The following is a 72,089-nucleotide window of genomic DNA, read 5'->3' as shown; positions in this document are numbered from 1 at the left end:
CGATAGCCAGTCACCTGTATTGATTGAGACTCATTCTGGCTGGAATAATAGCTGTCAGCCCTGGCGGGAGGAGGAATCCTGCCCAGCTCTGGTCTTTATTATTTCTGTCCAACCCCTGTTGCGCCTATCGTTTCACACTCAAGGTTGTCATAACATGTAAAATATTATATTTTATAATATTAATAATGTTTTTATAATTTGTGTATTATAAATATATTATATTATTGATATTATGATAATTAATGTTACTATAGTTTTGCATTCAAAATTCAAAATTAATTAATAAATTGTATTTATTTATTTATTTTTGCTGCTCTGCCATTAAAGGGTTAGTTCACCCAAAAATGAAAATTCTGTCAGTAATTACTCACCCTCATGTTGTTCCAACCCCGTAAGACCTTCGTTCATCTTCGGAACACAAATTAAGATATTTTTGATTAAATCTGAGAGCTGGATCACTCCTCCATAGGCTTCTAAAGACGTTATAACTTGCTGGCCCAGAAAATGCATTAAAGACATCGTTAATATAGTCCAAGTGACTCCAGTGGCTCAATCTTAAGTTTATAAAGCGACGAGAATAATTTTTGTGCGCAAAAAAACCCTAAAATAACGACTTTATTCCACTATTCATTTCCTTCTCTCTGGGCCTCGAGTTTTTTCACGTAGTGTAATAGTTTCTGTGTTGTACGTCACACGCATCACACACATGACCAGCGTCGGCCAATAGTGAGCCTACATGGTGACTACAACACAGACGCGCTGCGCTAAAACACTACGTGAAAAAACTCGAGGTCCAGAGAGAAGGAAATGAAAAGTGGAATAAAGTCGTTATTTTTGTTGTTTTTTTGCGCACAAAAAGTATTCTCGTCGCTTTATAAACTTAAGATTGAGCCACTGGAGTCACTTGGACTATATTAACGATGTCTTTAATGCATTTTCTGGGCCAGCAAGCACGTCTTTAGAAGCCTATGGAGGAGTGATCCAGCTCTCAGATTTCATCAAAAATATCTTAATTTGTGTTCCGAAGATGAACGAAGGTCTTACGGGGTTGGAACAACATGAGGGTGAGTAATTACTGACATAATTTTCATTTTTGGGTGAACTAACCCTTTAAGAAATGTGAAATGAGCAACTCAAATGAAATAATCAGACACCTGATGATTTCCCAACAAGGAGGAACATTTGACAATATGTTTTCACCTGCATTGGATTTGAAAATATCATGGATTATTTGATCCCTCATGATATAAGCCTTTTTTATTTTTATTATCTAAGCTCTTCTTGCTTTTTCATGTAATATTTCAGGACTCCAGCAGCTTTATTGAGTCCATCTGTGAAATTCTCTCTCTTTGGTCACTCATTAATTCTCTCTCTCTCTGTATCCATCCATCTCTGTCTCACTCTTTCCATTCTGTCCACCATCATCCATCTTTCTCCTTCCATGTGCTACAGCTTTATCCTGCCAGTAGGCTACGTCCTAATTCTTTTCTTTTCGCATGTCTTTTTTTAAACCCTGATCTCATTTGCAATAGGGATTTGTACATAAAGTGTTTTTTTTTTTTTACTTTTAGATATTACTTACATAGGCTATTTATAGTTTTCATAACGTTACACCCTTATAGGAATGCCACCTGCAGGGCAAAACAAGGCTTTCATCTATTTCATCTATTGACAGTGATTTTAAAAGACCAAATTCAGTATACAACTTATTGATGATGCATATCAGGCAAGATGAACCCAGAATATAAATGCAACGCACAGTTTCTCATTAAGCATTTCCCCATGTAAAATCATTATAAACTAACCATTAAGCGTATTGTGTTCATATTCTGGGCTCATCTGCTCGCCTGTATCTGCTCGCATCACAAATAAGCTCTATACTGAATTTAATCTTTTAATAACACAGTTTTTGTACATTTTTAGCACTTTAAGTGTTTTAAGTTATTTAAATGTGGCAAGTGCTGTATATTGATCACAAGTGCCCAAAATTAGCATTTTATTCACATAATTTAGCTTTTCTTCTTTTGGGAGGTGACCTAAATATTTTGAATCAGATATTGGCAGGCCTGTGTTGCAGTGCTATGCATGTTTTTCCCTCCAGGTCTCTGCATCAGTCACGTGACTAAAAACTATGAATTGGGAGAATTAATGCATGTTTTACTTATTATTTACTTTTTTTATTTTTAGAAATCACACAGAACAGCATGAAACTGTTTTAATGTCAAATGAGGTAAATGCATTAACTTGTGTTAAAAATGACGGGGTTAAACATATTTAATCTCATTTATTGTGTTAAAACCAACTTATAAATTGAGATTTGTTCATGTGTACAAAACAGGAGACTGGTGGGAGTGGTTACACGAGGCAGAGCGGGGCTGGGATACTTTCTAGTGGTTTTCTAGTATACTTCTAATTACTTTCTAGAGTGTTTTTGTCAGAGCTGGGGGCAGCCTGAAATAGTTTGGAGCAAAATAATGAGACAGGCGTCACCTCAGCTTTGCGGAAAACTTTACTGAACAAGATTTAGATACAAATAATGTTGAAATGCATAGCTAACAAGCATCTCCACCTCCTTCCTCGTCACTCGCGCCGCTGCTCATGGGTAATGTAGTTCATTTGAATATATTGTAAAGGTTTACAACAAAACTGTGAAACATCATACTTTTGGATTTACTACTACTCAATATAAATCAATATCACTTAAAACTAATACATTGTAACAGCTTAAATCTACTAAAAGGAAATCTGCAGGCATGCTGGCCTCTGCAAGGGACTGGCAGGTGTATCCCAGTGGAGGTTGGAAGTTGGGGATTTGCAACACGTTCCTTAGCCAGAGCCTACAGAGAGCTGGGTGTTCAGGGAGAGAGCAAGAGAGCAGCTTTCTGAGAGGGCTTCAAGGTGGCTATGGCTCAAAAGAGGAGAGCCATGGAGTGCTAAGTAGCTATAGCCAGCTGGACAAACTGGGGTCTAATGATGGTGTATGATGTTGAAAGACCCGAAACACACGATGATTCCAGGAACATCACTGATGATATATCCAGCGGCATAAGAAGATGTATGTGTACAACTATGTGTGATAGAATAGACATAGACAATCTGTCACTCACATGAGATCGACCAATAGCAAACCACAACCATTCAACGATCCAATCAGTTCCAGTGGACAAAATCAAGTCCTGCCCTACATTTTTTGTTGTTTTGTTGTTCGAGAAGCCGTTTCACTTGGATATACGTTACAGTAAAGAAGAAAAAACTATCACAACTTCAGTTTTATGATGACTTTAAAAAATAGATGCTATTTAGTTTACACTATGTTAAATACTATTTGCACAAAGTATGAATAGCAACAAATAGCATCTTGTTTTTCACTAAATGCAAACAGTGATAGACGCTATTCATACAAATTGAAGTAAAAATAGAAGTAATAGGCTATTTGTACAAAAGGTCAAATAAAATATCATTTTTTAAAAGTTAAAATCAACTTATAAATTTGAAAGTGTTTGTTTTAGATGTTGCCAGTATGCTAAAATCGTATGTTTTAAAGGGGTGGTTGATTATGATTTCACTTTTCTAACTTTAGTTAGTGTGTAATGTTGCTGTTTGAGCATAAACAACATCTGCAAAGTTACAATACTCAAAGTTCAAAGCAAAGGAAGATATTTGCTTTTAAAGAAAAGGACTACAACAAACGGCTGGTTGGGACTACACGACATTCCTCCCGGGTTAGTGACATCACTAACCCTAGAATTTACATAAACCCCGCCCCTGGGAACATGCAGTCCATGTTGAGAAGAGGAAAAGTTGTTGTATAAGAGTACATTTGTGAGTCAGCTCAAACTTTAGCATCCATCTTTTCACATGCAATAGAAAGTCACTCTGTGTGCATCTCACAACAGTTCCTATATGAGCGATTTATAGATTTATCATGACAGAATATCTTAATTGAAGACAGTTAACTCCACATCAGCTACATAAATTCATCAACTAACCATTCAGAGACGTCCTGTTGCATTCTACATGTTGTCACTTCTTGAGTCTCTCCATCTTTGTCTGACTCCGTTTTAACATTAAAGGCAGAACAGTTTCTGTCATTTTAGTGTGTCTGCGTGAGGTAATAGCAGCTGCTAACACACAGGAGCTTTTGAAACCCCGCCCTCTGCAGCAGCTCATTTGCATTTAAAGGGCCAGACACAAAACGGTGCGTTTTTGCAAACCCTCAAAAAGTGACAACTTTAACTTGCTATATAAAAATATCTGTGGGGTATTTTGCGCTAAAACTTCACACACACACTCTGGGGACATCATAGATATATTTTACATCTTGTGAAAAGGGCATTATACCACCCCTTTAAGTATCATCCACGAGCACAAAATGTATATGAGTTAGAAGCACACTTGAATATCTGTGAAATGAGATGGCATTGGTTTTTTCTTTCTCGTTCTTTCTCTCTCTATTCTCTTCTGCCATTTCAAAATGATGACAAACACCAGCGTTCTCTCGGCTCCTCTTGCCGTTCAATCCTCCATCAAACCTTCCCCTCATTTGCGCTCATACCTGTCTCTCTCCCGCCCCCTTCATGCGCAAGGCCAATTAAAATCGATCCAGGCTTCTTCTCTGGCTCTCAAGGGTCACTCAGTAAACACAGGTCATTTCTTTATTTCTCTTTCTTTTCCCCCTCTCCCTCCCCCTCCCCCATCTCTTTTAACATCTCTTTCTCTGTCTGTTTCGGTTCTCCTTCTCCCTTTCTGCTTCACTCTCTCCATCAATGTCACATTTGTGGAATGCATTACAATAAACAAGACATGCTAATCAGTTGTTTTGTAGGATGTTTTTGTATCATGTCAACCTGTCTCCTTCCTTTCCAGTGCTCCCAGTTAAAAGACAGACAAGACGTTGCCATGGAAACACACAACAGACACAGCTTTTCTGTATAGCGAGGGTGTAATCTGAAAATCAAGATGGTGGGATTCAAGTAGCCATAAATAACAATTAAAAAGCATGATAATAGACTGTTTAAATAGTGATTTATACAATTAATGGTAGTGTCATGACAGTGAATATTTTTCATCCCCAAAAAACTCACTTTATTGTTTTTCAGTGAACTGAATTGAATTAATCGCATATCGCAATATATTTATAGTTGTGTTGATTCACTTCTTCTGCGTGAAATGATCAGCTTGTGATAGAATAGAATGACAATATTACATTTTTACTGTATTTTGATCAAACAAATGCAGCCTTGGTGATGATAAGAGACTTCTTTCAAAAACATTAAAAAAGTATTACTGACCCAGACTTTTGAGATAAACGGACAAACAAAATATATTTTTCTAAGGGTTATGTTTGATGCATTTTATTCTCCTATTCTGTAACTCGGGGTTTAACTGTAAAGTTTATTATTTATTTTTTTTAAATATAATTAAAGGATTAAAAGGGATTTAAGTGAATAAAGTTAAAGAAATAAATAAAAATGGTGAAAGGAGTGAAGTTATCAATTTAAACGATTTGCAAATAATATTTTAAAACATGCACATTCTTATCCATCTCATATGTTGAAAACGCAAAACGTTTCTTGTGTCTTCGCATTTTGTTGTGAATAACATGAATCACGTAACTGATAGCATATTTTAAATTCAAAGTTATGAAATTTCATTAAAAAGTTCTAAAATTTAAATTTAGTTCAAAAACTACAAGTGCCATGTTGGTATTTTTACTCGTCTTCTGTGAACAGTAAAGCCTTTCTTTGATTTAAATGGCCGTCTTAATCATTTTGACATGGCAAGCGCTGTTAGAGCAGCCTAAAAATGTAACTTTTTACACTGACCAACAAAGAAAACCTCTTTTTTTTTGTGTATAGAACATTTTAAGATTCCTTTTTCTACTAAAGAACCCTTTTGTGGAATGGAAAAGTTCCATGGATGTCAAAAGTTCTTTGTGGGACCATAGATGCCAATAGAGAACCTTTATTTTTACGAGAGTATAGGACCTGGAACATCATTCCTACTGTGAGAGCAGAGGAGAAGAAAAGGGAAACTGAAAGATGAGGGTGAAGAGAGAGAGAGTGATGCGCAACACAGGAAGTGGATGGGGGCAAGATTAGTTTTGCTCCGGTAGTGACAGATCTGAAGAACAGGAGAGGCGAGAAGAGAGATGAAACCGGGAGAAGAGCAGGATTAGTGCCACTAGAGGGATGGTATGTGTGTGCGCACGTAGGCTTTACCGGATGCAGGGGGGACCCTGGAATATGAGGAATTCTGTGAGTTCAGTGGGGATTAGTCTTGCTTGAGGAGTGAGAGCTTGAGAGGAGGATGTGAGAACATTTCTTGATCTCGGCTTGCATCATACATGGAAGAGCCGTGAATTCTAACACTTCCAGGGCGGCACAATGCTGAAGGTGCAACTGAAAAAAATCTTTTAAACAAAACCAAAAAAGGTCAACTTTAAGTCACTTACAAAGTGTCTTCTATCGATTACTGTTTATTTGATGTACCAGAAAAGTGGTACATCCATCAGCATCCATTGGTTCTGCTCAGGCAGTTGCCTTATACTTGTGAGATCTCACTTCTTTGAGGGTATACAGCATGTTTTTCTTCATCTAACTAGCAAGGTGATATTGTTCCCTTATATACCAGGTAACACCAGAGATTTCCTCTTTTGTGAAATCCAGATATATAGATGTTAAAAAAATGTTTGGAGAACCAAATAACATTTCAGTCTTTTTTTTAAAGAGTGTATTGGTCAAACAACACCCTTTTTATTGGTTTAAAAGCTGCAAAAGTTTTCACAGTAACGGAGTGTATTTTTACATATTAAAGCATTAGCTTTCATACTCATAGATGGTTATTAATCCTTCCACATGTGACATTGTTGACCTAAACAGCTTAAGTACCTGTCATGCATTTGTCATCTTTGGCTAAACATCAAATAAACTCACCTCCATGTTTGTGACTTTTCTAAGCACCTCTCATCCTCAGAGTCTGTTTCTGTCCAGCTGGTGATGAATTTGTGCCAGTCTATTGATGGCCAAACCACATGAAAAGCCCCTGCGATTCACACTTTTCAATTTGCCAGACTAAAATTGGTGACTGTTTACAATGAATGGACTTTTGGTGCATGCTTAAAACTGATTTACGTTTGGATGTTTTTGGTGGTTGTGTATAAAAGCTGCATAAGGCTGTTTAAAGGCACACTGTGAAACTTTTCAACCTTCATAATATATTTCCAAGACCCTTGTGATGGTACATCGACTTACAATAGGTTGAATGACACGTCTGCCATAGCCTGACTGGGTCTGTATCGCTTTTACTGGCACTTTGTAACTTCGGGGTTCGGGTAGTAACCCAAGCACAAAAAGAACTACAAAATTCGACTGCTTTACGGCATACGTCACTTCCCCCACCACTTCGTCAAATTTGGACGTGAGAGGCCAACCAGCGTTTGTTTTCGGCTTTCGTGCGTATGTTTTTGTCATGGGGCTGTTTACACCTGGCCACTTCATGCGTTTTCTCAGATGGGATAGCTATCTGATCGTGAAAAGACCAGGTGTAAATGCCCTCCGAAACGCATTCAAGACGGATTTGAATCCGATCGCTCAAACCACTTCAGGAGGAGGTCTGTGCCGCATTCCAGACGAAACTGGACAAGTGTAAATGCATCTGGTTGTTGAAACCACATGTAAATTGTACTCCTCTCAAAAATGCTAAAAATAAAAACGTGTGAGAGCATGTTATAGGCTATATGTTATAGCCAGATATGACGACGCTACTGGAACACACATCACCGCAGATGAGCAACTGAGCATAGTCATCAAGAGAACGTGCAAACTATCACAAATCAAAGTGAAAGTAAGTCGCAGACGCTTAACACACAATCATCATCATTAAAAGTAAAGAAATGAAATGATCTTACCAGGGCTTTGTCTTACCAAAATTTGTTTTTGAAATTTTAGCTGATGATCTATAAAATTCTGTTCATATCTGTTGCTTTCGGTGACGTGCACTCCATTAAATCTGCATTTACGACAGTGCAAGTATTCCATAGCGACTCTAGGGGTCGCTGTTTGACCAAAACACAATTCCTTCACAGTGTGCCTTTAAACAGTATTTATTTTTATTTTTTTTATTTTTTGAATATTACATTTTATATTTCAATACATTTTAAAATGTAATTTATTCCTGTGATGCAAAACTGAATTTTCAGCATCATTACTCCAATCTTCAGTGTCACATGATCCTTCAGAAATCATTGTAATACTCTATGCTGATTTGGTGCTCAAGAAACATTTATATTATTATCAATGTTGAAAACAGTTATAGTTTTGTTTTACTTTTTTCAGGTTTGATGAATAGAAAGTTCAAAAGATCAGCAAATATTTGAAATAGACATTTTATGTAATAGTGTAAAAGTCTTTATCTGTCACTTTTGATTAATTAATTGCATCCTTGCTAAATAAAAGTGATATTTTCTTTCAAACAAATACTTATAATTCTTTTATAATTTGGCATAAGGATTTTTCTATAACATTTTATCAATAATGCATTTAATAGCTTTATTGAGTTAATATAAATAACCAACCAAACAATGCCCTCAAAATGACTAAATGCAGTAACAACCAATGGGATCGGCTTTAGTGTTCAGCAGGAAAGTGACTTCAGTCAGAGTAAATGTACTTTTAGACTTCACTTTTTTCTTTTAGTTAGTAAGTAAAGCTTTATTTTTAGCACCTTAAAACAGCACTTACAAAGTGCTTTACAGAAGAGAAATTCGCAGAAAAAAAAAATACATACACATAAATAATATTTGTGTGTTAACAAATATGTTTAATGTGGCATTTCAAATTTATTTTAAATGCCACCTTAAACATATTTGTAAATATACATTTTATTTTTATTTTCCTTAATCATTGTGTGTTTTCCATGTGATACCTCTGACCATAACTCTCTGCCTTTTATGGTCTCGGCTAATAGCATGTCTGTCCCCTCACTAATCACATGTGTTTTTATATGTCTGTGAAACCACATTTCTCCCTTTTTTCAGCCTTCTTTTCTCTCTAATGTTCTCTGAAGCCTTTCTTCTCTCTCCTACTCATCTTCTTTTGTGTCTCTGGCTCTCTGACAGGCCGCGGAGAGCAATGCTGGACCACGAGAGCCGCTTGTCAGCATCCTTCTCTTGCGAAAGTGGATATCGAAGCTGGCCACATAATTACGGTCTTATCTTAGCCATTCACGGGCACTCATACGCTGACAGCAAATGAAAAGGCCCCAATTAAGCAATTATCTTTAAAGGTGCTAGCTAATGCAGTCATCTGAGCAGAGAGAGAGAACTGGAAGACTCGCTCGCCATCGCCATGCCTGATAACTAAAGGTAGTGGAGCTAAGATGGGACTTTTTAATGAACACAAAAAGAGGGAAGACAGCAAGCCCCATAAACCTGACAAATCTGTCAGGAGAGATACTAAACAGAGGCTACTAATGGTGAGAAGGCACACACATGCTCTGGTACAAAATCTAGTGAGCTGGCTTACAGTCTACATAGGCAGCTGCCTTTAAAGAGGCCGTTCATACAGCACACATACAGTACATGTGTTTAAAAAGCTGGTGGGAGTAGAATGGAACAAAATGCAGGTTTTTCAAAAGCTTTTTTAAAATTGGTTTTAACACAGCATCTCAACAACATAGCACTCATGTTGTGAGATGCTGAAACTCTAATAAGCCTAAACACAAGATACAAAAACATGGGTTAAAATCTTTACTGTTAAAGAATGTCTTAGTTGTAAAACAAATATATATATATAACCACACAGTAAGACAATATAAAAATAATTAACCCGGATTTTTTATATATATATATATATATATATATATATATATATATATATATATATATATATATACAGTGCAATGCATAAGTTAATACACCCATGCTAAAGTTGACTAAAAAGAGGAATAAAAAATCATATTTTGGAAATTGAACTTAATGCCTTAATTTAAAAAATTAGGAAAAATCCAACCTTTTAGGACACCAATTTTCTTTGTGAATGAATAATGTATCGTAAATAAATAAATGTTCTTCCTTAAAATACATGGTGCATAAGTGTGTACACCCCTATGTTAAATTCCCATAGAGGCAGGCATATTTTTATTTTTAAGTTTTTTTTTTTGATTAATTTTTAGGATACTATGCATCCTGATAAAGTTCCCTTGGCCTTTGGAATTAAAATAGCCCCACATCATCACATAGCATTCACCATACCTAGAGATTGGCATGGGGTACTTTCCATAAGATCATCTCTCAATGCAAATCAAACTAGCTTTTAGGCTAACTGAAATAAAACCATGCCAATCTCTAGGTATGGTGAATGCTATGTGATGATGTGGGGCTATTTTAATTCCAAAGGCCAAGGGAACTTTATCAGGATGCATAGTATCCTAAAAATTAATCAAAAAAAAAAAATACTTAAAAATAAAAATCTGCCTGCCTCTATGGGAATTTAACATAGGGGTGTACACACTTATGCACCATGTATTTTAAGGAAGAACATTTATTTATTTACGATACATTATTCATTCACAAAGAAAATTGGTGTCCTAAAAGGTTGGATTTTTCCTAATTTTTTAAATTAAGGCATTAAGTTCAATTTCCAAAATATGATTTTTTATTCCTCTTTTTAGTCAACTTTAGCATGGGTGTATTCACTTATGCATTGCACTGTATATATATATACAGTGAGGAAAATAAGTATTTGAACACCCTGCTATTTTGCAAGTTCTCCCACTTAGAAATCATGGAGGGGTCTGAAATTGTCATCGTAGGTGCATGTCCACTGTGAGAGACATAATCTAAAAAAAAAAAATCCAGAAATCACAATGTATGATTTTTTAACTATTTATTTGTATGATACAGCTGCAAATAAGTATTTGAACACCTGAGAAAATCAATGTTAATATTTGGTACAGTAGCCTTTGTTTGCAATTACAGAGGTCAAACGTTTCCTGTAGTTTTTCACCAGGTTTGCACACACTGCAGGAGGGATTTTGGCCCACTCCTCCACACAGATCTTCTCTAGATCAGTCAGGTTTCTGGGCTGTCGCTGAGAAACATGGAGTTTGAGCTCCCTCCAAAGATTCTCTATTGGGTTTAGGTCTGGAGACTGGCTAGGCCACGCCAGAACCTTGATATGCTTCTTACAGAGCCACTCGTTGGTTATCCTGGCTGTGTGCTTCGGGTCATTGTCATGTTGGAAGACCCAGCCTCGACCCATCTTCAATGCTCTAACTGAGGGAAGGAGGTTGTTCCCCAAAATCTCGCAATACATGGCCCCGGTCATCCTCTCCTTAATACAGTGCAGTCGCCCTGTCCCATGTGCAGAAAAACACCCCCAAAGCATGATGCTACCACCCCCATGCTTCACAGTAGGGATGGTGTTCTTGGGATGGTACTCATCATTCTTCTTCCTCCAAACACGTTTAGTGGAATTATGACCAAAAAGTTCTATTTTGGTCTCATCTGACCACATGACTTGCTCCCATGACTCCTCTGGATCATCCAAATGGTCATTGGCAAACTTAAGACGGGCCTTGACATGTGCTGGGTTAAGCAGGGGAACCTTCCGTGCCATGCATGATTTCAAACCATGACGTCTTAGTGTATTACCAACAGTAACCTTGGAAACGGTGGTCCCAGCTCTTTTCAGGTCATTGACCAGCTCCTCCCGTGTAGTTCTGGGCTGATTTCTCACCTTTCTTAGGATCATTGAGACCCCACGAGGTGAGATCTTGCATGGAGCCCCAGTCCGAGGGAGATTGACAGTCATGTTTAGCTTCTTCCATTTTCTAATGATTGCTCCAACAGTGGACCTTTTCTCACCAAGCTGCTTGGCAATTTCCCCGTAGCCCTTTCCAGCCTTGTGGAGGTGTACAATTTTGTCTCTAGTGTCTTTGGACAGCTCTTTGGTCTTGGCCATGTTAGTAGTTGGATTCTTACTGATTGTATGGGGTGGACAGGTGTCTTTATGCAGCTAACGACCTCAAACAGGTACATCTAATTTAGGATAATAAATGGAGTGGAAGTGGACATTTTAAAGGCAGACTAACAGGTCTTTGAGGGTCAGAATTCTAGCTGATAGACAGGTGTTCAAATACTTATTTGCAGCTGTATCATACAAATAAATAGTTAAATCATCATACATTGTGATTTCTGGATTTTTTTTTTTAGATTATGTCTCTCACAGTGGACATGCACCTACGATGACAATTTCAGACCCCTCCATGATTTCCAAGTGGGAGAACTTGCAAAATAGCAGGGTGTTCAAATACTTATTTTCCTCACTGTATATAATTCAAAGTTGTCAAAAATTCTATATTTAACCAATGTTTTTGTGATATTATATATATTGGGTACAATTATACATGGTATTTAATCATTTATATTTATCATTTGGTTAAATAATGAATTAATTACTCATTTTATCAATTATCAATGAAAAAAGTAATAATTGTGTTTTTGAAAGATTCTATTTTAATCACAAATATTGGGTAATTTTTATTTATTTATATTTAAGTGTTAATTTTGTAAACAATAAAAATAGTATTACAATTTTTTAACCACACACTAACCAGACAATATCAAAATATATATTTTTTAAATAATTATTTAAATCACAAACATATTGGGTAAAATTGTGTGTTTTAATTATTTGATAATCAAATAGTAAATTAAACAATGGATTTTTTAAATAATCTATTTTAATCACATATACTGGGTACACTTACCTTTTTTATGTTATTATTACTCTTTTTTATTTTATTTTAATTACATTTAAAAAAATTGTTTAACCACACAAATGAATCATGTTTTTTTACAGAAGTCATTTAATTGTGTATTGAATTAAATTAATGCACAACTATTTATTATAAACATTTCTATTACTTTTTCTTCACTGTTTATTACATTTTGGGATTGCTTTTCTCTATAAATTCTGGCTTTGAGTTTGGCCGGAACATATTTTAAAAGGCAGCATAATTTAGTTTTGGAATATAGAGTAGGCAGCTCACTATATTTTGTACAGACCTACAATTAGAGGCAAAAACTGTACCGTTGTGATATTTGACAGACACGTGTGATCAAAAGTCTCGCTGCAGACAGTGAACTGAAAGGAAGCCATTAAGTGCACATTCAGACAAACAAAGACCCCCGTTCCTCTTGGCTCATGTCCCCCGCATCTGACAACAATAAGACACTAAATAGTTCTGTTGTTTTTGTTGTTTTCTCTTTGCTCTTCCTTTCCCTCATCTCTTCATGCCTTTCACTGCCTCCCTCCTGCTCATTATAGACATTTTCTCTCTAATTGATCTTCTCTTCTTTTTTGTCTCTCTGTCTGCTGTATGTAACATAATGGTCAGCTGTGCTCCCAGTATCAATACAGTGGCTACAACAATACAGTCTCTCTCTCTTTTTTTCAAACATAAATGTATCCACCTTTTTGTCACCCTCCTACTCACTGTCTATTTTCTCTTTGCCACATAAATCCTCCCGTCACCCCCTCTGTGCTCTTTCATCATTGGGCTGATGGCTGGTTTGCTGAGAGATGCATCTTTGATGTTAAGGGATCTATGTTCTTCGTTTGTGTCTTTCACATTAGCAGACATGTTCCTGGACTAATACAGAACACAGGATTTGAACAAGAAACAAACCTAGGGAAAAAAGTGCAAAATTAAAAGAGAGAAATGTGGGATAATGAGGTCTACACATCAAAATAATAATAATAAGAATAGTCATCACAATATTAATCGTCATGGTTTATGCTTCTTCTGTTATATAACTTCATATTGTGATGTATGTAACACTTTTGTTGCATTTTGACATTATTTTCAGGACAACATTGGCACATTTAACCTTCAGTTCTTATAGTGATACTACTGTAATACAAGCATTTTATTGTACCGTATTACAGTACAATACTGTTTTGCAATTATTTTAACCCTTGTGCTATAACAGCTTTGGTGTTCCTGGTACCCTTGTAAATCGCTTATGTATGGAAGCTTTTTTCCACCACGGAATACAACAATTTAAAAGATAATTGTGACTTTTTATCTCACAATTCTGAATTTTCTTCTCATAACTGAGTTTAGTGATAGTGACTTTTTTCTCAGAATTGCAAGATTTAAACTCACAATTGCGACTTATAAAGTTTGAATTGCAAGATATAAAGTCCGAATTGCGAGATATAAAGTCAGAATTGCGAGTTATAAAGTCAGAATTGTGTGATTTTAAAATCGCAGTTGCAAGTTATAAATTCAGAATGTTGTGATATAAAGTCGCAATTCGGACTTTTTTTTCTCGCAATTGCGAGTTTATATCTTGCAAATCTGACTTTATAACTTGCTATATTATCACCAAATATTGGATTTTATATTTTTGTCAGCTTGTTTTCTTTTAATTGGGACAGGTTTTGCATTTATTTTTGGAACTGATTGATCGTAGGCTCTGATCTTGAGGATAAAGTTCATCTCTGTGAAAAAGAAAGCCTGTAATACTCAAAATAGTTTGTATACATGAATGTGTCGTGCCCATACAAGTCAGTACACACATTAGGAGTAGTGAGTAGTGAACACACACACACACACAAACGGCAAAAACACACACCTTGAGCAGTGGGTAGCCATTTTTGCCGCGGCGCCCGGGGAGCGATTGGGGGTTTGGTGTCTTGCTCAAGGGCACTTCAGTCATCCCCAAAAAAGTACAAAATCTAAAAAATTTGGGAAAGTAGTTATCCCCAGTGTGAGCAAAGTCAGCAAGTTTTAGCCCAATGTGATAACATTAACTAAGATTTTCGGGAAAAAGAAAATCCTCTCCGGGCCAGAATGACCTGAACACAACATAAACTCAATTACGTCTTAATTAAAAGCAGTACAATAAATGCTTCCATTTAAAATGTAAATATGAATCTACAAAAATCCATATTTTCCCCAGGAGGATTCATTTTCAGACGCCCAGCAAGGTTTCTGTGTTTTTAGATAAACCTGCTTCCTTGATGTATTTTTCAATTTGTTAAACCTGAAGAGCTCAGTTTAGAAACAAGTACATGGCACAGTCATGCTGTTTGTAGTCTCATCTCTGGCAGTTCATTAACACACTTTGGTTAATTACGCTCAGTGTGGCACCTGTCGGGTGACAGTCTCAAGAAGACGATTCAATATAACCACCACATCGACTCAAGGCTGATCAATAGTGTGGTCTCCAAGTCCTTCCTGGTGTCATATCGAGGCCATTGAAAGCTGTGCCGTCTCTTAGATCAATACAGACTCAACTCCATTTAAACACCTTTTTTTAACCCACCGTCTCAGTGTGATGCAGCCATTTGTGGAAATGAAATGACTTCTAGCAAGAGGGGCACCTTGTTCAACATAAAGAATGGTCAGCCGCTTCGATCCATCGGAGTGAAATATTGTGTCGTAAGGAGAGCTTAATGACGAGCCCTTAAAAGGAAATCTGAAGCTAAATGTGAAGTGCTATAGTCAATAGATGTATTCACTGTCTAGAGAGAGACGTTTACTTTGTAGTATCCATTGCACTGACACTGTGATTCTTATTGGCAAATGCATTTTAAAACTAAAAGAAAAAGATCAGAATAGTTATCCATTTGCTCCATATTTAGCTTTACCTTTACTACACTAAATTAAGCAACACACATTAGGGGGCAACTTTCAGAGTGTGTATTTACTACTACGTCTATGCTATACAATCTTGTGTAATATAATCTATTCTAAATTAGATACCATGTTTGTAGAGTGATTGATATGGAGGTGTTTAGACATTAAGAGCCAGCTAGGTCACAAATCAGATATCCTTCCTTAAGATGAGTTCAGACAGGTCACAGGATTCATGACCAATAGACAGCAGTCCATTTTGGACATTTGTGTTGCATTAATTTGTTATTAGTATGTTTTTTGTTGTACTATGTTTCACATAACATAAAATACAGTGCTTGACTCCCCCCAGTGGTGAACTGTATTGTCAATTTTGTGAGGTTAGGCTGCCCTCTTATGGAAAAAAAAGTGAATATCCTTTAGGAATAAGATCATATTTTAGGTCTTTGGCATTATATACCTACAAAAGCTGATATTATCTACATAAAGAAAAAGTGTTGTATCCCTATAAAAATAATAATAACTAGATGTACCGCATGGCGGTACAAAATATGAAATATGTGTGTGTCTGTGCGTGTGGATGTCAGTGTGTGTGCATGCTTGCGTTTGTTTGTATTCCTGCATGTGTGTGTGTGTGACAGTTAGGGTTGCCAACTTCAGAAAAGGAAAATGCGGGACAATTGTGGTTATTTATAGGAAAATGAGGGACACTCAAAATATTTGTACTGTATCACACAGTGCACGTCATTTCAGTGTCTGCAGTTAAGTTTGTGTTTAAAAGGTTATCAGACATAAACACATTTGTATTGCTTAACTTATTTATGTATTTAATTCTAAAAATAATTTTAATGTCATACATGAAAAAAGTCACATTACAAACAAACCATAGTTCAAAATAACAGCATTTATCTAAAATAGAAAGCTTTTTTAACATTATACACTAGGCTTACAGTTCAAAAGTTTGGGGTTAGTAAGATTCTTTTTTGGGAAAAAAAATAAAGAAAGTAATTGCCTACTTTTATTCAGCAAGGATGCATTACATTAATCAAAAGTGACAGTTAAGATAATGTTACAAAAGCTTTCTATGTACTTTCTAAAAGCTTTAAAACATTAATAATAATCAGAAATGTTTTTGGAGCATATTATTCCCTCAGGTAGATTACATGTTTTCTTGCGTGGCTGGATGTTAGACTCATGAACAATAATCACGTTGTTTGCATTCGCCAAAATTGATTAGCCGAAATCAAAACGTGGACAGTGAAAGGAAATTACCGTTAGCGCGAGACGAGTCCGGCTTGAAGCGGAAGCGACCAGACGGCAGAGGATGTTCGCAAATCAAACAATGATTTGTCTCAAAACAGTGATTAAAAAAAGCTGTGATTGGATGATGACAGGTGTCGGTGATCATTCTCAAGTGTCGTGGTCAGCACTGCTGCTGTTGCTGTTGTATCAGTCAGTGGTTTATCAGCTTGTCAAAAAACGGGACACGGGAGGTCACGCAAGGGACAAATAAATTAGGGCCAAAATGCGGGACGTCCCGCCTAATTCGGGACAGTTGGCAACCTTAGTGACAGTATCATCCTAAACCAGCAACCCTTCGCTCAACAGCACCATCTACAGGCCGATGAGTGTACAGTCACTAAATGTGCACATAAATGAATTTATTTTATACCCCCCCATGGATGAAATTCTACGAAACTTAGCATACCCCCAGAGGATGTCAAGTTAATCATACACATGAAATATGGTGCAGTTCTGAACATCTCAACTGAAGATAGGGGCGATTAAAGCAGAATAATATTGCATTTTAATTTTTTATGGGAGGGGCGCAAATCACAAATGAGTGATTATGGGCTAGGTTGATGTGGGCCCTTAAGAGCAACATACCATAAAAATTTCTTCATCCTCGGTGCCACGGTTCAGGTAGTTATTTAGGAAAAACTGCATTTTTTGGGTTTGGGGGGGCCCAGCGCGGGGGGGGGGGGGGGGGTGGCCCCCGGGGACCAAACGAAATTTTTCCGTAAAACTCTAGTGGGGCTACATGCCCACCAAATTTCATGTTCCCCGGTGTTTCGGTGTCCCTGGTATCGTTGACGAAAAATTCAGTAGATGATGGAAAAAAAAAAAAAAAAAAAAACTTTGACAATCCCTATATGACCGCTTTCGCTGGCTACGCTAGCGGCGGTCATAATAATAAATTGTATGGCATTTGTCACCAACAAGACTAAGTGCATAGGCTAAGTCCATCTATATGTCTAAATTCTACATCTAACTTCTATAAATCCATCTATACAGTATGTTGCTGAAAGTAAAACATTAAACAAATTTGCCCCATTATTGGTGGAAAATTTGACAATAATATAGTTGTATTTTAAGGAATTATTGTACTCCAACTTAAAAATGTAACATTTGACAGGTCACAGTGCATTTTTAAGTATGCTACAATAAAGATTTATTTATTTATTCATGCTTTATTCTGTAAACATGAACACTGGAGGCACATTAATTTAACACCTAATCTTATAGTGAAATATTATACTTATATCTGCATATTTATCTGCATTATGTCTTTCATGGGCAATACTAGTTGAAAGTAGATTTTTTCATAAAACATGCAACTGAGACCGTAAAGAGTTGTTGTTTTATAGCATATTTTTAATCCTTCACAGCCAAGCACTGCCTTCAGCATTAATTTAAAGTCACAACAAATCAGTAAGTAGTGTCATCTTTTCTTCTGCATTATGATGTACATCTGAGTGTAACAGATTATAGAAAATGAAGAAATGTAGGGCAGCAAAATATCTACAATTGTCTAGTTTTGGTCTCCCCATTGAAAACTATTTTTGGGTCATTCCCTTAATTTCCCTAAGTGGTCCAATTTGTAATGTTCTAAAAAAAATCTTTTGACTGATTACCTCTTTGTTGGTATTGCAAACAGAGGTTTACGGAGGCTGTGTAAATCTATATAAAGTGAACAATTACAGTAACTTTCAATGATAATCTCAGGTAATATTTATGTTATTTAATGTTAAAAGCATGTAATGTGACTTTGAGTATTTAGTACTCCCAGCTTTGTAGCTGTACTAAAAGCAACAATGGATAATTCACCTCAGATCTTAAAATTAAAGTCCCCTTGTGGTGAAAATCCAACTTTTAATGTTGTTTATGTGTATATGTGGAGTTTTTAATATGCTTTAAGACAAACTATACACAAATGTATAGGTCAACACCATTGCTGAGTATTTTCTCCTTAAAACTGTAGTAAATCAAAGACAGTCTCAAAAACGCGATTTGAAATCGCTGGTGTTTTTGACGTCACAAACTACCTTGAAACCAATTATGTCAACGTGTGATGTTAGTGAGTGGAGGCGGGGCTATTTTGCCTATTAATAGAACCGCATATACTAAATGAAGCAAGGGTGTAGAGTTACATTCAAGCTATTTTAAGGCATGGATTTTTTTTTTTTCAAGGTAAAAACATTTATATGTAATTTTGATGATCAAAGATAAGTTTTAAGGATACAATTATTGACTACAGGGGGACTTTAAACAAATGGAAGCAAAGTTCAAACTGTGAAGAAATAAGTATATTCTATGACAAATATTATTTTAGTAACTCTGTATGTACTTTTAATAATGTTTAAATTGTGTAATATTTGTGAATTAGATTTTTGTATATCAATTTTCTTAAAAAAAAAGAAAAAAAAAAAAGAAATCCGTCAAGATTAAGGTTGTCACAATCTACTGAGGAACGAAGACACAGAAATAGGTAAACAATGTTTATTGGACACGTAGTGCAACTCCACGAAACAAGAAGGCTCGGGGTCTCTTCAGAAAACTCAAATCTCAGTCTTTAGGGATGCTGAAGTGTGAACAGACTTTATAGATGCTGAAGCTTGAACAGTCTTAGGAATATCACCGCACGTGAGAGGAGACGGAGAGAAGATCAGCAAATCACCGATGAAGGGCTCAGGAGTGCTCACCACGCCAGCGGCTGCTTGGGGAACACAGACAAGATGTTAGGAAATAACCACAGGTACTTGCAAGAGGTAATTCCTGGAATCAGACAAACGTTGTGAGAACCAGGGAGTCACAGGTATCAAAAGACGAGACCGGACGCTGGTTGTAGAGTGACTGAGGTTTATATAGAGTGTGCATCAGAGGTGAGTGGTGATAAGGTGCAGGTGCAGATGATTATAACTCCGGAGATGATGAGCGGGACCAGGTGCGCTGAGTTAAGGCTGATTGAGGTGTGTCATTGTTGAGTGACTCCGTGACAAAGGTAATCTCTCGTGCACTTGCGGTTTTTGATTGACTTTTAGTTTTACAAATGAGGACAATCTTAGTAGGATAAATAAAGGTGTCCCCCAGGCAACTTTTTCCGGTTGGACTCTGGAGACGTGGCTCTGTTGGCGGGAAGGCGAGTTGAAAGGAAGTTGCTGGAGAGTTTTTGAAAAACTTCCTTGATCGACTTTGCACTGAAAGAGGAGAACATTTTAAAAATAGTGGAAATTTAATAGATGATCTTGGAAGAGAAGCATGCTTATCAACTGGAGGTTGGAAAAGCGGAAAAATAATAAGAATGGGAAAGTCAAATGAAAAGAAGAAAGCGGTGGCGGGTAAGCACAGCTGTGTTGTGAATGGACCAGAATGGGGAGATGGTGATATAGTGGATAGTGATGGTAGTATGGAAACAAGTCAAGGAAGCGGAAGAATGAGGGAGAAAAGAGAAAATCATTTTGAAGAGATTAGAGCAAAGAAAACCAGACGTAATCGAAGCTGTGAAAGAGGAGTGGAGGAGAATGATCAAGACTTGAAATTTAAAATGATATTGAGATTTGGTGAAGAGAAGGGAATATCATCAATGAGTCCTGTGAAGTTGACAACAATTTTGCGAAATCAGATTGGAGATATACATATGGCGAAGGTTTTGAGAGATGGAAATCTACTGATTGTTTGTAGAAATGAAGAGCAGAGGGAGAGGGCTGGAAGAATTAAGGAAATAGGACAATTTAAAGTAATAAACATAAGTCGTGTGGAAAGGGAAGGTAAATGGAGTAAAGGAGTGATTTGGGGAGTTCCGGTAGGAGTTTCAATGGATGAAATTAAATCAAACTTAAAAGGAGGAACTCTGAAAGATGCTCGAAGGATACAAATAAGCCGAGAGGGGGTGAGAAAAGACAGTGAGTATGTGGTACTTGATTTTGAAGATGAATTCCTACCTAAAAAAGTGACGTTAGGGTTTTTGAGCTATAATGTTAGAGAATACACTCCAAAGCCAATGAGGTGCTACAATTGTCAAAGATTTGGACATACAGCCAAGGTTTGTAAAGGCAGAAGGAGATGTGCTAGGTGTGGAGAAGATCATGAATATGGACAATGTAATCATGAACAGCCTAAATGTTGTAACTGTGGGGGGAATCACAGTGTAGCTTATGGGGGTTGTGAAGTGATGAAAAAGGAAAGGGAAATACAACAGGTAAGAATTCAGAACAAGATTACATACGCAGAAGCGGTGAGGATGGTGAATCCAAGAGAAGGAGGAAATGAAAGAGACAGAGTGGAGAATCAAATCTCAAAAGAAACAGAAGAGGTAAATAAAGAAAAGGTATTGGTTGACTTAAAGAAACTAGTTATTTTCATTGCAGGTGTAGTTAATGCCACAATGGAGATTAAATCTAAAACAGAAAGAATACAAATAATTGTGAAAGCTGCAGTTCATCATCTAAATATCAGTGGATTGACATGGGAGGAAGTAAGAAATGATCTCAGTGTCCAAGCAAGTCAGGAGCAACCATGGGTTGGATAATACTAATAATGATCCTCTTGATGCAATGGAATGCTAGGAGTTTGGTGGCCAATGGACAAGAATTTAAAAAATATATAGAAGAGCTAGCTAGTAAACCCAGTGTTATTTGTATTCAGGAGACATGGTTGAGACCAAATTTAGATTTTAGACTAGGTGGATATGATTGTGTTAGGTGTGATAGGAGGGAAGGAGTAGGGGGTGGATGTGTAACATTTGTTAGAGAAGGTATTGGTTTTAGAGAAATTGGAATTGGAAATGAGCATGAATACATAGTCATAGAGATATTGACGAAGGAAGGAGAGCTCATAATTATTAATTATTATAATCCGTGTAAGAAATTAGATCTGAATGGGTTAATACAAATTGAAGGAATGGATGGAAATAAAAGAGTGATTTGTGGGGATTTTAATGCACATAGTACATTATGGGGAGGAACAAAAATAGATGTAAATGGTGTGGTAATTGAACAACTGTTAGAGGAAAAGGAATTGGTTTGTTTAAATGATGGGAAAAGGACCAGACTGGATGTACACACAGGAAATATGTCAGTATTGGATTTAACTTTGGTGTCAAGTAATTTAGCAGGGATATGTGAATGGGATGTAAATTATGAAACAACAGTAGGAAGTGATCATTATCCAGTTTTTTGTGAAATATTACTACAGGAAAATAGACAACAAGTGAAAAGAATAGGGAAGTGGATATTTGGTTGTGCTAAATGGGAAAAGTTTAGTTTTATTTGTGAGAGGGAAATAGAGAAAATAGATTTAAATGAAGATATTGAAGAGATTAGTACAAAATTTGAAACCATATTGATTGAAGCGGCTAATGAGTCAATTCCTAAAAGTAATGGACAAATTAAGAGGAAGGTGGTCCCTTGGTGGACAGATGAATGTAGTGCAGTAGTTAAAGAAAGAAATAGAGCTTTAAGAATTTTAAGAAGAACTCATAATTTTCAGAATTTAATTAAATATAAGCAAATGCAGGCAAAGGTAAGGAAGATTATACGGAATGCAAAAAGACAAAGTTGGCAGAAGTTTTGTAATAAAATAGGTAGATCAACACCCGTAGGAGAGGTATGGGACATGATTAAAAGCATGAGAGGAATCAGAAGAGAATGGAAATACCCTGTTATGAAGGTGGGGGAAAAGGCAGCAGTATCGGATGAAGAGAAGGCAGAAATGATAGCAAAGGCACTTGTTGAAGTCCATAGCTCAAATAATCTAACTGAGGAGGGAAAGAGAGGAAGGGAATTAACAAAATTAGGTTATTCTGGAAGAATTGAGAGGAAAGAAACTAATAGTACCAGGGATGTACTGTTCACTATGGAAGAAATGAAGAGGGCAATAGCAAGAGCTGGAATAACATCTCCTGGAAAGGATGAAGTATGCTATATAATGTTACAACATTTGGGTGTTTTGGCGTCTATAAAATTGTTAGGATTTTATAATGAAGTTTGGGTAAAAGGAAAGTTACCTACTGGATGGAAAGAGTCAGTGATTATTCCGATTAGGAAACCTGGAAAAGACCCATCAAATCCAAAGAATTATAGGCCAATAGCTTTGACCTCACATATAGGAAAGATAATGGAAAGAATGATTACAGAGAGAATAGCATTTTATTTGGAAAGTAGAGGAATGATATCACCTCATCAGAGTGGTTTCAGGAGAGGAAGAGGAACTATGGATCCAACTATATGTTTGGAAACAGATGTCAGGAAAGCTCAGGTTAATAAGGAATCAGTGATGGCAGTTTTCTTTGATGTCGAAAAGGCATACGACATGGTTTGGAAAGAGGGCTTAATGATTAAACTTGATATGATAGGAATAACAGGTAGAATTTATAATTGGATTAAAGGTTTTTTATTTAATAGATTTATTCAAGTTAGAATTGGGAAAGTTTTATCTGGAAGATATATGGTTGAAAATGGCACACCTCAGGGCAGCATCATAAGTCCAATACTCTTTTCAATAATGATAAATGATGTTTTTTCTCAAGTTAATGGAGACATGGGGCGTTCATTGTTTGCTGATGATGGGGCATTGTGGAAACGGGGAAGGAATATAAATCATATCAAGGGAAAAATACAGGAGGCAATTGAAGTAGTAGAAAAATGGTCATATTCATGGGGATTTAGGTTTTCAGTAGATAAAACAAAATCAATAATGTTCACTAGGAAAAGAGGTATTGATATAGAAATAAAGATGTATGGACAATCTATTGAACAAGTTAAAGTTTTTAAATTTCTGGGTGTGTGGTTTGATGCAAAATTAACATGGAATGAGCATATTGAAAGGATTGACACTAAGTGTAAAAAGATTTTAAATGTGATGAGATGTTTAAGAGGATCAGAATGGGGAGCGAGTAGAGATGCAATGAAAAGTGTTTATATAGCACTGATAAGGTCAGTGTTAGATTATGGAAGTATTGTTTATGACTCGGCAGCAAAAACTTTGTTGAAGAAGTTGGATGTGTTACAGGCTCAAGCTTTGAGACTTTGTTGTGGTGCTTTTAAAACGACTCCTGTCTCTGCTCTTCAGGTAGAAATGGGTGAAATGCCATTACAAATCAGACGAAAGCAGTTAATGATGAGCTACTGGGTAAATCTTCAGGGGCATACAGAAGACCGTCATCCAACAGTAAAGGTACTCTCTCCATGTTGGGAAAAGGAAAGATCTAAACGGAAGTGTTTTGCATGGAATAGTGACAAAGAAGTTAGAGAAATGATTTTAAGTCAGAAAACATATATTCCAGCAGTACCATTATCAATAACTCCACCTTGGTTGTTTCCTCCAGTACTCATAGATTTTGATATGCTAGAGGTAATGAAAGAATCTGGAAACATTGTGGCTGTTGTTGAAGATAGATTACAAACTGTATATCAAGCATTTGTCCCAGTATATACGGATGGATCCAAAGATCCTAATACAGGTAGAACAGGTTTTGCTTTTAGTATTCCATCCTTTAATATTTCTGTTAATAGGAGAACATCAGATCATTTATCAGTATACACAGTAGAGATGATGGCAATAGCAACGGCACTACAGTGGATAGAAGAGACTCAAATCAAAAAGGTTATACTTTGTACAGATTCATGTTCGGCATTGGAGTCATTGAAGTCATTCACATCTCACAGTCGACAGGATATAGTAAATTAGATATATGAACATCTGTATAGATTTAAGAATATGAACATTATGATAATATTTATGTGGATACCGGCTCATAGAGGGATAAAACATAATGAAAAGGTTGATAGTTTAGCAAAACAGGCTTTGGAAATTGAGGAGGTCATGAATATCTCACTTAGTAAAGATGAAGCAAAAGCAGTAATTAAAGTATATACTAAGAAAGAATGGCAACATAGTTGGGATACAATAAATACAGGACGTCATCTTTATGAAATACAAAGAGAAGTAGGGGTAGGGAGGATAACTAAAAGAAGTACCAAAGAGGAAAATATTTTAACAAGATTAAGGGTTGGACATACTATGCTGAATAAAACATTATACATAATAGATAAACATCCAACAGGATTATGTGAATATTGTGGACTAGAGGAATCAGTAGAACATGTTATTTATGTTTGTCAAAAGTATAATAATGAGCGAGAAATCATGGAAAATGAACTTAGAAAGAAGGGAATGGAGGATTTAAAGCTTAAAAATATAATAACGTATGGTTTAGAGAGTTTATTTCTTTATCTCAAAAGAACAGAGCTGATTAAGAGAATTTAGTTTTTTTTTTTTTTTTTTTTTTTTTTATTACATTCTGGTTCACACTCCAATACAGTAGGTGGCGATAATGCACCTTGACGTTGGTGCTACCCGCCAGAAAATCGAAGAAGAAGAAGAAGAAGGATAAATAAAAATGTTTTTGATAATCATATTAAAAATAACATTTAAATTGGATAATATTCAGACTTTTGAGCTTTGGAGTGCTGGAAAAAGGGATTTATGATTGAGTTCACCTGTTGTCCAATAAATTAGCTTTTTTGTTTATTTGTGTATTTACGTTCTGTCTTCATTCAGTTCTTTGTTTGGTGCTGTTAATGTTATATGCTGGTTATATATGTTTCCCTGAGTGTGACAATACAATACATTAGCCTACAATGCAATTTGCAACACTTATGTTCTTGGGTTTGAGTCTAGCCTGGTCATGTTTTAGTCCTTTTCCTTCTCCCTGCCTGTGTTTTCTTATTGTAAAAAAAGCCACACAGAAAAAAATATACTATAGTGGAGCGGCTAAGTGCTTATGTTTGGCAGAATCGTCCAGTTTATGATACAAGCGTGAAAATTGGCATGAGCAGTCTCCATGGGTCACTTGATAAGAAAATTGTCCGAGCCACTTGAAATTTCAAGATGGCGAAATTTTGAAATTTAAAAATTTCCATTTTTCAAGATTTTTTCAAGCAGTTAAGTGATATAGTGGTTTATTTGGTGATACAAGCATGAAAATTGGCATGAGCAGTCTCTGTGGGTCACTGTTACCTTGTCGTGGTAAGGGAGCTTGTGTACCTCAATGAACCCTGAGAGCTATGCCGGTGGGAGGCAACTCCTGACAGGCTTTACCAAACTGGACAGGTAATGGTTGAGGAGTCAGACAAAACACAGTCAAACTACCTCTCTTGACAGAGTCTTTTGAGGAACCCAATACATTTCTATGATAAAATGTATCATTTAAAGATCCACATGGCGGGCGGCAGTAATCCTGAAAAATTGCCGCCATCTTGAAATTTGATGTTGCTGTGGGCGGTTTCTTGTCAAATGACCCTTTGAGACAGCTCATGGCAATTTTCATGCTTGTATCACCAAGTAAATGATTTCTTAAGCCTAATTGCTCCACTGGTGGTGGCCATCTTGAAAAATGGCCGCCATCTTGAAATTTCAAGTATCTGTGGGTGGCTTTTTGTCTAGTGACCATCAGAGACTGCTCATGCCAATTTTCATGCTTGTATCACCAAATAAGTGCTCCACTAAGGTGTCGGCCATCGGCCATCTTGAAAAATCTTGAAATTTCAAGTGGCTTGGACAATTTTCTTGTCAAGTGACCCATGGAGACTGCTCATGCCAATTTTCACGCTTGTATCATAAACTGAACGATTATATCACTTAGCCGCTCCACTACTACTACAACTGCTACTAATAATAATTAAAAAAAAAATGAAATTAGCAAAAAGTGAGAAAATGACAATGCAAAGTTAACTCTGATTATTTGTTTCCAGATGGTGTATTTGGTCACACTTTATTTTAAGGTGACATAGTTACATTGCACTTACTCAAATAAATACTGAGTAATATTAATTAACTACATGTACTTACTTTAAAGTTACGTTTAGGTTTTGGTTTAGGGTTATTTTAAATATGCATTTACTAGTAAGTACATGTAACATAACGAAGAATTAACTCCAGCTTGGTGTCCAATTTTCCAGCAATGGACAGTCATACGGTTCCTTTGTTATGGAAAAAGACTATTATTACACCTGTTCCTAAAAAAACAGGTGCTGTTGATAATAATGATTTTAGACCAATTGCTATAACTTCTGTAATTATGAAATGCTTGGAGATGTATGTGATGTCAAGACTGAAATGTAGTGTAAATTCATTATTGGATCCATTTCAATTTGCCTATATATGGTGGGAAGAGGGACTGTTGATGCTGTTAACACTATCACTCATTTGACTCTTCAACATCTAGAAACCTCTAATGCTCATGCACGACTGCTCTTTGTAGATTTTAGCTCCGCTTTTAATACGCTTCAGCCGCAGTTAAAGTAATGTAAAAAGTAATGTCAACCCTTTTATCATTAAGTTGCTCTTTTCTTTCTTAACCAATCGTACTCAATATGTAAAAGTAAATAATACACTCTCTGATGTAAAATGTATTAGTATTGGTGCGCCTCAAGGTTGCGTATGCTCTCCCTTTCTGTTTACTCAAATGACTGTTTTAGTATAAATAAGAATAACTATATTATCAAATACTCTGATGACACAGTGATATTGATTCTCTTAGAGAAAGATCATGATATATTAGGTTATCAGTCTGAAATTGAGAATTTTGTGTGGTGGTGTAATGTAAATCATCTTATCGTAAATGCATCAAAAACGAAGGAAATGATAATAGATCCAAAAAGATTAGGTGATTATAGCCCAGTTATCATCTATGGTAATATCATTGAGCAGGTGGATACCTATAAGTATCTAGGTATGGTCATTGATCGTTCATTAACTTGGAAAGCCCACATTGATTATATTTGTTCAAAATTTCAACAACGATTGTATTTTTTGAGAAGACTTAGGCTGTTTGGTGTAAATCAGAGAATTATGCAATTATTTTATTATGCTGTTTTAGGTAGTCTTTTGAATTATGGGATGCAAACTTGGTATGGCAATCTTTCGGTCCAATTAAAATCACAGCTTGCTCGTCTTGTGAAAATTGCAATGAAAGTTATGGGTGTAAGAGAGTACTCATCACTCCAATCAATTTACGAATCATTGATTTTTAAAAATGCACAGGCAATAGTGAGTGATTCAAGCCATGTTTTATTTCCAGTGTATCAGATGCTGCCATCAGGGAGACGATATAGAGTCCCATTGTGTAAGAGCAACCGTTACAAAAAGTCATTTATTCCTGTATCTATTAACAAAATAGCAAGTAAATAGCAAGATGTACTATTTTTTTTCTCCCTTTCTGAGATTGAAATGTAGTGTAAATTTGTTATTGGATCCATTTCAATTTGCCTATATGGTGGGAAGAGGGACTGTTGATGCTGTTAACACTTTTAGCTCTTTATTGGTTTGTGTGTGCATATGTGTATGTATGTATGTATATGTTGTGTATTAATGCAGCTTTGAGTCCAAGACAAATTTCCTGAAAAAGGACAATAAAGTATACTAACTAACTAACTAAACTAACTAACTAAACTAACTAACTAACTAACTAACTAACGTACTTCACAACGTCACGTAAACTAGTACACCTCATGTAACATGTTTAACATAGCCTTTTCTGTCAGCACAGGATTTAATGTGATAAATGCAGGGAGATAGTCAAGCTGACAGGGAAGATTTCAGAACTAGAGACACGCATCCAAATTTTAATCGAGGATAGTAAGCATGCAAGGGCTTTAGATACTGCTTTGGATGCGACTAGCTTAGTGAACGCTGTACATTGTTCGGTTTCGGCTGAAGTAGAGCCGTGCAGCAGGGCAATTGGGTGACGGTGAGGTGCTATAGTTGCGGGACAAAACACTGCTCTTCCGTTCCGTTTACAACTTCAAATAGATTCTCCCCACTCAGTGAAACACCCACTGAGAATCCTGTTGAATGTGCCCTAGTTATTAGCGATTCTATTACACGGAACGTGAATATAGAGACAGCAGTGACCATAGTCACATGTTTGCCGGGAGCCAGAGCGCCTGACATCAAAGCAAATTTAAAAGTGCTGGCTAATGCTAATCGTAAATTCTCTAAGATTATTATTCACGTCGGCACTAACGATGTTTGACTCCGCCAGTCGGAGATCACTATAATTAATGTTAAAGAGGTGTGCTCAAACATGAATTGGGGCTCAGGTCAGGAAGCAGACAGACTGGCTAAACCGACCAACTGCCAGCGTCACGTCACCAAGGTCACATAAATCCCATCACATAGAGCCTCTTTCACCTAGATAACATCATATAGAGACCGTGTCTGTTCCCCGAATTAGGACATACAAAAAAATTCCAAACCCATCTAAGGGTAAAAATGTAATTGATTTTCAACAAATAAAAAACAGATATAATACAAATGAGCAAATGATAAAGCTTGGGTTGCTGAATATTAGATCCCTTACTTCAAAAGCACTTATTGTTAATGATATGATTACAGACTATAATCTAGATGTACTGAATTTGACAGAAACCTGGCTAAAACCAAACGATTACATTATTTTAAATGAGACCACCCCGCAAGATTACTGTAATAAACATGAACCTCGTCTGAAAGGGGCAAAGGGGGATGTGTTGCTGTAATTTATAGTAATATTTTCAGAATTACTAAGAAGTCTAGTTTCAAATATAATTATTTTGAAGTGTTGGAGTACATAAATCCTGATGTACTCGTTACATCATAAGAAGAATGGCGTCTACGCTAATATTAGTCTCTCTGTTTATCCCAAGGTTTACCGCAGTCCGCCGGATCCAGGGCGTATCCAGATCTGATGAAGGACCTTCGCCTGGACGCGACGACAACGCAGTCCTGAAGTGTCAACTAGTGTCTCCCCTGTGAAGGCCTCCCTCCCCTCCCTTTACCTCTCTACAGATAAAGCATTGTCGGGATAATTCCGGTTCACCTGGCTACGTGGAAGCGATAATAATTCTGTATTATAAATTTTAAGGCCAGACAAGTAGTTTGTTGAGGGTTGGTTTAAAGGGAAGGACTACACGCCTGCACTGTGTCAAACACGTATACCTATAGATTGAACTCGTAATATGCATGTGCACGCCATCAGCGTTCTCACGGGTTCGCATTTTTGCGCAGAAAGAACTTGAGAGTTTTCTGTTCAAACGGTGTTGTGTTAGCGGCCCCTAAGTTAATAACTAATCTAATTTCACTATTGTAAGCCTTCATCTTCTGTAAAAAAAAGAAGAAGAAAAAAGGCAAAAGCAAGTAAATGGCCTGTGTAATTATGGTTTATTCTAGGAAAAAAATCATTATATCTTATTGATAGAACATTGAAAAGGATTAAAAACTATTTACAACAAATTGCATGCATTTGAGTTATTTGTTATGGATGAACATGCATGCTAAAACCACTATCATACACCTGAAAACCTGTCCATGCAAGCAGTGATACCACAGTCAAACACATTCTCCAGTATGTAATTATTTCTCCCAGTTAGAGAAATTAGATTTAGCTTTAAAACAAATAAAAAAACAATTTAAGCATTTCATCACAAGAACCAATATTTGGAGCACACAATGTCATGCTAGTTTAGTACACGTAGCCTAATAGTTCTATACAAATTGAATGTTTAATCTAAGCAGTTAAACTTACATGACCTATGAGTAAATGTTACAAAACGCCTCGGTTAAGACTGTAACCTCGGTTCCCTGAAGAGGGAACGAGCGTTGCGTCGAGAATGACGCTATGGGGAACGCTTTGCGTGATGACGTCTTGAAGCACATGTAAAATCAGTCCAATGGTGTGGCGGAACGTCAGAGGCGGGTGACGTCACGTACCAGGAAGCTATAAAAGCCGGCCTGAAACAGAAAACGAAAGCTTCGTATAGTCTGAAGTCGGGCTGACAGGCATGAAGGAGATATGGCAGGGCGACGCAACGCTCGTTCCCTCTTCAGGGAACCGAGGTTACAGTCGTAACCGAGGCGTTCCCTTTCAAGGGAACTCGCGTTGCGTCGAGAATGACGCTATGGGGAACGTCTATACCAACGCCTCCATAGCTACAAGTGTCTGTCCCGTGTGAAATCTGGTGAGCAGCACTAGGAAGACAAAACATGAGACCCTGGAGCAGAGTCTAGATCCAGAGAGTAGAACCTGACGAAAGTGTGCGGTGAGGACCAGCCTGCCGCATCACAGACGTCCTGTAACGATACTCCTGATATAAGGGCCTTAGAGGCCGCCATACTCCTTGTAGAATGGGACCGGACAGCCATAGGAGAAGGCTGCCCAGCCGCCTCATAAGCAAGTGAGATAGCCTCGACCACCCACTTGCTCATCCTCTGCTTAGACACTGGACCTCCCTTGTTAGGAGACCCAAAGCACACAAATAATTGATCACTTTTACGCCACAGGGCAGCTCTGTGGACATAAGCGTCTAACGCCCGAACTGGGCAAAGCAAATTATTAGCCTCCTGGTCAGCATTCTGAAAAGGAGGAGGACAAAAGGCCTGCAGAACAATAGGTCTGACCACATTAGTGGGGACCTTGGGGATATAACCCGGTCTCGGATGTAGAAAAGCTTTCACCATACCCGGAGCAAACTCTAAGCATGACGGAGCAACCGACAATGCTTGCAGATCCCCTATTCTCTTGAGAGAAGAAATAGCAAGAAGGAAAAGAGCTTTCAGAGTTAGAAACTTCTCAGGAACCTCCTCAATGGGCTCAAAGGGGGCCAGGGACAAGCCTTGTAATGCAATGGACAAGTCCCATGGTGGCACCCTAGAGCGAACTGCAGGCCTCAGCCTCCAAGTGCCACGAAGGAAACGAGATACCAAAGGGTCTTTCCCCACAGACATTCCACCCAAAGGAATGTGGTAAGCACCTATGGCCGCCACATAAACCTTTAAGGTGGACGGGGTCAGACCTGCAGTGAACCGGTCCTGCAGGAACTCCAGAACTGTACCAATTGGGCAGTTGACTGGATCCAACCGACGGTCACTACACCAAGAAGTGAAGACTCTCCACTTCAGGGCATAAAGTTTCCTCGTGGAGGGAGCTCTGGACTGTAGAATGGTCTCCACAACCTCAGTTGAGAGACCTGACTCTATGAGCTGGGCCCCCTCAGAGGCCAAGCCCACAGGTTCCACAGTTCTGGGCGGGGGTGAAATATCGAGCCCTCCGCCTGGGACAGAAGGTCCCTCCTGACGGGTAGCTCCAGAGGAGGCCCGTCGAGGAGCGACACAAGATCGGGAAACCATACTCTGCCCGGCCAGCGCGGGGCTATAAGAAGCAGGCAAACCCGGTCCCTGCGAACTCTCTCCAGAACTCCCGGGAGCAGAGCAACTGGGGGAAAAGCGTACAGACGTAGCCTCGGCCACGTCTGCACCATAGCATCCAGTCCCAGAGGAGCTGGATGCGTGAGGGAGAACCAAAGTGGACAGTGAGACGTCTCTCGAGACGCAAACAGATCCACTTGAGCTTGGCCAAACTCCCTCCATATCAGCTCCACCACCTCGGGGTGGAGCCTCCATTCCCCGGGCCTCGGCCCCTGTCTCGACTGAGTGTCTGCTCCTATATTCTGGACCCCGGGGATGTAAGCTGCCCTGAGTGACAGTAACTTCCCCTGGGACCACAAGAGGATATGGCGTGCCAAGTTGCATAACGGGCGCGAGCGCAAACCCCCTTGGTGGTTGATATAGGCGACTACCGACGTGTTGTCCGTGTGTACTAGCACATGGTGTCCCCTGAGATCTGTGATAAAGCTCCTCAGAGCCCGGAAGACAGCTAACATCTCTAGGCGATTGATATGCCAGGAACGATGATGGTCTTCCCACAGACCTTGAGATGAGCGACCCTCCAGGATCGCTCCCCAACCCGTGAGGGAAGCATCCGTCGTTAGCAGTTTGCGACGACAAGGAGCTCCCAACACTGGGCCCTGGGACAGGAACCAAGGTTTCTTCCACATAACCAGGGCACGTAAGCATCGCCGCGTGACCTTGATTGTGCGAAATGGGTTGCCCCTCGGGGAAAACCCCCTGGTCCTGAGCCACCACTGCAGGGGCCTCATGTGCAGCAGTCCAAAAGGTATCACGTTGGAAGCTGCTGCCATGAGACCCAACAGTCTCTGGAACTGTTTGACAGTGAGTAGCTGGCCTAGCTTTACACTTTTCACAGCTGCAAGGATGGACTCTATACGTGGCGGTGACAGGCGCGCCTGCATCGACACTGAGTCCCAAACCACGCCTAAAAAAGTGGTCCTCTGGAGTGGAGAAAGCACACTCTTCTTGGCGTTCAGCCGTAACCCCAACTCTTTCATGTTGGCGAGAACAACATCTCGATGTTGAACCGCCAACTGATGCGACTGAGCTAAAAACAACCAATCGTCGATGTAGTTCATGATGCGAATACCCTGGAGGCGCAGCGGCGCCAGAGCTGCATCCATGCATTTGGTGAAAGTGCGGGGTGATAAAGCTAGGCCGAATGGAAGAACACGATATTGGTATGCTTTGCCCCCGAAAGCAAACCTCAGGAACTTCCAATGACACGGACGGATGGAAATATGGAAATATGCGTCCTTGAGGTCTATCGTGACAAACCAGTCCTCGGACCTGATCTGTGGCACGATCTGTCTCAATGTTAACATTTTGAACTTGAGCTGCATGACTGACTCGTTCAGAACTCGAAGATCTAAAATGGGACGCAATCCCCCGTCCTTCTTCGGAACTATGAAGTACCGGCTGTAAAACCCGGTTTCCCTGTTGGAGGGGGGTACACATTCTATGGCCCCTTTCTCTAACAGAGTGTTTACTTCCTGTTCCATAACCAGAACCTGCTCGGGGGCCACCACTGTGGGCAGGACCCCCATAAACCGAGGTGGGCGTTTCTTGAATTGTATCTGATACCCTTTTTCCACGGTCTGCAGGACCCAACGAGAAACATTTGACAGTAGCTTCCACGCTGTCAAAGATTCTACTAGAGGTACCAGCCTCTCGAGACTGGTTTCTGGATTTTGTTGCTGTTGAGTAGTCAATTCGTCGCCCTGTAACGGCGCACCGGCAGGGAACAACCGAACAGACTGCTCTAACACCCTCCTCGGAGGGGGCGGGCATCCCGAGGCCACTACGTTTCCGGGTGGTCCTTGAGATATGTGCTCGCCGGAGACCGCTGCGCCCTGTAACACCGGAGGCGGCAGGGTTGGCAGAACGGTCCCCTGAGGGTACCGAAGAGAGACGGGCACCGTAAAAAGAGGTGTTAACCGCTCTGCTTCGGGGGGGACTACCCTCATTTGTCCTGAGCCCTCGGACATCAGGACTTTTTCCCAGCAGCCTTCTTGGCGGTAATGACGGTCCGCAGATCCGTCTTACCCCTCGAAGACTGCTGGGTTTGAGAGCGTCCTCCGTGTCCCCGTGATTTTTGTGGGGGAGCACGGGAGGACACACTCTGTTTTTGAGTGGCACGGTGCTCAGCACTCTTTTTAGAGGAGTGAGGCTGCTCCCGCTCAGCAGCCTCAAAGAAAGAACGGCGGGGGAGAAGCTTTTGAAGTGCAGCTGCCTGTTTAGAAGCTTCTTGAGATTTAGCTACCGCACTATTAACTGCATCACCAAACAAACCAACGGTGGAGACCGGAGCATCTAAGAGAACGTGTTTTTCTTTATCTTTTATATCGCTCAGATTGAGCCACAGATGCCTCTCAGTGGCCACCAGGGCTGCCATAGACCGCCCGATAGATTTAGCGGTCTCCTTGGTGGCCCTGAGAGACAGATCTGTGGCTCTGCGTAGTTCGGCCACCGTGTCAGGACCAATTCCCCCGCCCTCCTCTAAATCACCCAATAATTCAGCCTGATAAGCCTGCATAAGGGACATCGTATGCAGACACGCTGCAGCTTGACCAGCGGCTGCATACGATTTATGAACCAGTGATGATGTAAATTTAACTGGCTTAGAGGGAAGTGAAGGAGCCTTCAAGGAAGATGCCGTTGCTGGAGAGAGATAGCTCGCAAGCGTCTCCTCCACCTTCGGCATCTCCCCATAACCATACTCTTTATATTTATAAATGGAGGAGTAGTGTGATGTCTGTGGTGTGTACACTCTATATGACATGGGTTTCCCCCACGATCTCGACACCTCGGTGTGGAGATCGGGGAAAAACGGAAGGCTCCTGCGCTGAGGCTGTGCACGAGATGGCAGGAAGCGTTCGTCGAGCTTGCTTTTCGAACGAACGTCCTGCCTATCCTCTGGCCACTCAATTGAAAGTCTGTCAACAGCTCTAGTTACCACATCGAGCAATTCTTCAAACGCATGAGACTGAGGTGGCGAATCCTCAGAATCAGCGTCAATACTCACAACATCCAACTCCTCAGAGCTGGATAGTTGCAGTACTGGTACCTCCATCGGGGGGGAAGAAACCGCAGCGCGTGCTTCCACACCCTGATGAGAGGCACTGGATCTGTCAGAAGGAGGCTGAGATAAGGCAGAGCCCGTCTCAACATCCACTGACAGATCCATTTGCGAACCCCAGGTCTGAGATCGCCGCCGAGCCTCAGCCGCGGCGGGACCCGAGCCCTGGGGAACGTGGTCGGGATTGAACCGAGCCAAGCGGGATCGGAGCGTACGCAATGGAAGCGCACAGCAATGCACACAGTCACCACCCTCGAGTGCTGACTGGGCATGCTCCTCTCCCAAACAAACAACACAAAGAGTGTGAGTATCACCTCCCGTTATATAACGCGGGCAAGGATGAACACACACTCTAAACTGCTGCTTGCTCGCCATACTGAATATATATATATATAGACAGACAACACCAAATAACAAGGACAGATTTCAACACAGAGCGCGACTGAAGACTCAGAAAGCTTTCGTTTTCTGTTTCAGGCCGGCTTTTATAGCTTCCTGGTACGTGACGTCACCCGCCTCTGACGTTCCGCCACACCATTGGACTGATTTTACATGTGCTTCAAGACGTCATCACGCAAAGCGTTCCCCATAGCGTCATTCTCGACGCAACGCGAGTTCCCTTGAAAGGGAACTCAGAAATCAAGAAAAGACATTCCAATCTCTGACTGGAAGGCACTGTCCAGCAGTGTGGGAGACGTTTCTGAAGTCACACCTGCAGGGGAAGGAGGTATTTATACAATGTATACAATGACCAATAAACAACTGAAGGTGATTTTCTTAACATAGATGCCTTGACTCAACCATCATAGAAGATCAACCTATAGAAGGTATGACAACATTACATGATATTGCTTGTTCATAATATCATCACTCACCTCCACAAACTCTTGGTCTCTTCCGACCAATTCGATCAGTTGTGTACCACAAATACGTTTTTATTTCAGCTTCACAGTCTACCCTCAGTACACTGTGTTTTGATGCAGCATCTGAAAGAGTAAACCCGAAGAATGAATTGGAAATATGTTGGATGGTGGTCCTTCAAACTCACAACCGCTCTTGTACACTTTAAAGATCAAATTGGCAGAGATCACAGCTCACTAGTGATTGAATAGAGACAAAACATAGGTAAATACAAACTTTCTTGGTATGTGGTAAGTGTTCATGCAGCAGTGAGTTTACCTCGGATTACATCTGTTAAAATAAGCTTAGAGAAGGGCTTTTTATCTCCTCTGCCCTGCCAGTTGAACTCCTTCGCCAGATCATCTGTTAGGACTTGCTGCATAATATTCTTAACCACATCCTTGGGCCCAAAACCTCCAAATCTTGACAGATATTTTACCTATAAAGAAAATACTTTTAAATATTTTATTAAGTTTTGTTTATTAATATTACATGTCTTGAAATGCTTGATTCTTATTGGTCAAGTATGGCATTGAGTGGTCAAATATGTTGTGTTATGACCACAAAACTGAATAGCTCATTTGCACCATCTTGCACCAATTAAAGTTCAACAAGGAACCAGAGCTGGGTGAGAGAGAACTTGAAATAGTTATCTGTGTTATGCTAATCAATAGAAAGAGATTAATAATAATGTAGATTAATAATAAATCTGCATTAATATTATAACACTGTATTTATTTATTTATTTATTTAATGCTGTGTTGACTCACATATTTTTGGTGTTTCGTTGCATTTCTGAGCTCATTTTCTGTCCTGACCACATCTTCAAAGGTTCTAAGAGGCAGATTTAGGCTTGTTTTATCATCTTCAGTGGGCAAGCTGCTACTGCTGGGGGCTTCAGAAACTGTATTGTCTTTCAGTAGTTTCTTTGCCATAGAAGAGCTTTCCTGGACTGTGCTCTTGATGTCTCTCAGCATTTGGAGGATATCATCATTGTCTGTTGTGTAAAATTAGTTTTGCTGTAATTACAAAAAAAAAAAAGAAAAAAAAAAGAGAAAAGACAAAACTTCTGATTATGGCAAAAGAAGCTGACTCACCATCAGCTGACAGTCTTGATGTAGATGTAGATGGTGTAGGAAGTGGGTTTTTTGACATGTCTTGAGTGCTTTCAGGTCTTTGTCTTTTTTGTATTCCAGGAAACCCAGTGGCTAATAGATACGATCTTTATTTGAAAATAAACAATGCTTTAACAAATCAGTACAAATTAATTATTTTATATTTTAATAGGTAAAATACTTTAAGCAAATTATGTTACTTACCGTTCTTTCTGTTCTGTAATTACCTTTTGCCCCTCTTTAGCCTCATCAAAAGAGACTGAAATAAGAGAACTATTTTATTATATATTATTTGAGAACTTAATAAAAAATCAAAAATTTAAACAATTATTTTAAATTAGTGACCATTACCATATTCTGTGTGAAAGCTAATATTTAATTTCTCCCATGTTTTTCCTCCTGTTTCAGGTTTAAGTTTCTTCTGAACAGCTTCCATGCACTTCTCTGGTGATCTGAATGGGGGCCAGTAACTTTGTTTCTTGTCTGAGCTCAACCAGTGTGATGCGACCACCATCACCTCATCTGAGTCTTGGAGGGTGACAACTGCATACATGGTCAGTCTAGTGAAGGGGGACAGAATTATGTTTAGCTCTGATTGAAAAATAAATATATGCTTAATTTTATAGTAATTGAAAAGTTAACCAAACAAGTCATCTTAAAGTCATGGGATTGATGAAATTCTGACAAAATACACAGAAATAACCAATTCACAAGAATTTTTTCCACATTGGTTGTACTTCCTTAGCACAAATTATGGAACAAGCTAAATTTCTATACTGAATGCAAAACATGTATATTATTAATAACAAATGAGATCTTGGTCATCTTTAAGATCCTCACCTTCCATCAGACTCATTTCCATGGCACTTTAATTGTTTACCTTTGGATAATTCCTTAATGTAATACACTTCATTATCTCTGCTCTTCACAGCTGTAATTACTTTACGTTTCTCAGGTTGGATACAAAGAATCACACTTTGTTTAAAAACGAGAATATCATTCTGTTTTAAACATCCAGTTAATGCAGACATTGCGGAGGCAAAGCATTTCAGAGCCAGTGTAATGAGAACTGGGGTCAAAGGGCAGCCCTGATCCAGCAATTTGTCTCTCTCAATTGAAGCTTCTACAGATTCAGTTTCTGCTTCTGGTGCATCTCTGAGAAGGTTTTTCACAATGAGGAAATCTTGATACAGAGTTGGGTTTGACTGTTTTTGCTCTTCTATTTTACCCTTAATACAAGACAACCTCATCTCAGCGCAGAAGGTTTTGGGAGTGATCATGAAAGTAGCGGAATTTTTTGGTGCAAGACCCTTTGACTGAGACTCCAAGAAATCATCTAGACGTTTTGTCAGAATATTTGCAATAATGAGGTAGTCAACATTAAAAAAGTGTTGATTCTCATCATGTGGACTTTTCACAGTTTTATTAAAGTGTTTCTCAGAGCAGTTAAATGCCCCTCTGTGGATTCTGTCATAGAGTGTCTTTATGTATGGAATTAGATGCTGAATGTTGTCTTTATAGAAGGAAACTGGGATGCCGTCTGGTCTCGGTGTGTCTGACACTTGAAGAGATTGTATAGCTGAAACAATGTCAACCTCACTGACTGCATGTGAGCTTTCTTCACCCAGCGATGAACCAGTCTCATCTGTCATAAGATCCTTTTTTAGATTCAGCCATTGTAAGATTGATTGTATCTGGGCATCTTTCTGAAAAAGGGTTGTGGAAACATTGTTGATCTCCAGGTACACAGGACAATGGTCACGCTTCTCTGAGCCTCTGATTTCACAACATCTGACTCGCCACATACATTCTTCTGGAACAAAAAAGTAATCCAGCCTGGACGCAACTTGACTGTGGAATGTATACTCCTGCTTTACAGGGTTCTTTCTTCTCCAGACATCAACTAGCTGAAGAGATTTCATGAACTTATTCACACAACAGCGCATCTTTCTGTGGTTTGAGCTGTCTGTCACCCCTTTTGAATTGTCTTTGTCGATAAATGGATTGAAAACCGTGTTGAAATCTCCACCAATCACCAGCAGCCCTGTGGTCATTGACTGCAAGTAACGTGAAAGTTTTTCAAGGGTTTTTGTGTCTGTTTCATGGTTATAAACACTAACCAGAGTGTACAGCTGACCTTCCAGTTTACATTTCAACACAACATAAGCTCCACAGTTATCTTTTTCATCACTTATACATTCAAAATCTAGTCTTTTCCTGACTAGTATGGCTGTTCCCTTTTGGGAGGTAAACTTTGTGTAGAAAACATGCCACTCATTTTTTAGACCTTCTATAATATGTTCATCTCCTTCTCCAATGTGTGTCTCTTGAAAGAAAACCACGTCCGCATTTTGTAGTTTTTGAAATTTCTCATCTCTGTTTCGTTTAAGTCCATTAACATTCCATGTGACAAAATGTATTGTCTGTGTAGCCATCGACAGATCTGCTCTAACAGACCAAAGGTCCCTGTCAAAACAAAGAGTGAACAACAACAATGAGTTTTGTATGTACAATATGGACGTATAGACAACACCAAACACATAAACATAAACAGCTACACGTATAACTGTAATAATATAATATATATCCGTATATTTTTTTTCTTCAATGATTTATTATAGACCATTAACCCTATCTTTATGCCTAGACATAACCACTTTTATAGAGAATAAAATAAATAAAATGCAATGGCACAAAAATGTCCAATGACCAATTTAGTTACAGTAGACAATTAGAATGTTCTTTTCCAAACAATTAGAAAAATATCTAAATTATGAGGAAAGAAATAATAAAAAGCAGAAAATCAACGATCTTGGTTATTCTTTAGGGGCCATGAAGTTTACATAGGGTGACAAAAGCACACACTGTGCACTTACGTGTACACCACATCCTGTAAAGATGGTGCATTGACACAAGTATTGTAACAATTAACGCAGGAAATATGTTAACGCAAAAAGAAGCAACATGTGCGAAAATGTAGAGATAATGTGTTTCAATAGTGATTATAAAAGCGTGTCTTTAGAGCTCTCAGGGGTGGAAGATCTTTTGGAGAGAGAGAAACAAGCAAGCAGCAGCAAGCGGAAGCCAGCTACAAGACCACATCCTCAGATTACAGCTCACAAATGAAATGATGAATATTTATGATCATTTTATGTTGTGTTTTTAGTGTATTTATATGGTCATTGTCCCACAGCAAACACAATAAATATTACATGAAGTAATGGTTAAACAATTAAAGAAACGTTATTTATTTTTGGACATTAAAGTGTGTTTAAATAAAATGTTACGGTATATGTTGTCAATACGTAATTATCATACGTTAAGTGTCTGTCGAAACATCACCAAATAAGTGTCTGTCCGAATATATAAGTAATTTTATGTGTGGTAGAACCACACTTTATGTAAAATATATAGGGATTCTAAATATTATTAATAATAATAAAATGCAATTAAATAAATAATAAAATTAAATAAAATTTAATTTTAATAATAAAATTAAAATTATATATATATATATATATATATATATATATATATATATATATATATATAATTTTAATCAACTTTAAGCATCATAATAATTTGAAGGAAAGTTACCTTATATCTACAGATAAAGTCAGAGAAAAAACTGGAGATTGTCGTCGATTCAGCTGTATTCAAGTTGAGAAGTCTAGATGCACTTGTGCACTGTTTGATAATGATTTCCTTATATAGCGACATTTCCTGCCACACCTTTACATAAGTGTGCTGAAAAAAAAAAAAAAAAGCAGAAAAAAAGCAGAAAGGAAATGTCATGTTGTTGTCAGTTTACATTGTCTACATGTTTCCAGAGCTCTTTACGATGTTGTTCTGCAATTGGTGATGAAACAAATGAACATTCAGAGCATGATTTCTGAAGATTTGGACAACAGTGCACAAAGAAAAAGATCCATTTTTATGATCATTGTGTTTTAGTGGATTTTATGGGTCAATGTTCCACAGCAAGCAAAATAAATAATACTTGATGTATAGGGAACAGCCGAGCACAACATAAAACTTTTTGTCTCTCTCAGTCCACATGGGGTTTAGAGTATTAATTTTGTTCCACATTAATTTCACTCATCTAGTTTAATTATGTGGTTCACTGTCTGGCACTATTAAAGTTAGTTCCCAACCGCCATAAAACTGAAAGAAGAAGAAGAAGAAGAAGAAGAAGAAGTAGTAGTAGTAGTAGAGTAGTTCACTGTCTGGTCTGGTCTAGTCTCAACATAGATGCACAAGACACACTCTAAAGACTTACCCGATCTACCTACCTGCGATCATCTTCTTCAGTCTTCTATTCCCGCCTACCATCTCCGCTGATAACCATCATCGTCCGTTCTCCGCTCTGGTTTCATCTCCACCTGCAAAGACATTCATATTACTCATTCAACTAAGTTCATTCATCATCTCAGTAATGCATTTCCTACTCACCATAACATCTGCTGGTTCCGTGCTTCTGTTCTCAATAAATCATTGATCTTACTCACCTGCCTGATTCTTCACTAAAACTGACACATGCCCCATAGGTGGGGCGCATTTTAACATATGAGGGGCATGTTGAAACATGACCATATGTGACAGTTTAAAATGTTATCTGATCTAATGAAAAAAAAAAAAAAAAATTATATATATATATACAAATCAATACATACGGGTATAAATATGATTGGCATTACTCACTTCATTCTCCATGAATAATTTAATCTGACTCCAAATTTAAGTGTCACTTTTGACTATGTTTATGATTTAACTGTACAGCTGATCATAAGATTAGTTGTGATTCAATTTAGATCTTTGATTATTCTGGGTAATCCATACCCTTAATTATCCATTCATTAGACACCCGATGTAGCTGTAACGGTCACCAGCTGGAGTGCCCTTAAGAGCCACCAGAGGGCACTCCACACCAGACTCTCATGTTCACTCACAGACTACATCTCCCATCATTCTCTGCCTGGACTCATCAGCTCTCATTATCACTTTCACCTGTATCTCATCTTGTTTAGTTCACCCTATATAAGCCTGGTTCACCCCATCACTCACTGCAAAGTTTTGTATGTTGTTGCACTGCACTTCTGAGTGTTTTTCCCTGGTTTTGTTGTCTCTTGGTTTTTGGATTTCTTGCCTGTTCCGTGGATTACTCTCTTGCCTCTGACCCCTTCCTGTTTTGTTTTGTTTTGTTTGTTTGTTTGTTTGTTTGTTTAGACTGTCTACTTGTGTTTTGACCCTTTGCCTGTTTATTGGATTTCGTCTTTGGATTACCCCTTAATAAAGCTGCTATTGGATCTCACCTTTGAGTCTCAGAGCAGTTTTGTGAAAGTAGCACAGAGAACTTCCCCTGGCTTGGTCTTATTCTCACGGACGCAAACTGGTCAGTTCTGATCTTTAGTTGGAGGGTGCAGAGTTAACTAATACATTTGAATCGAATTGGTCCATGTGTCACAGTGTGACTAATGAGAAAGGAGCGGCAGGTGTTAAAGGGGAGGAGTTAGGGCTTGATTGGAAGCATGCTCTCCAAGCTGGAGTATAAAAAGGACGGGCAGAGGAAAGGAGAGAGACGGGGGAAACAAGACAGAGTTCTGACTGAGAGTTGAGCACGGGGAGATGCGCTTTCACCAGGGAGGATGAGAAGAAGTTAAGTGTCTGGTCGATAATGGTGATGGTTGTGGTAGGGATGGGGAAATGAAGCCTCATGAATCACTGAGGCTTTTCCCTGACTATTCTGGGAAAAGATTCAAAGTTTCGAGAGTGTCGAGAACAGCGCCATCTGGTGCTTATTTAAAATAAAGCAGCCAGAAGCCTGTGTTAGAAGCTCTGGCAGATGAAGCAACCGTAAGACACTCCATAGTTTCAATGTTATGTGTACAAATAAAAGCCTTACATGTTTGTGTTTGATTTGTTCATTAAATAAATTAATTTTCCCATTAAAGTGTGACAATAAAATATAATATAAGCTTATATGATTCAACAAGATTTAATGTAGGCCTTCTCTCTCTCTCTCTCTCTCTCTCTCACAAAAACAACAAAAAATAATAGCCTAAGTAGTGAAAAATAAATGTTGGTTATTTAAATGTAATATATTGGTTAACTTTCAAAGTACAGCACTCTCCTAACAAACACATCAACCAGACTGAGGCAACAAAGACTCGTCAAATAAGATCTGGGGTTCGAGCCTTCTGACACCCAAAGCGAAACGCGCACGTGATTGGACAGAAAGTGAGGCTTCGTTTGTCATCGGTCACGTGACTCTAGTAAACCGACACATGACCCGATACGGGGCTTCACTAGAAATTGTGTCGCTTGTGTGATACGCGCATCGAAGCTTCAGTGTCATACATAACATCACTAGGTTGTGGTAATCAGTTCTGGTTGGAGTGCATCAAGCGGGCAATCTGAGATGTGAAACTAACCCAATACTGTCTGATTTTCTCGAAGTTTGTGGTGTCTGTGGTACGCTCCTTACCCACACAGTCTGGAGACCTTGAACCCAGCTACACGGGGGATTGCGGCAAAGAGACGAATGGAGGCTTAACTCAATGTGAGGTATCATGGATTGCAGTGTCTAGTGTGGAAATCGAGCATGTGTGAAAGTGTGAAGTGTTTGAATGCATGCACGAGTGTGGGATTCTAAATTCTACTTCCACTCGTAGTCCTAGTTGCTGGCCTTGTCTATGTTGGGAAGTATCAAACAATATTGATGACTGCTGTGTGTTGAGTGTTCACAAAACAGGAATCCAGTTCACCACTGCTGTCCAGAGAATCAGTCTTTTCTCTGCCATACTGGTTCGTTTGAAGAGGACCTGTTGAGAGATCGCTAACCACTGTTATCCAGACATTCAGTCTCCTCCCTGCTATACGGGTACGTTTGAAGAGGATTTATGGTGAGACTGTTGATCAATGCTGTCCTGAGATTCAGTCTTTTCCCTGCCATACTGGTTAACCGAAGAGGACCTGTTGAGAGATCGCTTACCACTGTCACAGTCTCTTCCCTGCCATACTGGTTCGTTTGAAGAGGACCTGTTGAGAGATCGCTTGCCACCGTCATCCAGAGATTCAGTCTCCTCCCTGCTATACGGGTATATTTGAGGAGGATTTATGGTGAGACCGTTGATCACTGCTGTCCTGAGATTCAGTCTCTTCCCTGCCGTACTGGTTAACCGAAGAGGACCTGCGGTAGGATCGCTTACTATTGCCACCCAGAGATTCAGTCTTCTCCCTGTCATACTGGTACAGTTGAAAAGTAGCTGCTGTGTGACTGCTACTTACCGCCCGTCCTAGAGAGGCTTCGCTACGCTTACCTCTGCCACTGCTTACCTTCATTCAGGATCTACGGAGCGCCCGCTGGTCACCGTTCACTTCGAGGAGGATTCACTGAGCGCATACTTACCATTGCCTGCCCTGAAGAGGAGCTATTGTGCGATCACTATCTACTGTTCGCCTTGGAGAGGCTTCGCTGCGCTTACCTCTGCCACGGCCTACCTTCATTCAGAATCTAAGGAGCGTCCTCTTGTCACTGTTCTCCTCGAGGTGGATTTGCTGTGGATTCGCACACACGGCTTCTCCAATTTTTATTTATTTTTAATAAATGTTATTAAATAAATGATAACACAGTTTAATATGGCATGTGTTGTTGTTCATCTGAGGTTGTATTTACCTAATATTAAGACCTGCTAAGGACCACATGATTTTGTTTAGCATGTTCATATAAAACCAAAGAATTCAAAGAGGGTGCACTTTCTTTTTCACATGACTGTACAGGATTTTGCAGGGCAGTGGTTAAAAGCATTGATCAACAACACTAACATGACTTTTTTATAACTCTAAGAAAAAATGTCACTCATAAAGTCGAAATGCATTTGTCTACATTTGTAACTGGTAACCACAGCAACCATTCAGCTTGACATTCAAAATGTCACATTCTTGCGTGGGAATAGTAAACAGTACAGTAAGTGAGATGGCGCTTTACATTTGCTGTTAAGGCATTTTTAACCCTCAGAAGGTCTTCGTTTCAGAGTCACACCCTGGGCCTTCCCGGTCAGAAGTGACCGTACACCTAAAAATGAAACTTCCTCCATCCCAGTAAAACCAATGCAATTTATTTTTGTTCTATAATATTTATTCTTTTTAATTTTGTATTTTGAGAGAATTTGATTGAATTTATTAATATTTATGCAATATTTATGGTCTATTTTTGCCATTGATATTAATAAAACATTTTTTATATATATATATATATGTATTTAAAAAAAAAAAATAATGCAGTATTTTAGTTTAATATAGAGTCTAGGCCTTCAAAAAAAAAAAATGTTTTAAGCAGATTAACACCATCTGGTGAGAGTAGGGAGAGAAAGCGTAGAAGCATGGTGTAACCACTAGATGGCATGTGCAGCTCTCTATGGAGAGGCATGTGAATTCCCCAGCTGTTTATGGACACATTTACTTTTTTTTTTTTTTACAGAATTTGTAACAAAAAATGCAATTCATTCAATTATAACACTTTATGTAATATCATATTGAATTTTTTAATAAAAAAAAAAAAAAAAAAATGCAATTTCCCATTCATTTTCAATGGGGGTCATTTTTGACCAAAGACCACAAGTGTGACTATTTTTTTTACAACTACTTAGCAATTTTTTTGTGTGTTCACATACCTAATGCCATAAAAGTCACCAAGTTTCGTAATATTCCGATGAAGCTGTGATTTTTAAAAATTCAAAACAGATTTTTTGTAATCAAAATTATTGGTGTGTATGTGTATAAAAGTGTATTTGTATGTGTGTGTGGGTGGGTGGGTGTCTCTTTTTTGCACTCTTGATGTTGTTGAGTGTCACCCCTTTACTGCGGTGTACTTTTTTTAGGATTGTGGCCGATTTGTAGATTGTACACAAAAATTCGGAGATTTTTTTTTTTTTGTCAATTTCCCATTCATTTCCTATAGTCGGTCATTTTTGACCGAAGGCCTGTAGTGTGACTATTTTTTTTACGACCACTCGGATCATGACCCCAATTTTTTTTTTTGTATTCACATACCTAATGCCATAAAAGTCACCAAGTTTCATAACATTCCGATGAAGCTGTAATTTTTAGAAATTCAAAACAGAAAATGTTTCGGTCAGAAATGACAGAGGACCGTCTGAGGGTTAAAGTGAAAGTGACATGGTAACCCATATTTGGAATTTGTCCTCTGCATTTAACCCATCTAAGTTAGAGCACACACATTATGAACAGTGAGTAGTGAACACACACACACACACACACACTGTTTACTGTTTACAGCTATTACTATTTTAAGTACATGTAGTAACGTGTAACTATGTCACCTTAAAATAAATTGGGTACACTTTATTTTAAGGTGTCTGTGTTACAGTGTAATTATACATTTAAGAACTGAGAAATATTAATTAACTACATTTAGCTACTTATCATAGGGTAAGGGTGAGGATCAGGGGTTGGTTTAAGGTTAGTTGCATGTAACTAAGCGCAATTTATAGTAATTACTACAGTAATGTAAGAAAACTCAAGTGTAAGAAAGACACTGTAAAATAAAGTCTTACCATAAAGGTTTACTCATTCTTTTGTTCCTAATGCAATGATATTTGGCTCTTTTTGTCCAAATGCTGTTTGGAGACACTTAATTTTTTTTTGTTTTAGAAATGTAACATTTTGTTTACTCCTACATTTACACAACAGTTGAACAATTTCTGAAACCGATCTTAAGAGTAAATTGAGGAATACATAATGTTAACACATACTACCAGATTGTTCTTACTTTAGATTTGTTTTCAATAATCAGCTTATTTTACTTTCAAAAAGGCACATGTGCACAAAATTTAGCTAAAGCCACACCATCAAAAGATAAGGGCATGTTCATTTCACTAATTCAGCATATAAAACTGATCAGGCATTTGTCAGCATCTATTCAACTTCTGTTGCATGCTAAAAATATATATACTAGTCTATTTCATTAATGCTGAAGTATACTGAAACTCTTTACTACAATAATAATGAGGGATGAATGACAAAGAAGTACACTTGATTTTTACACTTAAATATGCAGTATAATTATATTTTCAGCATTGGTATCATCGCAAGTATAGTTTGCCTCAATTGCAAAGACACTCATCTCTTGAATCAATTAACCATTTTCTCAAAACAGTTTCTAAACTACACTCACACAACATTATCAGATGAATTTGACAGAAAAATAAATATTGGAGCATGTAAAACAGATTAATTGTGTTGTATTTTTGTTTTGAGAGCTGATGTAATGTTCAAGATTGTCAGTATAATATCCATAACAACTGAGACGAACAAGAGCCTGCAAAAACATATACCTAAATCTACTCTAACCTGCTAATTTTAAGAAAAGTTAATTCTCTGTAATGTGACCCCAATAGTCACCTGTTTGACATCTAATTTCACGATTATAAGGCTTAAGCAAGGTAAATGTCATATGCATATGGTTTATACTGGATGGAACATTGGAAAGACATAAATTAAAAACTATTTACAACAAATTGTATGCATTTGATTTATTTGTTATTGATAAACAAACATGCTAAAACCACTATCATATACCTGCAAACCTGTTCACGCATGCAGTGATACCACAGTTATACCACTGTTATACATGCATGCAGTGATACCACAACACATTCTCCAGTATGCAATTATTTCTCCCAGCTAAAGAGAAATTACATTTTGCATAATTTTATTTTTTAAAACAAAATAAAATGGAAACATTGTAAGCATTTTATCACCAGAACCAATATATGGAGCACAAAATGTCATGCTAGTTTAGTACACGTAGCCTATAGTTCTATATAAAATGAATGTAAGCAATTAAACTTACATGACCTATGAGTAAATGTTCTAAAACTCAGTCATCAAGAAAAGACATTCCAATCTCTGACTGGAAGGCACTGTCCAGGAGTGTGGGAGACAGTGTGTAGTCGAGTCACCAACTGTCGAGTCCGAAGTCGAGACTCGAGTCCCCAGTGTTCAAGTTCAAGTCCGAGTCACCAAAGAAGAATCCGAGTCAAGTCCGAGTCGTGTCACCATTACCTGAGTTTGAGTCCAACTCGAGTATCGAGTGTCCAGTGTTCAAGTCTGAGTCGAGTCATCAAGGTTGAGTCTGTGTTATATTTCAAGACTGCCTACATTTCTCTACTATGGCACCTTTAAAGAGCTGATATAATTATAAAAGAGGGTCTACATTAAACAAAAATGACACCACTGCGTTAACAAATGCAACTTTTGATTTCAATAATGTCGGTTATTTGTAGCCTAAATGTTAAAATTATTCTGTCATCACCAGTGGCCCATGCATATCGACTGTCACTAAAAATCAATGGTAAAACGTGAGGAAATGCTAGATTTTTTATGGCTGGCAAAGTTAAAGTCTAATGAAATACACTGACACCTTATTTTTGTCCTTTCAAAATGCCCTGCTACATATATTAGCCTACAGTAATTGTAATTGTATTTAAAACATATAAATGTACATGTATATGTATAATTATGTCATTATAAAATATATATTACATACACACTATAAATGCATAACGTGGACTAACCATGTTCCGTACACAACGATGTTCCGTACAGATGACCTTTTCCCGCTGATTGCTGAATAAATACTAACAGGTTATACATAAACTATATATGTGTTTTATCATCATTTCTCCCTCTTTTATCCCTGACCAAGAAAGAGAATCCCCCGTTTGTTCCAGAGAGATTTCAGTAAGTTTGCTATGTGCGCCCACTGCGCCTGCTAATGGAGGGTAGGCAAGCTGCAGCCCAGATATTAGCTTTAGGTGGGGAGACAATTACAGCAGTGAAAATGTACATTTCAATTGGATTAATGCTACTCACAGTACTATAGTCTTCATGAAATGATTATTATGTTATCACAAATCATTAAATATATTACCTTTTGTTAAATAACTGCTTTGAAATTTGGAATTTTTAAACGTAAATTCCGGACAATGGCCGCTTGGCGCTTAGGACCCAAGCAATCCGATTGGTTCAAAGCACGTTTTATGGGTAATCGCTTTAGTGCCTGGTTACAAATCATACAAAATAATTTTATTATAGAAGACGTTTGTTTCTCATTGTTAGTGTGTTTTTTAGTTAGCTAAAAATCAGATAACATTAGCTGTATGCTATGCTATTATCTAAGCTACCTAAAAAACACACTAACAACGAGAAATGTTTCATTTCACAATCTATAGCTTCGGTTAAATACTAGTATGAAACGTATAATTTAAAATACATTAAATACATTAATGACTCGTTATAACGTACTACAAATGCCTTCTATAATAAAATGATTTTGTATGATTTGTAACCAGGGACTAATGGTCCTAAGCCCGGACTCATCACACCAAAATGACCGGATCAGAGCCATAGAGAGAAAGATTTGCGACACTCTTTGATGTCGCCGCTATGGCTGTCACGTGGTTCATGTAAGCCCCAATAGTTCCAAAACATACGCTGGTTGTCATGTTCTTCTATGGGGCAGACAGCAGCGATTGCATTATTGAACGGTAAAAATAAAATAAAACACACACCCAAGTACTTTTTCAGCTGTTATTGGGTAGTTGACAAATGGCCAAGAAAAAGTACTTTTTTTGGAAAACATAACTTTTTAAGAAAAAATACATATATTTATGGAGTATGAAAACTGCAGTTTCAGAAAATAGTAGTGGTCACTCATTTTGTCAATGACTTCACATATTTTTTTCACGTTTTCACTCAACAGTACTGTAAATGTGTCCTATGGTGTGACATTTAAAAAGTACAAAAAAATTATATTCAATAACATAAAAAAATACTTGAGACAGAATTGTTCACATTATTAAAACATTATTTTCTTTAAGTGATATTTATTTTACATGAAAGTATTAATTAGAATCATTTTCACCATGGATAGATGAACCTGATAAACTTTTCCCTACAAATGTCAATAAAACTTTTTCGCCAACCTTACAAAACTGTTTGAAATTGTACCTCTTTAAGATATTATTGTAACTCTCCTAATGCCAAACTTAACTCTTTTTTAAAAGATATTTTAAAATAAGTATATTTTTCTGTTGTTTTATGTTTGTCACACCATAGGACAAAACGTCACACTAAAGGACAAAGATAGTCATTGCATAAAAAGAGTCAGAATATATAGTGTTTATTGTAACAATAAATAAAGGAGGACATTTGTTTTTTTTGTTGAAAGTTTATATATTCCTTTTAAAAGCTTCTTAAGGAGGTCTTGTCCTATGGTGTGACATCTGTGTCCTATGATGTGACAGGCCAAAGTGTCACACCAAAGGACATTTCCTGTGACATTTTCTGTCACACCAGGACATTTGAGCTTTTGTGGGAGTTAATAACCATGCTAATACTAGCTGAACTGTTATTAGCAATTGGCATGATACATTTGCATATTATTACATAGTCCTGCTGTCAAAAATACAAATTTTAATAAAAAAAGTAAATTTAGGAGTGTCACACTAATGGACAAAAAAACTTAACAACTTCAGTGGTCCGAAAACACAGTTAAATATTTGAACAATTCTGAGAGAAATACTTGCCATGTGCACTGCTCATGGGCTTCATAGGGGTCTTCAGTCACATGACCTTGAATGGGGTCTTTCAACTAAATTTAGTTTTCCATGATATTGCCCAACTTAATATCAGGTTATTGCATAACACCAAAGGACTTTTTTTTCTGTGACAAACTTTATTAAATTCCTACACTTTTAGAAATGTATGTATAGGAAAAGTGATGGCCACTTAGAGAAATAGACACTTGCACAATTATGCCAGGAGTGTTCATTAAGATGTTTAAACATCATTTTCTTTATTTATAAAAGTTAATATTTATGAAATAATGTTGTCTACCGTCACACCATAGGACGATTTTGAGATTTGGCTCAAGGTTGTAAAAAAAAAAATAATAACTAATCTAAACTATATAAACTAAACTAATCATCTAAATAATAAGAAAATGTTTAACCATTTATAGTATTCTAAATGATGAAAATGTGAAATAAATTATTTTTTATCTTCTGTGACGGTGAAAAAGCCACGTCACGTCAACAACCCTATTGCATTATTGCATTTTGTTAATGTCAGTTTTGCATTTGGAGTTTTAGGCTATATTTTTGGAGGGAAAAGCTTTGTGTTCATGTTCGCATGGGTAGTAGCACTGGCTTTAGCAGCTCTAACTTAACTTTTCCATATCATTCATCTGATGATGGACGTCTCATGATATTTATTTTAGCACAACTGGGCTGTATTAGGCTATTGATTCCCGTGATTTTGCTTATAAATTCCGATTCTGCCATTAACCTACCTTCGTGATCACGCAAAGAGGTCTGCCGTGGCGGTCCGTTCAAAATTCGCTTAGAAGCTAGCTCACTTCTTCTGATGAAAGTGGCCACCCCCAGGACCACAACGTGAAACATGATCATGTTAAGACTAAGAATATAATTTTAAGATTAAGCCATACACATATTATCAAAACTATAACAGATTAAAAACGAATTTACGCTTTATGTTTGGGTCTATAGGTAAGGGCAGAGTGAAGATTTTTCTCTATGGCTCTGGGTTAGTGTACGGAGTAGGCTAAGGCCCTGTTTACACGTACATGGTTATTTTGAAAAACGGAGACATTTCCCTTCGTTTGCGCCCTTCGTTTACACGCAAACGGAGGATTCGCCAATGAAACCGATTGTTTCTAAAAACTCCGGCCAGAGTGGAGATTTTGAAAATCTCCGTTTGCACGTTTGCATGTTAACTGAGAAAAACGGAGATTTAGGCAGCGACGTCACAGAATGTGACTATTTTCGGGATTCTGATTGGCTAAGGTGGGCTTGAGCTTCTCGTTACACTGCCACCTACAGGTTTGGCATGCTCTTGACAGCATATACACAGGGTCATGTGTACGATGTTATTTTTGAAAACGAAGAGGGGCGAAATGCCCTTTTATGAAAATAGCCATCCACGTGTAAACGTAGCCTAAGAGTAAGGGTAGCTGTAACTCAATCCAAGTAACTTAAGCAATTAACTAACAAAACACTTGTAACTTTGGTTACAGCTATTGAGACATCAATGAGACAGCATGGCTGATACAAATGAAGGTTTTCAAATAAAAAAATTTTTTTCAGACAACAAAAATGTGTGCTTGTGTCAGTGTGTGTGAACAAGAAAAACAAAAACCAGGGGCAGGTGATCCATGAAACAGACAGGACTGGTGATGGCCATAACAATCCTAGAGGTCTAGCATTGTTCTCACAAGCCACTTCACTCAAGACAACAAAACATAATGAAAAGTTAGTATATCCCAAAAAATTAAATAAAATAAAAGTTGCTATAAAGGTGGTAGCGATTCATTACCGATCTCTTACTGTCACAGCTGACGAAGTCGCGCTAGCTAAATAGCTAGCAGGCAGTGCTTGAAAATTGGTTGAAACAACCAACATAAAATATAAATAATTACGCTGTGTATGTACAAATGAAGACCAGTATTAGCATCGCAAAGGGCCTCTGATACAATATAGACATATGACAATTCAAAAGAGGTCGATATTTCAGCAAATTACCTCTGGAACAACTCGACGCGCAGCAATGTAAGTGAATGGTGTCCAACGCCCAAATGACAGTGTTTGGAACTAATCCGATCTTCAAATCCCGGAAGTAGGCGGTTAAAAGCACCGCCATTTTTTATAACGGAGGTCTATGGGAGTGTCGCAACTCTTTCTCTCTATGGCTCTGGACCGGATTATTCACCACAATGACACGAACGATCTTTTCACGCAGTTTGCATTCCGGGAAGGCGCCACCATTTTATGTGGTAACGTTATCCGTTGCCATGGTTACTTCTACAGTGAGGCCGAGAGAAATAGCAAAAGAGAGAGAAAGAGCAGCTTGATATGCGTAGTTTCTTGGGAAGATATGGATTAGGAGGAAGCGTAACGGGCTCTATCGGGAGAGACTAACTATGCTAGGCAGCGTTATTTAGAGAAACTGCTTCACTAAATTGACAGCAGCAGCGACTATGAACACTCAGCATGATTTCAAAAGCAACATATTTCAGCGCCAGATCGCTTTTTATTTAACACAAATGAACAAAATTAATACTCTGTTAGTCAACAAGAGTTGTTTCGTTTGTTATAGATATAGGCCTATCTGTACCGCGAACAGTTATAAAAAGACAATTTTTTAATGACGTACGACTCGCATTGACAGAATGTACGATCTGTCCGCACACACAGGTCCAAAATGCACATCCAATTCATATCAGATTTATTTCCACATATTTCCACATATAAATTACGTCTGACACTGCCATTTCTGTTTTATTATTGATAAGTCTGATACATTTTTGCCATTTCTGTTTTCTTATTTTATATTTTAAGTCCGATAATGTTTTTGCTACTCCTGTTTAAGGCTGCTCTTAGCTTTGCTGCACTTATCTGTGTTGTGCTGTTATGCAAGTAGGCCTATTATTCTCTTTTAATTTTGTAGTTCTGTAAAGCACTTAGGTCAGTCAGTGGCTGATATAAAATGTGCTGTATAAATAAAATCAACTTGAACTTGAATCTACCAGTGGGGGTACTATGAAAATAGTACTATGAAATACTATGAAAAATAGTTTTGTAAAATATTACAATGTTATGTGAAGTGTGTTCTTGAAATATATTCATAAAATGTATTATTTTATCTTATTATACCAAAAATGTTGTGTGGGGGAAAAAAGTGTTGTGTTCTTGGGATATACTTATGATATTTTTTTTATTTTTTTTATCTTATAACATAATAAATGATATTCGCTTAAATACTGATACAGGCAAATTATCAGTGCTGGTACTACTCGACCTCAGTGCTGCATTTGACACTGTCGATCACAACATACTTCTTGACAGGCTGGAAAACTGGGTGGGGCTTTCTGGGATAGTCCTAAAATGGTTCAGGTCATACTTAGATGGGAGAGGTTATTATGTGAGTATAGGAGACCATAAGTCTGAGTGGACATCCATGACATGCGGAGTCCCTCAAGGCTCAATTCTTGCGCCACTCCTGTTCAACCTGTATATGCTCCCACTGAGCCAAATAATGAGAAAGAACCAAATTGCTTACCACAGCTATGCAGACGACACACAGATTTACTTAGCCCTATCGCCTAACGATTACAGCCCCATTGACTCCCTGTGCCAATGCATCGATGAAGTCAACAGTTGGATGTGTCAAAACTTTCTTCAGTTAAACAAAGACAAAACTGAAGTCATTGCGTTTGGAAACAAAGATGAAGTTCTCAAGGTGAACGCATACCTTCACTCTAGGGGTCAAACAACTAAAAATCAAGTCAGGAATCTTGGTGTGACACTAGAGTCAGACCTTAGTTTCAGTAGTCATGTCAAAGCAATAACTAAATCAGCATACTATCATCTGAAAAATATTGCAAGAATTAGATGCTTTGTTTCCAGACAAGAAACTTGTGCATGCTTTCATCACCAGCAGGGTGGATTATTGTAATGGACTCCTCACTGGCCTTCCCAAAAAGACCATAAGACAGTTGCAGCTCATACAGAACGCTGCCGCCAGGATTCTGAGCAGAACCAGAAAATATGAACATATCACACCAGTCCTCAGGTCTTTACACTGGCTCCCAGTTAAATTTAGGATTGATTTTAAAGTATTATTACTGGTATATAAATCATTCAATGGCCTAGGACCTCAATACATTGCAGATATGCTCACTGAATATAAACCCAACAGATCACTCAGATCACTAGGATCATATCAGCTAGAAATACCAAGGGTTCACTCAAAGCATGGCGAGTCCGCTTTTAGCTATTATGCCAGCCGCAGCTGGAACCAGCTTCCAGAGGAGATCAGATGTGCTCCTACAGTAGTCACTTTCAAATCCAGACTCAAAACACATCTGTTTAGCTATGCATTTAATGAATGAGCACTGTGCCAATGTTCGTCCGACTGTTTGTACTGTACTGTACTGTACTGTATTTTATTTTTTACTTTTCTAAACTGTTTTAATTATTCTTATTTCTTTTTTATTATTTCAATTTCTTCTATGTAAAGCACTTTGAATTGCCATTGTGTATGAAATGTGCTATATAAATAAACTTGCCTTGCCTTGCCTTAATCATGACAAATATGAAACAAATATTTTCATGAGAAAAATACAATATTATTTATGCCAGCATCTTGTGCATCAAAACAAACTTGTCTTTTTATCACGGTTAAACTCGCATTAACATTAACAGGCTTGATAACGCATCATGTTCTGTCCACTAGATCCAGCGAGGTGGAGCTGGAGCTCCAGAAAAGGACAATCCAATGGCTGAGTTTCCCGATAACGTTGTCTCTTAGCGCGCTACGAAGACTCTTAAGGTATAACTTAACTGAAGGTTAAGGTATTTCTAGGCGTGTTCCCAGAACTATGCCTTAGAAAGCTGCTTAAGATATACCTTCTTACGTGCGACGTTACCCGGCGCTGTCCGTGGCGATGGTGCTGAATTGGTTGATATCGATGGCTCGAGAATCAATTATTCTCTCGTGCAGGGGCTGTTTATGTGAGAAAGCGGTGTTCTTTATAAAATAAGCACTTCATAAATAGTTGAAATTGCATTTATTAGGACTCATGGGATATTATAAAAAATAACCCAAACTATAATATCCTATTAAAATCCTTTAAAATTGTATTAATTATCAATTATTTATGTGCTTTCTTCTCTTTCCTATTTTTGTTCACTGAGATGGAGCTGTGATGAAATATTGTTCTTGTAAATACTTTCCAGCATTTCAGTAATAAAAGTGTACGTCATGTACGGTGCTCGGCAGTGATCAAAAAGGATTAAAACAGTGGATTTTGAATCTCTTCTTGTAAATTCGGAGATGTGGATTCAGACGGCAATTAAATTATTATAAATATATAATAATATAATTAAAATTCTATTAACAATCAGTGTAATGACAATTTTATTCTTTGCATGAAAACACTTGAATTAGCCGAACTGAACACTGTCTGGGTGTATTAAAACTTCAGAATTATATTCATATAGACCTGCAACAGTGATAAGGTAAAGCTAAGAGTGGTCCAGACCAACCTTCCGAAAGTATGACTTACATAAGGTATACTTAACTAAGAACGTTTCGGGAAACACGTATTAATAAGGTACAGCTTAAGGTGTAACTTAAGAACGACGTAGCATTAAGAAGGTTTTGGGAAACCCAGCCCAGAAAAGGACAATCCAACCATCTCCATTGACTTTGCATTGTGAAAGGCTGCCTCCTTGTCATTTCCAACAAAAAACAAAACAATGTTGAAAAGCTGCTATGTGACAAGGTGTACAGCAAACAAGCTAAAAAACCCAGAAATAAGTTTTTATAATCTGTGGACCCCAAAAGCATTTAAGGACACAAAAGTGGGCAGGCAATTGAAACAGAGCACAAGGTTTCATATTACTCTGAGAACTACGTCCACTGGAGCAGGGAACGTAATCGGCGACAGTATAGCTTAGCTTACAGAAATATAATATATAAAACTGACATTTGGATATTTGACTTACCAGTGACAAAATGTTTACTGCAATTTTAGTGCATACTGAGTGTCAGGATCCTAATTTACCCATTCGTTCCAGCCTGTACCCACTTTTGTGTCCTTAAACGCTCGTTTTTTTGGAGTCGACAGATTATAAAAACTTATTTCTGGGTTTTTTAGCTTGTTTGCTGTACATCTTGTCACACAGCAGCTTTTAGTCTTTTAGTCATAAATGACAAGGAGGCAGCCTCTCGCAATGCAAAGTCAATGGAGACCATTGGATTGTTTTCCCCCCCAGTGGGCGTGGTCTTCAGATTATGACGCGTTGCGCTCTGTTTCTATAGTGCTCTGCCACGTCACAGCCTGTGACGTGGACACGATGAAGATTTTAAACCCGGAAGATGAAAGTAGCGGAAAAAAAGAATAATTTAACCATTTTCCCCCTACTATTAAATCTAACAGATGCTAACATTGTCTTCAATGGTGTTCAACACACATACCTCTTTTAAAATCACAGAAATTTTGGTTTAGGGTTTCATGACCCTTTAATAAATGGAACATTATTGTGAAGTGTTACCGATTTGTTATACACACACAACTCTCGTGAGTTCGTTGTTGGACAGATGGACAGTTGTTTTAACCATTCATTAAAGTGAATTGGTTCAAAGGAGTCATTAGTTCGCAAATCGGACATTGCTGTGTTGTGTGATTATCTTTAGGACAAGATTTGTGTCAACACAGAAAACATTTCATCACTAATTTTTTTAGTTCATTGAAATTGTGGTAAATGTCAGCTGAATGTGCGGTATGCTTTAGAGAGAAGATAAGGCAAACGTTTTTTTTAGCACAATTCACACCCCGAGGTCCAAGACCAGGACTCGAGTCCTCCATCACTGGTGGGAAAAGTCACTTCTGAAGTCACATCTGCAGGGGAAGGAGGTATTTATAAGTATACAATGACCATTTAAACAACTGAAGGTGATCTTCTTAACATAGATGCCTTGACTCAACCATCATAGAATCGACCTATAGAACGTATGACAACATTACATAATATCACTTGTTCATAATATCATTATCACTCACCTCCACAAACTCTCGGTCTCTTTCGACCAATTTGATCAATTGTGTACAACAAATACGTTTTTATTTCATCTTCACAATCTACCCTCAGAACACTGTGTTTTGATGCAGCATCTGAAAGAGTAAACCCGAAGAATGAATTGGAAATATGTTGGATGGTGGTACTTCAAACTCACAACCGCTCTTGTACACTTTAAAGATCAAATTGGCAGAGATCACAGTTCACCAAGTTACTGAATACAGACAAAACATAAGTAAATAAACTTTCTTGGTAGGTGGGAAGTGTTCAGCAGTGAGTTTACCTCGGATTACATCTGTTAAAATAAGCTTAGAGAAGGGCCTTTTATCTCCTCTGCCCTGCCAGTTGAACTCCTTCGCCAGATCATCTGTTAGGACTTGCTGCATAATATTCTTAACCACATCCTTGGGCCCAAAACCTCCAATCTTTGACAGATATTTTACCTGTAAAGAAAATGCGGTTTCAGTTTATTTTGATGGTCCCTTCCATTGACTATTAGTAACATTGCACCTACATTGTCAACAAACTATCATTAGAGTGTTAGTAGAGTATTAGGCTGGTAGGGTTAGGTTTAAAATAAGTTGACATGTTCTTGCAAAAATATTTATAGTCAGTAGCATGTCTGTTGGACCATCACAATTAAAGTGTTAGCAGACATTAAGCAGGAGTCTACTAATACTCTAATGAGAGTTAGTTATGAAGGTATTTTTTGGTGCAAATCATCTGAACGCCAGTGACAGTGAAATTTGTAGTTGTAGAGAATAGCCAGTTGTAGAGTTGTAGCTAGTTGTAGAGAATAGATACACATGTGTGGCTATTCTCTACAAACTACAAATTTCACTGTCACAGGCGTTCAGTTGATTTGCACCAAAAATATCTTCATAGTTAGTTGACATGTAGTTGCAAAGTTACTTAACAGAATGTTCAAAAGGGAAAATCGAAATTAAGTTTCCCCGAAATTTATTTATTATCAATATTTGTTAGAAATATAGTTCCCTTTCGTTGTCACTCCGAGTTACGTCGGATGGCGATGAATGGGGTTTCGCTTAGAAAGCCTATCATCTTCGAGTATATAAAACGAGCCAATGGCAATGAAATGCCATGGGTCTGCGGAATTTGCATAGCGTATCTCCGCCCCACGCAGGGGGTATATAAGGAAGTGCACGAGCAACATGCAGATATGTTTTTCGCTTCGGAGCCAAGAGTTTTCTTCACTCCTACAAGCCATTCTGTATCATCTTCACTCTACGAGACGAGCGGCTCTTCAGTGTGTTGGTGTGACGGCGTGTTCCAGCGAGATCGCATTGCCTGCTGCTGGTCTGTGCAGTGATCTGCCGACAGTGTGTGTGTTTCTCCCTGGGCGCTTCAGCACTCTGCTGAGCTTTTCCTCTCTCTAAAAGAGCTGCACGCGGCACATCTTTTTCAAGACGGCTCGCCCGTGTATTACTGGATGTGGGCGCTTGACTCATCTGTTTAACGGTCGCGAGCGCTGTTTTGCGTGTTGGGCTTAATCACGCTTGGCAGCGCTCGTGGATGAGTCATGTTTTCATTGCGGGAACATGACCATTGCGATGTTTATAGATCGAGACTCAATGATCTCTGTGTGGGTAGAGTCCCCTCTGCCACACCCCAATCTATCTCTTCCTATGAGTGGGGATACTTTGGCTGGTGGCCAGGGTGATCTGAGGGTTACAGTGTGGCATAATACCGACGAGCATTCCTCGGGCCACGCCCCCCTCCACATCGCAAACCGTGGGGCTTCCGTGTGTGCCTGGTTCCTCTCGGGGACCCAGTGTTTTCATTCGGGGCTCCAGCAGGTGGTGTCATGTCACTCACAGCATCACAAGGCGGGCTTGATTCCTCTGGAAATGAGGATTTGACTGCGTTGCCTCCCTCTGGAGTGTCAGCGTTAGTCGGGTCAGATCCAGAGCTGATGGCCATGCTTTCCCGGGCAGCTGAAAGCATCGGTTGGAGTGGCGCCGCCCTCCCCCCGAGCGCTGTAGGCTTCCCGGATGTGCATCAGGACGCTTCCGGTCCGCGGGAGTCCACGTGACTTTTCGCGGCCCGCGGGCGTCCTCCGCCTTCGCTGCCCTTGATCGTGAGGCGATCTTGGTCTGTATGTTCTCTGTCACTATTGTGACACAGGCATGCGGTCCTGTGTGTCGCCTTCACCTTCGAGGCAGTGCTGACTCAGGAGTTCTGTCAGAACCGGCCGCAGTGGAACGCTAGTCCTTCCCTGGCCAACACTGACAGAACGCGGAATCTCGGCCACGCCCCCTTGCTTGGACGCTATGCCTCCCATGCCCGGCCTGGTCGTTCCGCCGCGCACATTACTGACCTCGCTCTCGGGCGACATCGGTACCTGCGTGATCCCGGGGCCAGGTGATGTCCACAGCTGTGGTCCAGGAATGGGTTCAGCCAGGTTGATGTGAGGGGGTCTGAGAATTCATTTTCTCAGCTCCCCCATGTCCCAGGCTGGGCTCCTCGGCTGTGTGGTTGAGGACTGTACCTTACAGTCTTTTGACCCCCCCAGAAGCAGGCCGAGGCCTTCTGCACCGACGGTCATCCGTCCGTGCGGTCTCCTTAGTCTGCTTCCCGCCAAGGCCGCCTCCCTGCGGCCCCTCCCCTTGAGCCTTCACCGGCCCCGGGCTGGAGGGGGATGCAGGAGGGCGGCACTGCCCGTCTCCGCCCCTTAGCTGGCCAAAACGCCAGGCTAAGCAGCACTTTTGAGACGGGCAGCTTGGAGTTAGGGCTCAGTTCTTCTCAGGAGTTGGTGGAGGGCCGGGGGAGAATCTCTTGTTTCAAGAACTGATGCCCCTTCCTCCGAGCACCAAGAGGTTGTGGATGACAGTGCGCTCCGCTCACGAGCCTCACCACTCTCGTCCCCCTCTGTCGCCAGACCCCTGCCAGAGCACGCCCCCGTGGGACGCTGGTCCTCCCCTGGCCTCCTCTGGCAGGGCGCGGCTAATGACCATGCCCCCACACCGGGCCGCTATGCCACCCACGTCCAGGCCGGTCATTCCACTTCGCTGTTCCTTCAGTGTACGTCTGGTTCCCTTGACCCCGCTGGTACAGCTTTTGGAGCTTTACCAGACTGTCCCGTTGGGTCGCGAGAACCATCAGGCTCGGCTACGCGATTCAGTTCGCACGGTCTCCTCCCCGCTTCAGGGGAGTCCACTTCACTATGGTCGGTGGCAATGCCCCTGTCATGAGAGTGGAGGTCGCCACCCTACTGGCGAAGGGTGCGATCGAGATTGTCCCTCCAGCCGAAATGAAGTCCGGCTTCTACAGCCCCTACTTCATTGTACCGAAGGCAGCGATCGACCTGAAGGACGCCTACTTCCATGTCTCCATTCTTCCTCGACACAGACCATTTCTTCGGTTTGTTTTCGAGGGGCAGGCATACCAGTACGCGGTTCTCCCTTTCGGGCTAGCCCTGTCTCCTCACGTCTTCACGAAGGTCGTCGAGGCAGCCCTTGTTCCCCTATGAGAACACGGGGTTCGCATCCTGAACTATCTCGACGACTGGCTGATCCTAGCTCACTCTCGAGACCAGGTTTGCGAACACAGGGACCTCGTGCTTCGGCACCTAGCTCGTCTGGGCCTTCGGGTCAACTGGGAGAAGAGCAAACTTTGTCCCGTGCAGAGGATCTCTTTTCTCGGTATGGAGATCGACTCGGTCGCCATGTGCGCGCAGCTTACGAGCGAGCGCGCGCAGTCACTGCTGACTTGCCTTCGTCAGTTCGAGGGCAAGAGTGCGGTTCCACTGAAACTTTTTCAGAGGCTCCTGGGGCATATGGCATCCGCAGCCGCAGTAATGCCGCTCGGATTGCTTCATATGAGACCGCTTCAGCTTTGGCTTCGCGATCGAGTCTCGAGGTGGGCATGGCAACACGGCAAGCTCCGAGTTCCAGTGACTCCGACCTGCCGTCAGACCTTCACCCCGTGGTCGAACCTCAGTTTTCTACGGGCCGGAGTGCCCTTAGAACGAGTTTCCAGGCATGTTGTTATATCAACAGATGCCTCCGCCACGGGCTGGGGTGCCATGTGCAATGGACATGCTGCCGCGGGCTCCTGGACAGGACCCCAGCGCCTTTGGCATGTCAACTGCCTCGAGTTGCTGGCTGTACGCCTTGCCCTGCACCGCTTCCGTGCACTGCTCAAGGGTCAACACGTACTAGTCCGATCAGACAATACCGCCACAGTAGCGTACATCAACCGTCAAGGTGGTCTACGCTCCCACCGTATGTCGCAACTTGCCCGCCACCTCCTCATATGGAGTCAGAAGCATCTGAGGTCGCTTCGAGCCATTTATATCCCGGGACACCTGAACCAGGCGGCCGACGAGCTGTCTCGAGTTTGGCCTCTCGCTGGAGAATGGCGACTCCATCCCCAGTCGGTCCAGCTGATTTGGGATCAGTTCGGGGACGCACAGGTAGATCTGTTTGCCTCCCACGACTCGTCCCACTGTGACCTGTTTTATTCCCTGTCCGAGGGCACGCTCGGCACGGATGCACTGGCGCACAGCTGGCCGCGGGGTCTACGCAAGTATGTGTTTCCCCCAGTGAGCCTTCTTGCGCAGACCTTGCGCAAGATCAGGGAGGACGAGGAGCAGGTAATATTCGTTGCCCCGTATTGGCACAACCGCACCTGGTTCCCAGAACTAGTACTCCTCGCGACAGCACCTCCCTGGCCTCCCTGACCTCACCTCTCCTATTCCTCTGAGGAAGGACTTGCTTTCTCAGGGACGGGGCACCCTTTGGCACCCTCGTCCTGATCTTTGGAACCTCCACGTGTGGCTCCTGGACGGGAGGAGGTAGGTTTGAGTACCCTACCACCAGCGGTGGTGGCTACCATCACTTCCGCTAGAGCATCGTCCACGAGACATGCCTATGCGTTGAAGTGGAACCTCTTCGTCAACTGGTGTTCTTCTAAACAACAAGAACCCACGAAATGCCCGATCAGTGTCATGCTTTCCTTCCTGCAAGAGGGGTTGGAGCGAAGGCTGTCTCCCTCCACCCTGAAAGTGTATGTTGCCGCCATTGCCGCACATCACAACGCAGTTGATGGTAAGTCTTTGGGGAAGCACGACCTGATCATCAGGTTCCTGAGGGGAGCGAAGAGACTGAATCCTCCTCGTCCTCCCCTCGTACCCTCTTGGGACCTCTCAGTGGTTTTAACTGCCCTGCAGAGTGCTCCCTTTGAGCCTCTGCAATCAGCCTGTCAATGAAGACAGCGCTCCTGGTTGCATTGGCCTCCATCAAGAGGGTAGGGGACCTGCAGGCATTCTCGGTTGACGAAGCGTGCCTGGAATTCGGGCCGGCTAACTCTCACGTGATCCTGAGACCCTGGCCTGGATATGTGCCCAAGGTTCCCACCACTCCCTTTCGGGACCAGGTGGTGAACCTGCAAGCGCTGCCTTGGAGGAGGCAGACCCAGCCTTGGCACTGCTCTGTCCAGTACGCGCCCTCCGTGCTTACGTAGGCAGAACGCAGTGTTTCAGGACCTCAGACCAGCTCTTTGTCTGTCATGGTGGGAAGCTGAAGGGAAAGGCTCTCTCCAAGCAAAGGTTGTCTCACTGGATAGTGGACGCCATTACTTTGGCTTACCAGCAGCAGGGTCGACCATGCCCCCTTGGTGTGACGGCCCACTCCACTCGGAGTGTGGCATCCTCTTGGGCTCTAGCGCATGGCGCCTCGCTAACAGACATCTGCAGAGCTGCAGGCTGGGCGACACCTAACACTTTCGCGAGGTTCTACAATCTCCGAGTAGAGCCAGTTTCTTCTCACGTACTCGCTTCAACTAGCCGGTACTAGATTCTGCTCAGGTGTCTTCGCTTGCTCGCCATTCCTCTCCACGGACGGGATACGTGCGATATTCTCCTCAGGTGAGCCTAATACACTGTAAAAAGTGAACAGTTTGATCAACTTAAAAAAATTACTTCAATTGGTAACACCTAAAGAAATTAAGTTTTCTCAACGATAGTTTTTCACGATAAAATGTGATAATTTAAGTTGAGAAAACTTAATTTCTTTAGGTGTTACCAATTGAAGTAATTTTTTTAAGTTGATTTAACTGTTCACTTTTTACAGTGTAAGCCCTGAGTCTCCTCCAGCACTGACGACGTCAACGCCAAAATTATGCCCCTGGCAGCTTTCGCGCTTGGCTAGGTGCCTCCATGTGCATGGTTCCCCTCCGGGCGACCCCCACATGTGTATTCCACTGTAAGCCTCTCTGAGCATGTGTCTTTCCCTTGGCAAGCCACCTTGCCACCCCTGGGGTTGAAACATTCCGCCTGCGGCTGGATACCCCAGTGATTCTCCATATGCAGCCCCCCGGGGTCATATGTGTATTCCAAGTCCCCCCCTTCGGGCTGGGCATAATTGCATATTTCCACTGAGATATGCTTCCCAGTGTACCTTGGTATTCCTGTGTTAAGTAGGAGTCCTTCGTCCGTGCCAGTCTCACAACAGGGAGCTCAGACTTACGCAGGGCACTGGAAGACAGTCGAGAGGTGACGTGATTACACTGGGAACCCCATTCGTCGTCATCCGACGTAACTCGGAGTGACAACGAAAGGGAATGTCTCGGTTACGTATGTAACCCTCGTTCCCTGAGTAGGGAACAGAGACGTTACGTCTCCCTGCCACTTCCGCTGTACCGCTGGAACACCTGAGTTCAGTCTCGGCTCCTCAGCGAAGACATATCTGCATGTTGCTCGCGCACTTCCTTATATACCCCCTGCGTGGGGCGGAGATACGCTATGCAAATTCCGCAGACCCATGGCATTTCATTGCCATTGGCTCGTTTTATATACTCGAAGATGATAGGCTTTCTAAGCGAAACCCCATTCGTCGTCGTCCGACGTAACGTCTCCGTTCCCTACTCAGGGAACGAGGGTTACATACGTAACCGAGACGTTTTCTTATCTTCAGCCTGTCCAGAGAAAATAGCCTTGCTTGCACATTCCTTTATGTAAGTCAAACATCTGTTTCATATCAAGAAGGACCCTTAGACTCTGAGAGAGAGAGAGAGGGTGCTGTTCTTTCTATGCATTGTATTATGGAAGCCTTTCTGATCTCAAGGACCTAGAGGGAGATCTGACCGGATATTTACCATTTATGTTATACAACAGTATATCTGATATGAGATGATGTCATTTATTATCTTATTGGTTGAGAATGAGATACTCCCTATATACTTATATTATATATTCTGTATGCAGAGTTCTGGGGAGCTTGAGCTATTTTTCTAGCTTCCCAGCACTGGTATTTCTTTTCTTTTCTTTTCTTTTCTTTTCTTTTCTTTTCTTTTCTTTTCTTTTCTTTTCTTTTCTTTTCTTTTCTTCATTCATTACGCCCAATAAAGGACGGAGACAAAAGGGCACTTTGTGTTGGAATATTTAATTTCTAACAATATTTTATTGTGTTGTTTACTATTATTACTCTTAATGAGTAATGGGTGTGTTTTGGGATTTACGTGCGTTAATTACGTACGTTTCACCATTTAGGTCACTTGATGGAGTTTTTCGGTTCCTTGCCACTGTTGCCTTTGGCTTGCTCAGTTGGGGATATTTAATTTAATTTAATTTAATCAATCAATAATACTATTGATCAGCCTTACCAGACGTGGACGTTTTTTCCACTAGAAACAAACCTTGTTGTGTTATTTTGATTTAATACTGTGAAGCTGCTTTGATACAATATGTATTGTGAAAAGCGCTATACAAATATACTTGACTTGACTTGACTTGACTTGACTTGACATAAACCAATCAGAGTCTCCTCTCCCATTCCATTTAAATGTCATTTGCGTTTGCGCCATGGCAGACTTGCTATTTACATGAGGAATTTGATAGTGGAAAAACCGAACGCGTCTCCAGAGCGCAAACGGATCTGCTCGTGCGTGAGGTAAAAGTGTGCTAGCAGACCATCTAGCCTACATAAAGATATGGTGGAAATTGGATCTGACTTGTCCCGTAGACTACATAATAATAATCTTTTACATTGTAATCCTTTTATTTTAAATATTTGCCATGTTTGTGTGCTGCTGTCCGTCCCTGTGTGTTTAATAAGCAGTGTACGCGCGTTGTGGACCCGCCTAGCGCACATTACTAATGCGCTCATTAAATAACCCCAAAAAAAATTGCGCCATTGACTTTAGACCATGTTTTACTTGGTCAAGGGCACAGTCTATTTCTGTTGCCTCAAAATAGCAACGCACCAACAATGCGCCAGAACACATTTAGTTTTCGTTTCCAGCACGCTCATGGGCGCAAATGCATTTGCTATTTAAACAACGTGGTGCAGGACGTGAAAATGATAACTGCGTCAGACTGAAACTAGCAAAAAACATTTGCTTCGCGCTTAGTGCTACATTGCGCCGGGTGTAAGCCCTATATTTAATGTCCATTTTATTCATTTATTTATTAAGTAGTCGTGGAAAAAGCAGGATATGTGCCATCATTATTAAAAAATAAACCCCTTGTGTTACAGGTCAGGGTGTACATTATCCCTTTCTTGAAATGCTGTGTTGACTCACATATGTTTGGCGTTTTGTTGCATTTCTGAGCTCATTTTCAGTCCTGACCACATCCTCAAAGGTTCTAAGAGGCAGATTTAGGCTTGTTTTAACATCTTCAGTGGGCAAGCTGCTACTGCTGGGGACCTCAGAAACTGTATTGTCTTTCAGTAGTTTCTTTAACATAGAAGAGTTTTCCTGGACTGTGCTCTTGATGTCTCTCAGCATTTGGAGGAGATCATCCTTGTCTGTTGTGTAAAATGAGTTTTGCTGTAATTACAAAAAAAGAGAAAAGACAAAACTTCTGATTATGACAAAAGAAACTGACTCACCATCAGCTGACAGTCTTGATGTAGATGTAGATGGTGTAGGAAGTGGGTTTTTTGACATGTCTTGAGTGCTTTCAGGTCTTTGTCTTTTTAGTATTCCAGGAAATCCAGTGGCTAATAGAAACGATCTTTATTCGAAAATAAACAATACTTTAACAAATCAGTACAAATGAATTATTTGATCTTTTAATAGGTAAAATACTTTAAACAAATTGTGTTACTTACCGTTCTTTCTGTTCTGAAATTACCTTTTGCCCATCTTTAGCCTTATCAAATGAGACTACAATAAGAGAACTATTTTATTATATATTATTTGAGAACTTAATAAAAAAATCCAAAATTTAAACAATTATTTTAAATTACTGACCATTACCATATTCTGTGTGAAAGCTAATATTTAATTTCTCCCATGTTTTTCCTCCTGTTTCAGGTTTAAGTCTGTTCTGAACAGCTTCCATGCACTTCTCTGGTGATCTGAATGGGGGCCAGTAACTTTGTTTCTTGTCTGGGCTCAACCAGTGTGATGGTGCCACCATCACCTCATCTGAGTCTTGGAGGGTGACAACTGCATACATGATCTGCCTAGCAAAAAAAAAAAAAAAAAAGAAGAAGAAGAGAAAAGAAAAGAAAAGAAAAGAAAAGAAAAGAAAAGAAAAAAACAACCTTGCATATTTAGCTGATATGTATATATACTCAAAATTTGAAAGTTGACCAATCAAATCATCTAAAGTCATCAAAGAATTAATTTCTATTTTGTTTGAAATTTGTCGTGAAATTAAGATCATCTGATTGGTCAGCTTTCCTAAATTACCAATAATACTTGTCACCTTTTGGTGAAAATGGAGGTTCTGACAAACAGGCCTTTTGTCAGGGGGTGTTTTCAGGAAGACATGAATAAAGACACAGTAAACGTAACCAGACAAACTAAAATGGAAACACACATAACTTGTACACAAAAGATAATGAGGATAACACAGCTTTTCCAAGTTGTATCACCTGTGTCTCACTTCTTTACTTTTGTATTTAAACCCGTTTGTTCTGTTCGTTGTCTGCTGTCACCAATGTACACTGGTTGTTCTGTTTGTAATTTGCTATTCCTGCAAATTGTTTCTTTTAGTTTTTTTGTATTTAACAATGTTACTGCTGAATAAAGATCTTGCTTATCTCATTCTTGCTCTACCATTTGTGACAGTTAGTGTAGGCCTTTTAATGTGAAATCTGATAATGTCTTAATTTAAAAACTACAATAACAAATCATTTCCATTGTCATTTTATTATTAATTATTATTTTTAATAGGACAACAGACATGATAGATATGATAGAACAAATAAATAGTTTACGCATTAATTATCTTTAATTGCAAAAAAACAATATAAAAGTCTCCAATGCAGGGTAACACAGAAGGGCTTATTACCTCCTGTAGTTTGTACTGTTTTGATAGCAGTCATGTGTTTTTGTTTAGAAAGGGTTCCGGCAAGATGACAGCGTGAACAGTCAAAAGTTTCGAGCTCTCTTTAAATAGGAAGCAGTTAACGTAGCTGTCAGAATTATTATTTATTTATTTTTTTGCAATCTAAGATATGTTTGACCCGTTAACGTGTGATGGCCATGACTATGAAAGCCGTATGATTCTAGAAAAGCATCTGGCATAACCACTTTTATAGAGAATAAAAAAAAAAAAAAAAAATGCAACAATTAGAAAAATATCTAAATTGTAAGAAAAGAAATAACAAAAAGCAGAAAATCAAAGATCTTGGAGATTTTTTAGGGGCCATGAAGTTTGCATAGGGTGACAAAAGCACACACTGTGCACTTATGTGTACACCACATCTTGTAAAGATGGTGCATTGTGGTTGAACATGGGTTCTGGGGGAGAAGAGCATTGTTGTGTGTAACTGCCAAATATGAAGACAAGGAGAAATCTGATAACATGTACAGTAAAGAATGTGTGTATTGCTAATGCCATGGACGGAAACCCAAAGAAATGTATTGACGCCAGTAAATAGAGCATTGACGCAAGTAATGCAGCAATTAACGCAAGCAAGAAATATGTTAACCCAAGAAGAAGCAACATGTGTGTAAATGTAGAGATAATGTGTTTCAATAGTGATTATAAAAGCGGGTCTTTAGAGCTCTCAGTGGTGGAAGATCTTTTGGAGCGAGAGAGAGATCATACAAGCAAGCATGAAGCCAGCTACAAGACCACATCCTCAGATTACAGCTCACAAAGAAAATAAATATTTATGATCATTTTATTTTGTGTTTTTAGTGTATTTTATGGTCATTGTCCCACAGCAAACAAAATACATATTAAATGATGTAATTGTTAAACAATTAGAGAAATGTTATTAATTTTTAGACATGAAAGTGTGTTTTTGTTTAACATTATATAGTTAAATTGTGTATGTTGTCAATACGTCATTATCATACATTTAGTGTCTGTCGAAACATCACTAAATAAGTGTCTGTCCAAATATAAAGTAAATGTATGTGTGGTAGAACCACACTTTATGTAAAATACATAGGGATTCTAAATAATGATAATATAATAATAATAAAAAAAAACACTTCAGTTGTGTTTTTAATGGTATAGACCTTTTAATAATGGCTTTCTAATGAGTGCCTTTCTTGCTTTGTCAAATGTTTGTTGGATATATTAAACACTTTTTACAATTTGTATTTCTTTGGATTGTTAAACTATTTTTAAAAAATTTTAAGCATCATAATAATTTGAAGGAAGTTACCTTATATCTACAGATAAAGTCTGTGTGGAACAGGAGACTGTCGTCAATTCAGTTGTCAAGTTGAGAAGACTTATGCACTGTTTGATAACTGTTTCCTCATATATCTACATTTCCTGAACCTGCCACACTTTTACTTTCATTTCTACATAAGTGTGCTGAGAAAATAAGTTTCTATTTCTGAAAAAAAAAAAAAAAAAAAACAGCAGAAAGGAAATGTCACATTGTTGTCAGTTTACATTGTCTGTTTCCAGAGTTCCTTACGATGTTTTTCTGCAATTGGTGATGAAGCAATGAACATTTGAGCATGAATTATAAAGATGTGGATTACAGCACACAAATAAAATGATACATTTTTATGATCATTGTATGTTTTATTTTTAGTGTATTTATGGTCATTGTCCCACAGCAAACAAAATGAATATTACATGATGTAGGGAACAGCAGAGCACAACCTAACACTTTTTGACTTTCTTAGTTTGTTTAAATCCACATTGGGTTTAGAGTATTAATTTTGTTCATTAATTTTTACTAGTCTAATTGAATTATGTGCTTTTTTGTGCTTTTTTTATTACAGTGTTTATTTTTTTCTTTATTTACCCCGAAAAATAGATATAAAATGTGACAACATGCCCCATAGCTGGGGCACATTTTAACATATGAGGGGCATGTTGTAACATGACCATATGACAGCTTAAAATGTTATCTGATCTAATGAAAAAACATATATATATACAAGACAAACTAAAATATTTTGCCAATATAATTAACTTTTTAAAATAAAATAATGCCGTTTTTTAAGAATTAAAAATAAACTAATTTTGGAGTTTGACAATGAACTCATTACAAATAGAGCCCCATGTTTGGGACGGCCCTGATCGCAACACACAGCTATACAGCATGGTTCAAAACAATGTGGACTGTGGTAGATTTTTTCTAAACCTAACTATCTGGGGTGTCTCCAAATGGACACCCAACTCTGTACCTGGGTCTCGTCTCCTGGCGACGTCCCCACCTGATATCTGAGTCTCGTCTCCTGGCAACGTCCCCACCTGATATCTGAGTCTCGTCTCCTGGCAACGTCCTCACTTGGATATCTCACCTAGTCTAACTTGTTCCCCTAAACTAACTTACTTCCTAAACTAGCTTTCTGCGCAGGAATAAATTGACAAACAGACCTGCAGATGTCCTTTAAATGCTTTAATCACAGCCAGGAGATCTTCCCGAGGAGTTCTCAGGGAATCTCTCCCAAGAAGCAAGGCCGGAGTATCTCAGACAAATTTCATTGACAATCCCACCATAAAATACATATACAACAGTTTTTATACACTCGAGTTTTTAACCTTGTTTGCTTCTCACGATAATAAAACGACAAAATGCAGTCTTTGGATTTGTCATCATTGAAGCGCATCTGGCAAATTAGTTTTCCCTGCTCAGCCTCTCGGTCGACAATTTTTTGTGGCTCTCAGATTGTCGCCCACACTTGTCAACAAAAATTCAAGATACACTTGGAACAATAAGCCACGCTCATTGAAGGTCGTGATCACTCACGGAGATACTGGATCATCGGCCGCATTGAGACACACACACATTGACTCGGCTGAATATCCTGGAGAACGGCGGCTGCTGGAGAGCATCGCACACAAACAGTGGTATGTAACCTGCGTTTTGTACTGTGTTATGGCTTGTTTGGAAGACAGTTTTGAACGGGTTACTGACACTTGTTGAGGTTTGGTGTTGCTGATGTTTGGAGCGGGTTGATTGCCGCTGATCGGGTTTGTGTTTGGAGCGAACATTTGACTTATGTGTGTGTGGTGTGGCTTCAGCGCATTGGTTATTCGTGTCTGCATTTAATTGTTGTGGCTATTGGTTGTTGCTTTACGTTGGATTCATACTGCGATGTTCAATTGCATCTGTTTGTGCATAAAATGAGAGGATCAAGGGCTGGTTCAACTTTATCTAATATGGAAAAAAGAAAAATCACTCTGACTGAAAAGGCTCTGGCAAGCAGGATTGAGTCAATTCAGAAACAGCGTAAAAAGGAAGTAGGCAACTTAAAGATCCAGATATCGTCTCTCAAAGAGCTCATGAGAGATGATCAAAATGCTTCACAAGTTAAAGCACAGTTTGATGTTCTACTGCAATTGTCTGAAAATGCCACTGCATTGCACAACTCTTTGATGCCTTTAATCCCTTCTGATGAACAGGAGAGACAAAATGCATGGTTCAAAAGCATCACTGAATACAGCCAAGGGTTTATTAAGGATGCCAAAGAATGGCTCTCAGAAACCTACAGGCCTCGTTCAGAGCTAACTCATAATTTTGAGTGTGATCAGGAAGTTCTGTATGGGGATGAAATTGTGATTCATGAAGATGTAAAAACGGGACAACGGGATCCATCTTCTCGACACGATGAACAAGGAAAAACATTCTCTTGAGGAACAGGAAGAGAAATTAAGACAGCAAAAGGAACAACTTCAGCTTAAAGCCGATATAGCTGCATCAGTGGCTAAATTGAATGTTTTAAGGACCTCTGGATCTGGAGTGCGGAGTGCGGTTTCTCATC

General features: G+C 39.3%; 2 protein-coding genes across 5 annotated transcripts; both read right to left on the bottom strand.

Moving 5' to 3' along the window:
- Positions 1-19,414: 19,414 nt before the first annotated feature.
- LOC311093075 (uncharacterized protein) lies at positions 19,415-40,986 on the bottom strand. Of its 3 annotated transcripts, XM_084130195.1 has the most exons (11): positions 40,846-40,986; positions 38,089-39,714; positions 37,600-37,808; positions 37,453-37,507; positions 37,231-37,355; positions 36,904-37,130; positions 36,413-36,572; positions 36,109-36,219; positions 35,866-35,945; positions 30,494-30,522; positions 19,415-19,642 (listed from the first exon to the last, which is right to left on the bottom strand). In XM_084130195.1, the coding sequence occupies exons 2-9, from the start codon at positions 39,681-39,683 to the stop codon at positions 35,866-35,868; spliced, it is 2,562 nt and encodes an 853-aa protein (XP_083986321.1). In that variant the 5' UTR covers positions 39,684-39,714; positions 40,846-40,986; the 3' UTR covers positions 19,415-19,642; positions 30,494-30,522. The 3 variants fall into 3 exon arrangements, with proteins under 3 accessions (XP_083986321.1, XP_083986319.1, XP_083986320.1); XM_084130193.1 differs by lacking the exons at positions 30,494-30,522; positions 35,866-35,945 and having other exon boundaries at positions 19,415-19,645; XM_084130194.1 differs by lacking the exons at positions 30,494-30,522; positions 35,866-35,945.
- A 9,450-nt stretch (positions 40,987-50,436) lies between these two features.
- LOC311093076 (uncharacterized protein) lies at positions 50,437-69,647 on the bottom strand. Of its 2 annotated transcripts, none has more exons than XM_084130196.1 (8): positions 69,527-69,647; positions 67,149-67,363; positions 67,007-67,061; positions 66,785-66,909; positions 66,474-66,700; positions 58,216-58,375; positions 57,917-58,027; positions 50,437-57,754 (listed from the first exon to the last, which is right to left on the bottom strand). In XM_084130196.1, the coding sequence occupies exons 2-8, from the start codon at positions 67,354-67,356 to the stop codon at positions 57,672-57,674; spliced, it is 969 nt and encodes a 322-aa protein (XP_083986322.1). In that variant the 5' UTR covers positions 67,357-67,363; positions 69,527-69,647; the 3' UTR covers positions 50,437-57,671. The 2 variants fall into 2 exon arrangements, with proteins under 2 accessions (XP_083986322.1, XP_083986323.1); XM_084130197.1 differs by having other exon boundaries at positions 67,155-67,363; positions 69,527-69,641.
- Between the last annotated feature and the right edge of the window lie 2,442 nt (positions 69,648-72,089).

This window comes from Abramis brama, assembly GCF_963993115.1.
Source record: "Abramis brama genome assembly, chromosome: 12".
Lineage (NCBI taxonomy): Eukaryota > Metazoa > Chordata > Actinopteri > Cypriniformes > Leuciscidae > Abramis > Abramis brama.
The sequence above is the reverse complement of the archived record's forward strand: the minus strand, read 5'-3'. Positions and strand labels throughout refer to the sequence as shown.

What these genes read in the sequence shown, in the direction of transcription:
- LOC311093075 (XM_084130193.1), bottom strand. Translation starts at nt 39,683, where the DNA reads ATGGCTACACAGACAATACATTTTGTCACATGGAATGTTAATGGACTT. An exon ending in ATCAAGACTGTCAGCTGATG is followed by an intron (nt 37,131 to 37,230) that starts GTGAGTCAGCTT and finishes TTTACACAACAG; the next exon opens with ACAATGATGATATCCTCCAA. An exon ending in TTTAACAGATGTAATCCGAG is followed by an intron (nt 36,220 to 36,412) that starts GTAAACTCACTG and finishes TTACTCTTTCAG; the next exon opens with ATGCTGCATCAAAACACAGT.
- LOC311093076 (XM_084130196.1), bottom strand. Translation starts at nt 67,356, where the DNA reads ATGTATGCAGTTGTCACCCTCCAAGACTCAGATGAGGTGATGGTGGCA. An exon ending in ATTTCAGAACAGAAAGAACG is followed by an intron (nt 66,910 to 67,006) that starts GTAAGTAACACA and finishes TTTCGAATAAAG; the next exon opens with ATCGTTTCTATTAGCCACTG. An exon ending in ATCAAGACTGTCAGCTGATG is followed by an intron (nt 66,701 to 66,784) that starts GTGAGTCAGTTT and finishes TTTACACAACAG; the next exon opens with ACAAGGATGATCTCCTCCAA.